Source organism: Peromyscus maniculatus, chromosome 19 (assembly GCF_049852395.1).
Source record: "Peromyscus maniculatus bairdii isolate BWxNUB_F1_BW_parent chromosome 19, HU_Pman_BW_mat_3.1, whole genome shotgun sequence".
Lineage (NCBI taxonomy): Eukaryota > Metazoa > Chordata > Mammalia > Rodentia > Cricetidae > Peromyscus > Peromyscus maniculatus.
The window spans coordinates 46,387,122-46,459,210 of record NC_134870.1 but is presented as its reverse complement, the minus strand read 5'-3'; the positions used below and the strand labels follow the sequence as shown (position 1 = coordinate 46,459,210).

Sequence of the window (72,089 nt, the reverse complement as noted above, 5' to 3'; positions counted from 1 at the left end):
GTAATGAATTTCTAAATGGTCTTATTAAATAAAAATCATGGAGCCAGAAATTTGGGATAAAGCCTTAGAGAGATCAGGGAAATACAGAAAGCCACCAGCTAACCTCACCTCACCAACTCTGCAGCTTCTAAACTGAGTGGCTTCCTGTCTACCCATGCTTGTATGCCTTGCTTTTCTGCCCTCTCATTGGCTCTTAGCCCAGCTACCTCACTTCCTCTTCCTACACAGCTCTGTCACTGTCTGTCTGTCTGTACAGACCTCCAGGTCTCTATGGTTGGTACTGGGGTTAAAGGCATGCGTCTCCATGCTTGGCTCTGTTCCCTAGTGTGGCCTTGAACACACAGAGATCCTGCCTGCTAAGGGATTAAGGGCATGTGCTGCCTGACTTCTTTGTTTACTTAAAATGGCTGTCCTTTCCCCCCTGATCTCCAGTCAAGCTTTATTTATTAATGCACAAATAAAGTATCACCACACCTGAGTTCTCTGGAAAACAGTAAAGTGCTCCTAATGGCTGAGCTATCTATTCAGTCCCAACCATTACAATTTTTACTGTCAGAGACAAAGAACCTTCTGGGGGAAAAGTCTGGCTCTGAGTGTGAGCCTTTCACTCAAACCACCATAGTGCTTGATCCTCAGAGACAACCAGCTAAAGCCGAGCACAGTGGTGTCCAGACACACCTGACTTTCATAACAGCAAAATATATATATAACATAGGCACTGATACTGTAAGAGCTAACGTTAACCTGTAAGCCCCACCTGGCCAAGGACAAGGTAACTTCCTAAAATGCTGGCGACTACAGTTCTTGGGAAATAACAAGCCACATGCGTTCACTCCCCTAAACAAGTTTGTTTGACCCATCTGCCCTGGATGGACTTGATCATATGTTGAGCGAGGCATGAAGGCAGGGAATTTGCTAGGATGTATGCTTGTTACTGATTGGACCTGATGGGAAATGCAATGAATTTTGGGTTTTACCTTTTTAAGCCCTTGCAAAACGTGACTCCTACAATTTCCTGGGAATCCTGGAATAGACCTGACCAGAGTCCATCCTGGTAAGTATTTAATTAATGCTTGCTTCAAATCTGGCCCCCAAATTGGGGAACTGATCTTTCTTTTGCTAATCTCAGGATTTGGACACACCTGGCTTTTATGATAGGGAAAACAGTATACCATAATCACTGATTGATAGCTCCATACTGTCATCAGTGTTCTGCTAATGACTCTGGCACCAAGGAGCAAAACGTACCCTTAGGACTTGGTTTTACTGCTACGAGATCTCCTGAGGATTGGAGTCATCCTCGAGAAATTGTTTTAGCTAGAAGCGAATTATCACATGGCAGTGATTTTTGTTCAAGTTTGTTTGTGGCTGGGCTTAACAGTAATTAAAGGTTTCTTCAGTAGACTGCTAGTCCTCTAAGGTGTGTGTTTCTCCATCATACAAGGTCAATGTCAGCCAAATGAATACAAATATGTATATATATATACATATATATACAAACATGTGTATATGCATACATATATGTATACATATACACATATATATATTTGGTTTTTTGAGACAAGGTTTCTCTGTGTAGTTTTGGTGCCTGTCCTAGATCTCACTCTGTAGCCCAGACTGGCCTTGAATTCACAGAGATCCACCTGCCTCTGCCTCCTGAGTGCCGGGATTAAAGGCATGTGCCACCACCGCCTGGCTCAATACAGATTTTTTTAACCCCAGCTCTGCCACTGTATCGGTTGCTTTTCTCATTGCTGTCACCAAATACAAGAGGCAACTTAAAGGGCGAGGGTTTGTCTTGGCTAACCTTTTAAGAAGTGACGCGACCCATCATGCCAGGGAAAGCATGGAGGCAGCAACAGGAAGCAGCTGGTGACATTACATTTGTAGTCAGGGGCCAGTGATGAGACGTTGCGTCTGAGTCAGGAGCCCGGACTCTGCACCCTCAAGGCCTACCTCTAGGAACCCACTCCTGCAGCATGCATTGCTCTCTTACAGGTTTCACAGACTTCGTGAACACTGTCTCCAACTGAGGACTGGGTGTTCAGACATACATGTCTATGAGGGGCATTTCACTCTTTCAGTCACCACAGCTATTTCCCGCTTCTGGGGGAAGCCATCCAATATCTCAAAGCCCCATGTTCCATAGATACTGGGGTTATAAAGATCTAGCCTCATGGGGATGCTGGAAAGGCAATGCATTTTATTTGCAAAACACTTAGAACATGGGACACATAGTAAGCCTATGTGTAGTGCGGCATGCCTGTTTAATGCTCTTTACCCCCCTCCTTCATAGCTTCTGATGTATTGATTGGATTTACTCAGAGTAAGCTTTCAATAATACAAACGTATTGACAATGTGCAGTACGACATCCCAACACTTCAAGAAAACTAGCTCATTGATGAATACTTACTTAGAAGAGACATTGTAGGCTCAGCTTTTGCTGAGGGGAGCACTAATTCGCTTGCTGCAGAGCATCTCCGTTGACAAACATCCTAAATGGATGGAGCTTTATGTGTTTTGCACGATTTCAAATCCTAAGGACATGTTGTCTGTGTTGGTTTCCGGCAGCTGTCATAAAAATTACCATTCACCTGGTTTTAATAACTAAAATTTATTTTCTCACCGTTCTGGCCATCAGACATCTGAAACCAAAGCCATTCCCTCTACAGAGGCTTGGGGAAGAGTCTGGGCTCTGTCTCTTCCGGCTCCTGCAGGCTTGAGGCATTCTTTGGCTTGTGGTAGGTAGATCAGGCCACTTTCTCCAAGGTCACCTGCGTCCTCTTCAGTTTGGATTTTCTGTATTATCTGTGAAGATTCAATTTTATAAGGATTCATCCTTGGGTCCAAGGCTGGCTTGGATGATCCAGGACAAGCTCTTTTCTTCATCTGTCTGTGGTACTTCCTTTGCCAGACAAAGTAATATTCACTGGCTCTGGGGACTAGCAGGCAGACGTATCTTTACCAGGGATACTTAAACCTTTTCTATCACTAAGAATAGGATAGAAGAATTTGTAAAAGTTGTCTCATTTGTTGTAACCAAATACAAGTAAGTGATTATACTCATAGATTCATAAGATGGGTTTGTAACAAAATGATGTTTTGCTGGAGTGAAGAGCCAAAATGAGAACGGCAGGAAGAAGACGACAGTGTCCATGTCTCATGTACTGGCTTTCAGTGTTCCTCCAGGAAGATGATGGCATGCAATAGAAGACAATAAAGAGTTTTCCTCAGTCCAGACAGAAAGAGGAAAGGGCCTCATGATACCGTGGAGCCCAAGGACCATGACTGGAGCAGAAACAGAAGAGACCCCTGTCTCCTGCCCCCATGTTAATGTTACTCATTGTGTCTCCCCTGAGAGTTAAAGCTTTGGGAGAACCCCAAAGCACCTCATTTACCTTGGAGGTAAATTATATCATGATTTTCTGAAGCATCAGCAAATGAACAGAAGAAGCAGAGGGGCCAAAGTTGATGAAATGGTGGTAACCAGTATGAGGATACAGGAGACCTACTCCACTGAAGAAACCCAGAGAAATCTGCAGGGCATTATGGGAGTTGAGATTTGCCTAAACATTTCCTCATTCAAGCAAGTAAATATTATTGGCCCAAAAAACAGAGATGGGTTGGAAGAAACATTTTGAGAACCTGATTATATTATTTTTCTAATGCTTATGCAAAGTATCATCACAAACTTGGGGGATATTAAGGAATTCCCATTCATTAGTTCGGCTTCCGTATCTCAGCTGAAATTTGAAATCGAGATATTAAAAGTCTGTGGGGTTTTGTTTTTTTCTTTCCTGGTAATGCTGGGGAAATCCTCTTCCAGGCTCATCTAGTGTTAGTAGAACATGTGACAGTGAGCACGGAGTCCACGTTTCCTTGATGGATTGAGTTTCTGGTGGCTGCCCATATCCCTGATTCAGTCTCCCTGCATCTCCAGACCTTCAGCAATCGTTTATCCTTCTTATGCCACTATCGGATTTCTCGTCTTTTTTAAAGAGATTACACTGGGCACAAGTAGGTCACGTAAAAAGAAGTTTCCCGTGTTAATGGCCCCTCTGGATGGGAAGCAGAAGCCAAGATTCTAATCATGTCTCCTGCCTACTCATTTGCTGAGGATCATGAACGATCACTACTCTGGCCCAGACCCGGCTTCTAGTGAGGATACACTAAGCCTCTAAGTAGATGCTATGCAAACTCTCGCCTCCCTTCAAAATTATGTAACATTGCATCTCTGGTAGTAAAAGACTACAACCTATTATCAATCTACTGTGCAAAACATAGCTTGTGAATTTTCCATGAACTGCCAGCTATTTTCAGCACCTTCGCTGGGGTCAAAGCAGTGGGAGGCTGTCATCTTACACTTGAGTGGTGCTTTCAAAATACATGACATTGTGAGTATATGATATGATAAGCATACCAACTAGTTTCCTTTAGGAAGTCGATGAACAAGCATGTAATGGTGTCATTCAAAATAAAGGATCAAGCTATGTGAGTCTAGGCTTTGTCAACTAACACTCCTTTTATATAAATTGTTACATGTGGAGTTTAAAAGTATCCAGAACAAAAGCCATCCAGGTCTTCAGCTTCCAGTGTGACTGAAGTGTACTACAGAAAAAAAAGGGTCCTGAATTCCTTCTGCAATGTTCAACTTCTTGCCTAAGTCTTGCTGTATTAGCAACTTGTATCATTCCTGACAAAAGGAGGTGAAAGGGAGGATAATTGTGCCTTGTAGTTCCATAGGATACAGTCCATCCCAGCAAGGATGATGTGGCCACTAGAACAGGGGAGGGTCAGTCACAGTGCATCCATTAGTCAGGAAGCAAAGAATGATGGATGTTATTAGGTCCAGGACCCTAGTCCAAGGAATGGTGCTACCTTATTCAGAGTGGCTTTTCCCACCTCAATCAATCTCATCTACAAATTACCAAGATGGCCAGAGGTTTGTTTCAATATTCATTCCAAATCCAACCAAGTTAACCACTAAGGTCAACCTTCACACTTGCCCTGGTACCTAGGCTCAGGCAACATTTTTCTGAATGATTACAAATTAGCTATTCTTTTAAGAGCCCCAAATCCATAGGCTTCGATATAAGACACAAACAGATGTAAATGTCTAATGCTTGCACTCATGTGAGTCATATTAACATGATTTCATTGGATCTTGAAAGGCAGGTGAGTACAGTAGTCATATTATTAATTGTTGTCCACAATTACTCTCAGAAATGCTGTCTTCCTGCAGCTAAATCTACCTCACATTCTTCAAAGACCAAGGAAATGAGTATTTCCCTGAATTTCCCCAAAAGGTAATGGTTTCTGAAGGTGAGAATTCAAGACTCATGGCACCAAGAAGGGACACTTTTTAGAACTTACACCGCAGGTCTAGAAGTTAATTGAATTTTATTTATTCAGCAAACATGTATTGATTACCTACTCAAGGACATATCTATCTGCTAGTGAGAAAATAGTGAACAAAGTAGTCCTTGATTTCAGAGAGTTTAGATTCTAGTATAAGACAGACAATAAATGAATAAATGAAGGAACTGCAGTGAGCGATTAGGCATGCAAGTATGGGGAGTGAGTGTGACAGGAGGTGTATTTTTATACAAGGTAAGTCTTCTGACACACGTGACAGATGATGCAGGATGGGAAAAGAGAGTTCTAGGCAGACTTTGGGGGTAAGTGTCAAACCGCTGGAATACCAACGAGTTTGGCACATTCAAGAAACGGCAAAGAATCCAGCCGATCTCCAGTGGTGTGAGCAAGTGATGATGTGGTAACAGAGACTGAGGGTGCAGCCAAGGTCAGCTCTTAAATGGCTGTGGTAGTGATTGCAAAGGTGTTTAGTCTCACTACTAAATGAGCTCAGTGAATTTTTTATGGGTTTTAACTGAAAAATAACACTGCTACACAAATTCCTTTAAATGTTTTCATTTTCAGATTCAAGTAAAGGCCCAGTAGCAACTATTTTATTGAGATCCAATAATAAATCACTATTGAACTCTTAGTTTATACCAGACACTTGTAAAGGCTCTGGTATACATTATGTGACCCCAGCCTACTAATAAGCAAGGAGAAACCAACAAAAATCTACATTCAAACAAGTTCTCAAAATAAAAGTATCAGAAGACAAGTATGGAATACTGAAATAGGAGCTACAATTACTCTTCGGGTGAGGGTCTAAATAAAAGTGATTGAAGATGTGGCATCTGAGTTGGGCTATGATAAGAACTCTGACAATAAAGGAAAAGGAGGAGAGGTATTGATTTGTTTGCTTGCTGCCAGTGGAAGTAGTTCAAGGTCAATATGGGCAGGGAACAGTGTAGCACAGTGGTCAGCAACATGATCCCAGTAGTTGTAGGTTCATCTTATATTTTTGTGGTGCTGGGAATTGAACCTAGGACCTCACAATTGTTGGCAAGCTCTCTACTGGCCAGTGATATTTTTTTCCCTGCAGCTTCATCTTTAATCTTTACCCTACCATTGCCGGTGGCCATGTCAGAGGAGCAGCAAGGGGCAATTGACTTCAGGGGATCAGCCCTCCAGGAAACAAAACCCTGATGGGTAAATCTTAGATCGATAAGGCCCAGAGACTGCAGACTCCAGAATGTCTTTTGCTTCTGCTGGGCCTTTACATGTTTGCCGCTGCCATCTTTCTCTGGTATCTGGCATGGTATGAATGGGTGTGGGAACATCCCCCACTGCTTGTAATGAATTGTGTTTATCTCATGGAAACATCCTGTTCTACTGGGCATTTTTTACCTGTGGATTATTATGAAGATGATTTCTTCCTAAGCTGTATGGTTTAACTGAAGCAGTAATCTTACACAATCATCGTGCCAGTTTAAATAGGATTTTGTTGACTGAGGGTCTTTAATAAACATAGTAAGGGATTATGATAGGGGTTAGTTTAGTGGAAAAATTAGTATAGGTAAAGGTAGGATAAAATGTTGCCGCTGTCGCTGATAAAGCAGAGGCTGCAGAAGATAAAAAATAAAACAAGGAAGTGTCACACAGCTAGAACACATGAGTTTCTATTGAGGAGCCATGTAGACCGTGGCTTGGGTTAATTATTAAGAAGAACTATTAAGTCCCAGTAGCCCAGCTAGCTTAAATTCTTTTAATATTAGTGTTGGGAGATGTGTTCACAGGTTTTGGAGTGCATCATAGTTAAAAAAAAGCTTTGAAAATAACTTAAAGTTAGACTAATATATTTTTTTTAAAATAGCTTTGAGGTGAAAAATGCAAAATAATCTAGAGTTTTAGAAAGGCATAGAGTTGAGCAAGAAACTCTTTAAGGTCAGGAAACAAGGACAAAGCAGCCCAATAATTACTAGTTGAAATACCTTTCTTGCTAGAATTGGTTGATGACTAAAGGTGATGATTAATTCCTTTTACCCATTTCTGCCCTCAATCTCCTGATAGAAAAAAACTATTGATGAGTGGGCATGCACCTAAAGATTTAAATTAGAGCTGACTGGTTGTTTTTCATGTATAAAAGTTTAGGTTTGTGGTTCCTTTAAGATTCCTTATAAGATTACCTTTCAAGAAAAGTAATAAAGTGATTGGTTTTTTCTTTGTAACTGCAAAACACTGCCTGCCAGTAAAAGAACTGGCTGAGAAAAAAATATCTTGCTTACTTATGCTCTTAATCTGTAACAAGTTGCTTGGGTATGTACATGGGTTCTTGGTGATAATTTCTTTTTCTCCTATAATATGTAAAATGTTCAATCATGTAAGGGATATGGATAACGTGCTTTTTTTTTAACGTGTATTCATTTGAAAAATCAAATGTAACCACATTCTATTTCTATATTGTCTGAAAGACGGTAAGCTGTAGAGGAAAAATGAAGGAGGAGGAGGAGGAGGAGGAGGAGGAGGAGAAGAAGAAGAAAAGAAGGAAGGAAGGAAGGAAGGAAGGAAAGAAAGAAAGAAAGAAAGAAAGAAAGAAAGAAAGAAAGAAAGAAAGAAAGAAAGAAGGGAAAAAAGAAAGAAAGAAAGAAAGAAGAAAATCATCAAGAGAGTGTGTGTCTTTTCCCTTACTCCCTCAGATAAAAGGTCACAGTACACCAAATCCATGGATTTCACTTTGAGCCCTGTGCTACTGGAGGCTGGCCCCACAGGCAGCAAAATACCATATACTGTGCATCACTGGAAAAACAATTGAAAACAAACAGAACCTTCTGTGAACCTCAGTTTACCCACTTTACTACTTTACTATCACATAGATATTTGTAAAGATTAACTAGTTTAATATTAGTACCTTCTTTAAGAAGTTGTAGTGTATGGTAAGAGCAGCACAATATTGGCCATGTTTCTACCAAATTAAAGGTAAATTAATATTCTCTCATTGATGGAGATGTCAGGCTGACTTTTCTAGAATAATTTACTCTTTTAAAAACAGAGTGGGTTTTCAAATCCCTTGATATTAAGAGTAAAGCCTAAGCTTTTGAGGATAGGTACTTTACTTTGTAGAAATTATATTTGTGCCTAGTTATTTCTGACGGGGTTCAAGTGACAGACTTAATGAAGACATGGGTCACATAACTTCACCCTGCTCTTAGTCACAGATTAAACCCTCAGCCCTGGCTAAATATGAGGCAAATGGATCATGAAAATACAGACCACACAGTTGGACTGTGTGCACCACTCAGCAATTAACCATCAAAAGATGCAAGTTCAGTCGACAGGCATAAGAATATGCACATAGGTCAACTTATACTCACTACTTCAGTGCACATCCTAAAAGCCCTGAAGTAGTAACTATAAGTTGACCCATGTGCATATTCTTAAGCCTGTCGACTGGACTTTAATCTTTTTTTTAAAAAAACTTCGTGTGTGTGTGTGTGTGTGTGTGTGTGTGTGTGTGTGTGTGTGTGTGCATACCATGGTGCATGTGTAAGAGATCAGAAGACAGCTATGGAAGTTGGTTCTCTTTTGCACCATTTGGATCACAGGAATTGAGCTCAGGTTGGCCATAGACAAATTCACCCATTGAAACATTTTACTCCATCGTGAATTTAAACTTTAGGTATTAATCTCTAGGTTAAGATTTTGGCATGCTTATTACCTGATAACACCTCATATTTATATGGTAACCTTTATGATGATTCACAAAAACTTTTTGACTGACCTAATCATATTATAATTTCCAACATGTTAAAATATAGACCTTGAAACACTTAAGCAAAAATGTAACGTGATCAAGGTGCAAGGAAGAGGGGAGGTAGTGGTTGGAGAAACATTGTAAGTCAGGATAAATATCTTGCTTTGGGTCATGGTCAAGCCCAACTTGACGACGAGGAGAATACAAAGCGAAGTCAACGCGTAGCCATCACTCCTCACCCTCTTCATCTAGCATCCCTCCCGCAAACCCTGCTTCGTTTGGCAACCACTTTCGATGTTCTGGCCATGGCAGAAACGCAGCCAGCTTGCCCTATGCCAGAAATGCTTCTAAGTGACAAGGCAGCTCTTGTAAGAGAAGACCTGCCCGGTGAATGGTACACTCACGCCGCCTTGCCTCCAGCTGCTCTGCTGTGCTTAGAATGTCCTTAGTGCATCATTTGTTCTGTCTGCATCCGAGGGTGACTGGGAACCCACTGATGGGAGTCTAACTGTTGAGGGAGGTGAGGGAATGACATTTTAAAGGCAAGCACTGAGATTTCTCGGTCGGAGAAAGCCACAGCTGCTGCCGACGCCGGCGTAATGGATGACACGGGGAGCTAGGAGCAGAGGGGAATGTCAGTTCAAGATGAGAGGTTGCTGGCAGAGAAAACAATCCACTCAAGATGAAAACTGAGGTGCCCAGGCAGTGTGAAGTGGGCTGAGACCTCTCAGCAAGAAGGCTGGCTGAAGGAACAGCTGAGTACCAAACAAAAACTGTTGGAAGACAGAAAGTGAGAGATGTAGGATGCTTCTGCATCAAGGCCAAAGAGACATCACAGCAGCAGTGATGCCTAGAAAAATGTAACCCACAAGCTTCGTTCTCTGAGCAAGCTGTGTTCATCTCCTTTGGAAGCTAAAAGAGTTGGCTTCATGTTCGATGACCTCAAATGACCTCTGCTTGGGTGCCTTTGATTCAAGAAGTCTTTGCCAACCCCTGTGGTTTTCACATCATTACTAATGACAGGGACAAGTACCAAAACATTTTGACCAGCTGCCCAAAGTATTTGAGAGTTTAAAAATATAGTTTAGTTGTTTGAAAATGTCATCTAGGTGTCAGATATCCTGGAGGTCTTTTTTGACCCATATCTAGAATGGTCCATGAAAACAGAAACAGACTCTAAAAGTGCCTAACCCAGTAACAGCAAATCCTGTGGAATGGTGAATAAAAACATGACTCAAAGTCAGCATGAAGTTTGAAGAACAGTGGGACTTAGATTCAGTGAGATTTCAAAAGAAGCCAGGCAATCACAGCCCTACCTGGCGCTTGTAGCCGAAGAAATGCTGGGCAGTCAGAGGCATGCCTTGCTCAGCGAGCTAAGAGCAAATCCAATGCTTCCTCTTACATAGAGATCGTACAGAAACCCAACCTACCCTGGTCATTCAAACAGCATTTACTGAGGTGCCACTATGCACTGGACACCATCCTGGGATTCAGAACACCACAGCAGAAGGCACAATGCCAGTGGTCGATGAAAGTACCTCCAAGATTTCAAAGGACTGCAGTATGTATCCTAAAATGGGTGATGGCGCTTTTGGGATGCCAACCAGTTATGATCTTCTTCATCCCCAGAGGACTCTGACAGACAGCCACAAGAATATAAACATATAGGAAGCCACCTATATTTTTGGTGATAAAATTTAGCTTGTGGCATTACTTTGAAAGAATGAGTGAGAGGGTTGTGTTTAGAAGAGAGTCCTCTTAGATAAACATGGTTGTCCCTAAATAACAGAATAGCCTGAATTGAGATTGCTTCCCTTCATCTGCCACCATCCTCATCACAGGTGACTTTCTAATACACAAAGCAAACAGAAAAAAACAAAAACAAAAACAAAAAAAAAACGAGAGAGAGAGAAAAAAAAGTGACTTGATGGTATGAAAATAAAGTATGGAGGGCTTTGGGGGTTCAGGAGGAGACATTTAGACTTCTTGCTTCTCCTTTTCCCTCCCTCCTTCCTACTCTCTATAATTTAATTGTGAGGGCGATGAGCGTCAGCCTCTATGTAAATTCAGCCTGAGTCTGCTACCACCGCCTGAGCGGTCCTGATGACTTGCTCCATCTTTCAAGATCCTCTTTTTAACTCTGAGAAACAGCGACAACAACGTGGAACTCACAGTCAATGAGAGGATTTCCAGGGCCCTGAGCACAAGCTTCACAGAGTGCTGGAGGCTCCGCCCGCACTCATTATACACCCCAATCTCCATTCTGGTTCCTCTGCTTAACACTTGTGGTCACCATAAGCCTTTCTCACTTTCCTATAAAAACTTCATAAAATAGATTTATAGAAGGGGGAAAGCAAATAAATACTTATCACCTGTGTGTTCTTGTAAAAGTTCTGGAACCTTCTAAACTCAAGTTTGCCTACTCAAACTACAGATGTCGATAACTTTTTCCTTATTGGGATGTGCTAAGGAGTGAGAGACTGCCTCTGTTTCCCCTCCAAAGACCCTCTAGGCTTTTGCATTCTGCTCTAGATATCTTCCATTTGTCAGTCAGATCAATGGGCAGACTAGCCCTCTGGCTTCTCACATGGCTTGGAAGATGGAAGACAACAAAGTGTGGCCAATGTCTCTCTCTCTCTCTCTCTCTCTCTCTCTCTCTCTCTCTCTCTCTCTCTCTCTCTCTCTCTCTCTCGCCATGTAAGTGAATGGCACCAGTCTATTGAAGGATGTATGAGAGGGTTGTGTTTATTCTATGGGCTCTGCTAGTGTTTTCCCTCATGATGCTCTGTGCTTGGCATTGACAAAGGCAGAGGCTACTGGTCCTACCCCCCCCCCCATGGCTAGCTTCACCAAAACACCCTTGCACACACCTTTGTGAATAGCTTCTTTATTCAATTCCCCTTGCTTACCCCCATTTGAGTATGCCATCTGTTTTCGTTTGGTTGTTGCTGTTTTTCCGAGGATCTTGGGTACTGTAACGTGTGACATCTCTGACATGCTTGGCTTCTTGAAAGTGATGGCTACGTATTTTAGGAATTGTAAATCTCACTGGCCAGCACATAATCAACATGATGTCCCTGCTATGCTTGAAGTCGGTGAACTCCCGGGATCCTTCCCTTCCTTCTATCAAAGTTTCTTATGGCTGAGGGCCTTACTATTCAAGTGCCTTGGGAAAGCAGTGTCATTTGTGTCCCTTCATTAACAAAACCCCACTATGGCAGGGTGGATGCACCACTTGCATATTAAGACACGCCACTGGCCTGAGGAGCCTGCACCCTGCCTCACGGAGGCTGTTGAAATGTCAGCTGCTTCTTATGCTCAACTTGATGCTGATGCTGACAGATGCGGTAAGAGCTATGAGGAATGAATATTTTATTTTCAATGTGAACCTCAGTGGTTTCCTTTTTAAAAATCCCTCTAATGCTCACATGGCAGTATGAGGACCTACAGTCTCTTTCTTCACTTCACCCTCTCCTGCATTTCCAGCACTGATTGATTGGTGCCTCGAATGTTTGCCTGTGGAGCAGCCCTAAGAAGTTTGCAACTGCGTGCAGTCAGGGAATTTCTCAAGGGAGCTGGACCGACTCTTTGCAGAAAAGCTTGACCTGCAAGCTTTGCAGGTGGACTGATTCACTTAGAAGAATGTTATAGACATCATCTAAAATGTCATCTTACAGCCAAAGGGTAAAGATAATTTATGTTCAATATACCCCAGCACAAGGCTGCAAGAAAGCCTGTAATTCAGCAAGTGGCTTATTGGGGTGGGATTTGCTGTGTATACTGCTAAAACATGCATTCTGTCATTTCTAAGAAAAATACTACTGTGCGCTGTTTCAGGCAAGGGCTGATGTTGGCAAAGGCAGAATTTGCATGTCTGTTCTGAACGCTGGTCCGTTGGCATTCTCTACAGAGTCAGAGAGAAATCACTGCTTTAAGGCCATCTGCTTTGTTCTGCTATCACTTCCCACCACAAAGAATCTTTTACACCCTGTTAAATAGAAAGCAAACCCTCTTCGCCGGGTGGTGGTGATGGCGGCGGCGGCGGCGGCGGTGGCGGCGGCGCACGCCTTTAATCCCAGCACTCGGGAGGCAGAGGCAGGCGGATCTCTGTGAGTTTGAGGCCAGCCTGGGCTACCAAGTGAGTTCCAGGAAAGGCACAAAGCTACACAGAGAAACCCTGTCTCGAAAAATCAAAAAAAGAAAAAAAAAAAAAAAAGCAAACCCCTCTTGTATGGCCTGGTGGTGGATCTTATTCTCTGTCAAAACAACAACAAACATAATTTATTTTATTTTTTGAGATTGTAATTTAATTACAGTTGTCCCTCCTTTTTTCTCCCTCCAAACCTTCCCATATAGTCCTCCCTACGTTCCTTCAAAGACATGGCCTCTTTTTTCATTAATTGTTAATGTATGCGTCCATGTATTTGTATATGCATATGTTTCTAATATACACCTGTTGAGTCCGTACAATGTTCCTTATAGGTATGTTTTCAAGGCTAACCATTTGGCACTGGACAATCCATTAGTGTGCATTTCCTTAGGGAGGGCCCCCTGTCCACTCACAGCTTTACTCAGTTACCTGTAGTTCTTTTTGTGTAGGGTTGAGGCCTCATAGCTTTGTCCTGTCAAGTTTGGAATGTTCATTGATGTCATCCTTATTCATAACAAATATATATTTTTAAAAAATAAGGAAAAATGCTAGCAGAAAGAGGATAGATTTCACCACAAGTTCTTGCAAATTCTGACCCTGCTGTCTATTTGCTATGTGGTCTTATGCACAGCCATTGGAGTTGAGTGCCATCTTCCTCAACAGAAGATGGCTAGCAGTGTCATCGGTCAGCAACACACCCCCAAAGTCAGTTCAGAGGCTGGAAAATGCAGTTACCCAATAAACAGTTACTCCAACAAACTTGATTCTGTTGTCTTTATCTCAGTGTGCTACATGAGAAGAATTCAAAAGAGGAAAATGGTAAGCCTAACTAACAAGAATCTACACAATCAGAAATTGAGTTTCAGTGCCCTTCGGTATTGTCTCATACGCTTTCTCAGCCCAGGAAAATAGCATATCTGCTTTTGTTTATGATGGGGAAGAGCCTAAAATCCCCAGACAATTTAACACCTCCACAGTGAGCCAGCGTTCCTACCAGTGGATAGGAGACTGCATCACCTCCCGTATCGAGGACTCAATCTGCCCTTGCACTGTGTGCTTCTGGGGGTTGAGGGTGTCTGTGGTTCCAGGCTCCAGAGAATCTGGAAGAGATGGAGTGGGGCACAGCAGGTAGGTGCGTGTGTGTGTGTGTGTGTGTGTGTGTGTGTGTGTGTGTGTGTGTGTGTGTGTGTGTTGGGGGGCACTTTATATTGGGTTTTTTTTAGATCAGCAAACATTATAGAGTATTCTTGTATTTTGTTCTTTAATTTACATACATTTACAGTCAAAACAATGATATGCACTTGGGTGTACTTTGGCAGGTGTACTTTGTAACTGGTCTAGTTACTGTGCAGCCAGCCTGCTGGTTCCTCTGAGCTCTCAGTTGGTGGGTGAGTGTGGGCAGGTAACTAAATTCTCCTTACTTTCCTCACCTGAGACAGGAGTATAAGGAAATAGCTCTGACCTCTTAAGGTTCCAGGTGAAACTTATATGAGTTAGTACGTACAAAAGACCTTGGAACATAAAATAAACCAATTGTATATGTTTGCTATAATTTCCCAAACTTCTTCATTAAACCATTTTTATGGTTATCTCTCATTGTGATTCTCTGGTGAAATTGAGCTTAATTTCCTTTGTGGTAATTATGGGCTAGAGCTGAATGTGTCTACATCATTCTGACAGGGCATTTTTAAATCAGAGCCTTTACCACTCTTGGCTGTTCCACACAGTCTATCTTGCTGCCCTAGGCAGCTCTCGAAGACTCTGCACTGTTTAGCACGTGTCCTACAAAGAACTATTCCTCCCCCTTCTCCTCCTCTTATTCCCTCCTCCTCTCCTCTCCACTCCTCTTCCTTTCCTTTCCCCTTCTTCATCTGTTATGGTTGCTTTTGGTATCAATAACTAACATCAAGAAGCAAACCTAAGGAAAAGATGCAAACATGTCCATTTTCATCATTAAAAGACTTGAATTGTTTGTTTAGACCCCTAGTGGTAACTGGGCTTTCATTTTCTAAACACTATAATGCTTTAGAATGAACTGCCTGAGCTGAGCATGGTAGCGCAAGCCTACAATGCTAGCACTCAAAGCAGAGGTAAAGCATAGGAGAGGCAGTAAAGGTCCAACAAGAAAACTCCAGCTCAAGAGTAGAGGGTCTGGCTTGGGTAGAGACCTAGCATTCAGTTGGGCTGGGCCAATCACTCTACCAAGGGGTTATACCTAGGAATGCAAATTCACCTTAAGTCATGCTAGAGCTAGATAGGATGATTTATTCCTTGTCCAGAAGCTATGGAGACCACTTGCATCAAACAATCACCAATCACCTATCCTGTTACTTCAAAAGATAGTGCATACTGGCTGAATTTCAAGGGGAAAAAGAAGCCCAAAACTGTATTTAAAAAAGAGGAGGGAATTGTTGTTGTTTGTTTTCACTCTTCCCACCCCAACTCCCAAATAAATCACTCAGAGAAGATTTTCTTGCTTATAAATGCCTGGCCTTAGCTTGGCTTATTTTTTGCCAGCTTTTCTTAAATTATCCCTGTGATCTTTTGCCTCTGGACTTTTTCCTTTTCTTACTTCTGTATATCTTACTTTCACTCTTACTCCGTGGCTGCCTGTGTAGCTGGGTGGCTGGCCCCTGGAGTCCTCCTCCTTCTCTGGCTACTTCCTTTCTTACCTTCCCCTTTCCTCCCAGATTTCTCCTTCTATTTATTCTCTCTGCCTGCCAGCCCCACCTATCCTTTCTCTTGCCTTGCTATTGGCCATTCAGTTCTTTATTAAATGATCAAGTGTTTTAGACAGGCAAATTAACACAGCTTCACAGAGTTAATATTCACCAACAGGGGATGGTGAGAAATGTTTTTCTATGAAAGATAACTACCCAGCCGAAGACTACTATTCCTATAACTCCTCCAGCCTGTGAAACTCTCACCTGTTTAACCAATTCCTGATGCCAGACATTCCTAAGATTTGACTCAATCACATCCTTCTCCTCCTTGCCAATTACTTCAGATCATGAGGTCAGTCTACCACCAAAGTGCTAAGACGCATTCACCTCCCTGCAACAAGATTAAAAACTCAGTGAACTTCCCATCTCAGTGTGTGTGCTTGCTTGCCCAGCTTGTGTCTTTGAGTACCCATTTGCAAATGTAGAACTTACCTTACAGAGTTACTTCCGCTTTCTTTCTATGTCTCTTTGTGTAACACCAGCATTATTCTTTTCCAATAAAAAGAAGAAGATTTTAAGGCCAGCCTTAGCTGCATAGGAGTTCAAGGCCAGCCTCAGCTACACAGGTGTTCAAGGCCAACCTCAGCTGCAAAGGTGTTCAAGGCCAGCCTCAGCTACACAGGTGTTCAAGGCCAGCCTCAGCTACACAGATATTTATGAAATTGGAATTCAACATAGATGAGACTCAGGAAAAAAAAAAACCAAAAAACAGAAACAAAAAACACTGCTTTAATTACTAATTAATCCCCAATCCCTTAGGTAAGAAGTGCTAAGTTAGAAAAAATTCAAACTTAATTTACAATTGATTTGCAAGCAGTTTTGACGACAAAAATTGGCAACAAACTTAAAAACTTCACTAAATAGAGTTTATACAGCTTTTAGCCACTTTTTCCAAAATTGTGTTTCATTTTCCTTAGTGACTTTTGTGTCATCATGGTTAATTGCAAAAATAATAATCACTATGTATGACCTCTTCAAAGGAACCCAGTTCTATAAAGGAAATGTAACAAACGACTCATTTTTTATTAAAGGAAATCAACAATTAATTCTTCAAACTCTAACAGGCTCCTCAAAATGACCTCTGGTTAATCTTAAGGAGAACAAAAGTGCCTAAAAACATAGCCTTTCAAGGAAGCACAAAATCCTATGCAATTTGCTTTGCATTTATTTAAATACAGTAAAAGATGGCCCATCCTATCCACAGACTACTGTTAACCTTGCCTGGAAGAGTGATGATTTTTAGAGTTATGATTGTTAATGGCGTTTGAATGCAGCCTGTGCAAGCCTTTAACTCCCCAGTGGACAGTAAGGTTCAGCCCTTTCCAGATGGGAAAATGATAAGAACTCTGGGAAGACAGCAGGTCATTCTTGGAGAGCTGCCAGGAACTCGGAGCCGAATGAATCATGTGGGGCGATGGCGCTTTGGCCAGCCTTTTTCTGTTTTAATTTATCAAGCCAAAGCTTGTCGACATGAAAGTGAATGAATTTGTTATACAGTCGGCTCTAAAAAGCCAGCTCAAGGGTTTAGTGTGGAAGAGCACTGACTATAAATAACAAAGGAAATACTGGCGCTGATCCGTCTGCCAGCACCTGCCCTCTGTGTTTGAGATGCAGAGACAATGAACTCAAATCCCAGGATCTCCATCAACTGGAAGGGGGCCAATTCTCTGAAATATGACAGCACCTCCAAGATCTGCTGTAGAGGATTATCAAAGGGTTAATCTTCAAACCAGTCGTTTTAATGTTTTGCTCTACGAGGCTGTGTTTATCTGTTTAGCCAATATATTAAAGTAACTGACAGAAACGGCAGGTGTGACTGCTCACTCCTAGGACATGGCACTGTAGTTGGAAAGGCTAATGCCATCTCCTTTGGGAGGAAAAAAAAATTTTCCGGAGAGTTGGTCAGTGAAACCAAAATGAAATAAATCCCAGACTAGGGCCCATAAATGGAAATTATCTGCATTTAACTGAAGCAAATAAATTGGGGTATATAGGAAAAACAAGATATCTGAAAATTCCACTGTGAGTGAAAGAGAAAAAAAAAAACCAAAGGACCACAATAAAACTAGCTCTTCTGAGGAAGATTTAACTGGTGTGTTCATCTGCATGCGAGGCGAAAGACCCTTCCCTGGTAAGACTGCACGTAGCAAACCTCTACTCAGCACTGTGGCTGTAGCTGCTGATGGACTATCTTTCTTCTGTTGAAAGACGTCACAGGCACTAGAAACAGCTGCCATAGGGTGCTGGCCCTCCCCTTGTGAGGGTGGAATAACATGGACTGTGCATACCGATGCTCTCTGGATTAGCTCCTTTATTGAAATTTGGTGAATGTTCTCAGAACTTAGTTCTGATTCTTGGGTGATTATTTCTTCAGAATTTGGTTATTCCTTTGTGCTTATCTTCAAAGAATATTTACCAAAAAGCTTACTATGGGCAATGCATGATAGAAGGTTCTGTCGGCTTTACAATTTGATAATACAAATGAGACCATCAGGACATTCACTAATCTTTTCTATCAGAAAAGAAAAGGTAGGTAAATGTGTAATGAAGTACTTAGGATACAAATATATGATAGATATTGCTATCACAGGTAAGAATCAAACATAATTCAAGGCTTTCTACTAATATCATTCTTTTTCTAATGTATAAAATCACTAAGATCTTCTAATACAAAAACTTAATTGTCACCTAGTTTATTGATAATCTATTGCCTTTATTTATTTAAAATAATGAAATAGCAAAATATTGTAGCCTTGCCCAATTTAGAGTGCATGTTTGCTATCCCATAATAGGTGTACTACACACAAACCATAGCTATTAAATATACACACTCCCTCATAAATATGAAAGATACATCCCAGTAGTACTCCTAAATAGAAAGTCTGCACTAACATGCTTTTAAGGGATGTACTCACTATAAGTTGAAATTTTTTCAGTCAGTTGAAAGCTGTAAATAAATGTCCTCAATAAATTACAAAAGCCTACTTTTACCAATACAGATTTGAGGCTGTCTACACTTCTTATAAAGAGAAAACAAAACCTTTGAAGTCTATAAAATAAAAGTGCATTACTAAATGAGTCTGGGAAATAAACACTAGCCGGAAATGTTCTCAGGGAGGAGACTGGTTAAGTTCTGTGAGGTAATAAAGCACGCCAGCACTCTCATCAATTCCACCAGCCTAGGAACACAGGGCAAGTATCATCCGGAGGAAAGTTCAGAGATGGACTTAGATACAGATGGCCATTACCAGAAAGCGAGCACTTCGAGCCAAGGGGGATAAAGACAAGGTTTTCAATAAATCTGTGATAACTATGCAGTCCTTTGAAAAAAAAAAATACCACATCTCCAAACACTTCCCAGATAAAAATAAACTCCAGATGGATCAAAGATTTAAAGTAAACAATGAAGCCATAAAAGTATTCAGTGAGAATGTGCTTGAATTTGTTTATAACCTGGAGCTGGAGTTGGTCTTTCCACACAGATACAATATTGGGAAGGTACAACTTCAACAGTTTACTATGAAAAAAATAAAATGTCAGAACAGCTGAAAGCCTTATGAACTGAAAGATACGTAACAACAAACAAATAAAAAAAAGTGACCACTCCCTCTTCATTTCTTACCTTTAAAAAAGACTTATAAATCAATTTCAAAAAAATAGCAAACAAGCTCATACACATATCATAAGCTAGACATGATATGACACATGCCTGTAATCTTAGTGTTGGGGAGGCTGAGGCAGGAAGGTTAGGAGTTCAAAGTCAGTCTTAGATTATTTAGCAAGATTCTGCTTCAATAATAATGATAATGAATAAAAGGATGTTTCATAAGGGAAAACAAATTCTTGGTTTGTGGGGGACCAGCCCCCACATTTATTTACCCCAGGGACTCTTGAGGAATGAGGAATAAGAGACTTAGTTAGAAATAGAGGGAAGAGAAACAGAGAGAAACACAGGATAGACCTGAGTGGGCCTGGATCTTTATCCTCTGGCCCAGAACTTTAGTCCAAAGGTCTATTTATAACAATGCCAAGGGGTGGAGCAAAAGACCTCCCCCCAGCACAGCCAAGTGTAGACCATCCCAAACACTTGGTGACCAGGCACGTGGTCAAACCATCCCCTAATGCAGCCCTGCTGGATAAAGCAAGCTCAGATCTCACTAGGAAACCTTTGTGGGCCTCCACATTGGTTGTCATATGAAAAAGCCTCAACTTCCCTAATCTAGAAACAAATTCAAATATAAACAAGAAAGAAAAGATAACATGTATATAAGGCCACATAATAACAGTGACAGCTATAATACCAATTTGGAAATGTCATTAAAATGTAACAACATAAAAATATGATTTACAAGCAATCATTTAAATACCAATCGGTGACAAATTTGTTCACTAAGTTATGGTATATCTAAATAATGCGATAATGTTAAGCTAACCAAGTAAAGAATCAGAACTGAGTCGGGTATGCTAGCATATGCCTGAAGTCCCAGGACTTGGGAAGCTGAAGGAGGAGGCTGTCCTAAGTCAATTAGTGAACACTGGTCTCAGAAAGAAACCACTGGGATAGAGACAAATAGAATGAAAACCTTATCACTTAATCAAATGTGTGAAAAATTTGTCATATGAATATTTTAAATAATCATGAGGAAGGACATAGAGCACCATGCACAGTGAAAGATGATTATGGTGACATTACTTCTGTCACAAACATTTACAAAAGGAATAAAGAGATTTTTTTTAAAGCCATGATCATAGGAGAGGTTGGGATTGCATTTCAGTCTAAAAAAAATGGCACATCCAACATTAAGATTTTGACACTTTTAGATCAACAGAGAAGAATTTTAAGTCAACAAACAATGGATATCCGAACAAGTGTAAATAGGGAGGGGAATGATGAATTCTTATCCCGAGAGCTTTATTGATGGTAGAGGACACAGGCAATGAAGAAGTCACTGTTTGCTGTGAACTTCTCAGGATTTCAATCTGAAGTGTTCCCCCACAGGATCATGCATTAATATTAAGCTTACTTGGTGCCTAGATAGTAGAGGTTCTGAAAACTTAGAAGCCACCCAGCTGGAGGAGGTGAGTTAATAGAGACTGGTGCTCAGGAGTCTGTTCCTCCTGCTGCTTCTCCTTTTACTCCAGGATTCCTGGCCCCATGGTAGTGTGAACCGAGCTTGTCTGTCATGCCTTCCCTACAAAGACAGACTGAAGCCCCTGAAACCGTGGGCCCAAATAAGTCTTTCTTCCTTTAAGTTGCCTGTGACGGGTAATTTGGCCAAAGGAATGAAGGAGTAACAATTGGGGAGTTAGAACAGGCTCTTCTCTGAACAATTAGACTTAAGCTTCTTAACATGTGCAGCATTAGATAGCATTTCTATTTTTAAAGCTAAGAACGAGTTTGAAAAAAATCTAAGCAACTCATCGAAGTTTTCCTGTTAACAGGCTTGACATCTACTGTGTGAATTTTGTCATTCTTGAGAAAAGAAGGCACAATCTTAAACCATAGTAAACAGGACAGAAGAGTCAACCAACATTTAAACTGTCTGTCTCCTAAACTGACGCTCTAACACTATTTAAGTTCCTGGGTTGACACACCTCCTCTCCGCTTTTTCTCTGCCTTGCCTTCTCTTTCTTTTCTTCCTCTTCTTCTCCTCCTCCTCCCCCTCTCCTTCCCTCCTGTCCCTGCTCTTTTCTTTCTTCCATCCATTTCTTTTTGAAATTTTTAAAATGTTTTATTTTATTTCTAGAAGTGTTTGCTGCATGTATGTGTGTGCACTGCATGCATGACTGATACTCGTGAAGGTCAAAAGAGTCATCACATGCCCTGGAAATAGAGGTTCGGATTGTGATGAGCCACCATGTAGGTGCTGGGAACTGAAGACTATCCAGTACTCTTAAATACTGAGCCATCTCTCCAGCCTGCTCCACAATGATTTTCCTCCCAGGTCATGAGCTCATTGTCTTGTTATTACGTACAAAAGCAGAATGTGGGAATTCTGAAAAAGTGCCAGGCATCTTTACGTCTTGTTAAGTAGGACTTAGGTATGGATTCACAGTATTTACATATATATGGTAAGTATTATCCCATTTACATTTACAAGGTTTAAATGAGCATACAGTCATGTGGACTGTGAAATGTGGGTCACATTCTGCTTGCGTTCACACACATATGCTGATGCTCATACACATGTGCTGATAAACACCGTTCTACCCTATTTTTATGAATTCACGTTTTTTAGACTTCTCAGGTAATGGGGGAATTATGCAGGATTTGTTTTCAGTGTCTTGCTTATTTCATTCTGCACAGTGTTTTCCAGAATCACCCAAGTTGTCTCAAGTGCTAGTTGTATCCAGCAGATTTACTGTGTCCACTTGGATGACACGCAGGGTGAGTTAACACCTTGACTATTATATATAATGCTGAAGTGACTGGGAATGCAGACATATTCTGGACAGGATGGTGGTAGTTACTTTAGATACACAAAAGGCACAGTGTTTGATCATAGGGTTCTTCTGTTCATACCATTTTGAGAGACCTCTACAGTGTTTCTCATAACAGTGATTCTAATTTACATTCCCAGCGAAAGCATACAAGAGTTCCCTCTTCTATACATCATTGCTAACATCTAAAAGTCATTTTCACAGGTATGTGGTGATATCTTACTGAAGCTTTAATTTACATTTCATGGGTGATTCGTATTATTATTTTTTCATTACCTACTAACCATTTCTATGTATCTAATTTTTAAAGAAACGTCTGTGTAGGGACTGGAGATATGGTTCAGCTGGAAGAGTGCTTGCCTGGTATGCAGAAGACCCAAGATTCCATCCCTAGTAGTGCTAAAATAAGGCATGGTGGCTCATGCTTGTAATTCCCAGTCCTCTAAAGGTAGAGACAAGACACCAGGACCAAGAGTTAGGGTCATCATCGGCTACATAGAAAATCTGAGGACAACCTTCCCCACATGAGACCCCTTCCCAAAAAAGATAAGGAAAGAAATGTCTTTTACATGTGCATATTTTTTTGAGATGGGGGTTTCTCTGTGTAATGGCCTTGGCTGTCCTGGAACTCGCTCTGTAGATCAGGCTAGCCTCAAACTCACAGAGATCCACCTGCTTCCTGAGTACTGAGGTTAAAGACATGCACCACCACCACCTGGCTTCTTTTCTGTATTTTCAAGCCAAGTGTTTTATCATTGCTACTACTTTCTTTTATTCATTCACCTTTTGATTTTTTTATGTTTACTTTGGTTTTGCATTTTGCATTTGGTTATGAATTTGCATAAAGAAAACTATTATTTTCTTATTTTATGCTTTGGTTACTGACTCCTTACAGATGTATGGTCTCTAAATACTCCCATTCCATTCTTCTTTATGATGTGTTTTGTTTTTTATTTTTTGTTTTGTTTTTATTGTGTCACAGGAGGAAGAAGATGGAACAGGAAGAATCCAATCTTATTTTTGTATAGTGGGAAGAAAAATTGGAAAAATACCTTAAATTGCCTCAGATTATCCACTACATTGCATATTTTCATGACTTTAATGGCTTAAATACATCAAACATTCATTAATCGTTAGAGTTTCAGTGGATCAGGAATTTGGGGACAATTAGCTTGGTGATTCATGCTCAGAACCTCTGAAAGATGGCGCCGTAGGTGTCAACCACAGTGTGGCAGAGGCAAGACTCGGCTACAATATCTCCTTTTTAAGAAGGTTCACTTGCACAGCTGGCAAGATGCTCTTGAATATTGACAACAAGCTTTAGTCTTCTCTTCCCCCAATTTGCCTCTTAGGTGTCTGGTGACCCAGAAGTATCTTCATCTAAGAGAATGGTCCATGGGACATCAAGACAGAAGACACATCTGTGTTGTGAACAAGCCTTGGAAATCCCCCTGGCCATTCGTGCATGTTACACACTACAGAAGGTAGCCACTTCAGTGGGGAATGCCTGTCCTGGGACAAACGAGAAGAGAAGTTTATAGAAAGTTTCTCTGAAAGTGGTTACAACAGGTACCATGTGTTACAGCAGCAAAAATTTAATGTAGATATCAAGCCAAGTACCATAGAAGGCCCTGTCCTTGTTGAGGTTCTTATTGCTGTGATAGAAAACCATGGCCAAAAGGGTTTATTTGACTTATACTTCCACATCACAGTCCACCATTGAAGGAAACTCAAGGCAGACCCTTCAGCAGAGGCCATGCTTACTGCAGTCGTCTGCATGCCTTGCTAATTTTGCTTTCTTATATACCCCAGGACCATCTGCCCAGGGGTAGCACCACCTGTAGAGGGCTGCACCTTCCCCAATCAATCTTTAATCAAGACAGTATCCCCACAGACTTGCCTACAGGCCAATGTATATGAAGCATTTTCTCAACTAAGATTCTGTCTTTTCAAATGACTCTAGCTTTCATCAGGTTGACCAAAAAACAAACAGAAAAAAAAAAACAAAAAACAAAAAACAAAAAACCAGGATAGGCTCTATACTAGAACTTCAAACTTGAAAAACTCTTAAATTAATGGAAAAATATACTACTGGGAACTGTATATGTCATCCCAAAACTCATACACTGAGGCCGTAGCCATCAGTAGAATGACATCAGGAGATGGGATTTTGGGAGAAAATAATGTTAAGAGGGCAGAGCCTCAGTACGGACTTAGTGTGTGTATAGAAAGAAGACGAGAATGTTCTCTGTCTGCCCTATAAAGAATCTGCTATACACTTGTAGAAAAGGCCAACTTTGTCACAGTAACACCAACTCTGCCTTCAGGAATATTTTGAGGTGTGCTGAGAGTTAAGGAATGTTTTAAGCAGCCATCTGATATCTGATTTCCCCTTAACAAATGTAGTCTTAGCTTTAGTGCTTGGCTTAGCATCAACACTCCATAAATGTGCCTTACTCTTACCACTTGTAAAGTTTCTTGAATTCCTCAACAAGCTGTCTGCTGAAATGTTGATATCAACCACAGGCTTAGTGGGGAAGACCTGCATGACTATGTTAAGAACATAACCCCGCCAGCCTCACCTAAGGGGAAAAACATTCCCTGATGGACTGTGCCTGTTTAAAAGTATGTCTAAAGATGAGGGTGATGAAAACGACCTGGCAAAGGGTGGTGAAGTTAGCCTCCCAATGCTATGAATGTCCATAATGTTTCCCAATTGAACTTTTAAAAATACTGAAAATGGTAAATGATATATTTCTAGTTTTACCCCAATAAAAAAAAGGTTGAAGAGAGTGTATGGACACCAAAAGCCATATTTGGGAATACCTGGTAAAATGCCTTTTAAAGATTATAATTTAAAGCCGGGCGGTGGTGGCGCACGCCTTTAATCCCAGCACTCGGGAGGCAGAGGCAGGTGGATCTCTGCGAGTTCGAGGCCAGCCTGGGCTACCAAGTGAGTCCCAGGAAAGGCGCAAAGCTATGCAGAGAAACCCTGTCTCGAAAAAAACCAAAAAAAAAAAAAAAAAAAAAAAAAAAAAAAAAAAGATTATAATTTAAAAACATGAGCACAGAAACGTGTATTGGTCTGGCATTCTTCATTTCTGAGCACAACAAAGAAAATGTAAAAGAAAACGAGGCTGAGTTTATTTTCTCTTCCACTTCCACCATCTGTTCACATTAGCCACAAAGAAGCACCCTTAGAAAACCCATTCAATTGCCATGTTATAATTCAATGCAGTAATAAGTCTTCAACACAATGTACACAATCGCCCAATGACTGTGGCAATGACATCATTGTAATGGTCATAATTACACGACAATTTGGATATTTGATCATTCAAAACATCAGGAAGATAACTATTCTTCATTTTTTTTGTCAGCCTCTAAATACATCTATTCATTCTGTCATCAAGAATCTGTGGCTTTCATGGAGGAGGCAGGAGCTGGATCCAGTAACAAGGAGCCAAAGCTAGGGGTGGGGGAGGCGCCCAGGGTTCTGAGGGGCAGCCCAGGGAAAGCTGCACCTCGCACTTTGCCGGTGAAGAGGAGGAGATGAATGCACACCGAGCCAGCCTAATTATGAGAGGGTGGAAGGTCATCAAAATCAATTTGCAGCATGATGTACAAAGGTCATTATCAGCCTCAGATTCTCTCTGCCCGTTTAAAACACAATACAAAAATAAAGCGAGGCCTTTAATAGCTATGATTAGTAAAGAAAAAAAGCATATCATTGAGCCATCTGTTTAAATATTTGTGCTACCTTAGTTTTACTCAAAACAGCATGTAAGATGAACGGTGAGGTTTGATTTCTTTTTTTTCCTTCCTATTTGTTTGCTTTTAAAATCCTGACATTTTCTCCGCTGGTTGCCAAGATTTATAACAGAGGTGAAAACAGCTTCTAAATGACCGGCCTTTGAAATCAATAGCACACTATTTGTAACGACTTTCTTTTTTATTATAGAGCACTTTATTATTATTATTATTATTATTATTATTATTATTATTATTATTATTATTTTATGGGACAGTCTGGAACAGAATTCATCATTCACTTATTTGAAGCAACTCACTCACTCAATGGCACAGATGGCCTGATCCAGGAGACTTAATTACCCTGTGCTAGGCAGCTTTGAAGCTGAGTAAATGCAAGCCATAGGGGAGAGAGGAAGCAAGAGAGGCACCCTAGTCAGCAGGAAAGGTCTATGGAAAGCAGTACTTTGGGAAACTCAGTTTTCTAACACCTTGAATTACAAAGCTGGGTCTTTTTTCTAAAAATGAATATACTACTACTTTGCAGGGAAAGGCTTTTGATGTTTTTAACTATGTCTATTTTTTAAAAAAGTACATTTGACATTGACTTGGTATGTACACACAAGCATATATGCACCCACACTCATACCCACATATATATATACACATATATATGTATGTGTATATATGTATACCTATCACACTATATATATGCATGTGTATATATGTATACATATATATATATATGTAGGTATGGAATATATACATACAAAAATGATAACAAACATCTTCTAATACAGTCCATCATTGCTGAATGTATGTCACTATTTTCCAGCCTCATTTCTGTTTTCAAATGCCAGTTGGAATCCACTAAACTGATGTAATAAATAGGTCTGAACCCTCAGTTTGAAAAAACAAGTTCAGGAGGTTCTTCTGTGTTTTAAATGAAATAAGTGTGTGTGTACTTAGCGTAGCATCTGCCACGGGGTAAACATTCCACATTTATAGCAGTTATTATGAGAAATGTCTTAACTAGATACTTGCAACCTACTAGTTTAACAAATAAATCAGGAAATGAACTGCCTGCTGAATGACTTCACTTTTTTTTTCTGTCTATTGTTCTAGTCTTGATAGAACTGCCTGATACGGAAGCCTGAGGAAGTTAATGCTTTTGCAGGGAGAACGCTACCGACAGACAGGAAGGGCGCAAATACAACAGGAAAGTCAAAGCTCTCCCCATCATCCTTAGCTTCCCAATTCTCTTCCTAGCCAATCCTCGTCCATGTCACACAATGTAGGCAAGGAGTAGATGTGCGAATTCTGAAAGACTTCATCTATTTAAAAAAATTACAAAGTTCGTCAATGTGAATTCAAGGAAAGAAAAAGAAGAAACTAGTGTGAAGAATCAAGGCAAGTAGAACAGTATGGGGCCTTCCTTCTGTAACCCTTGAGGGGTGGCCCTTCTCATTCGTCTACCTCACACAAGCTTCAAGGAGACTTTGAGAAATCTTGGGGTAACTGAAGACCTGCATCTTTAATTTGTTCGTGTGTGTGTGTGTGTGTGTGTGTGTGTGTGTGTGTGTGTGTTCCTCCCATAAGATTAAACATTTCATGGATGCTTGATTTATATCAATTAGATGGAATCACCCTTCTGTAAGATATTGGACTGTATGCCTTCCTTCTCATAAGCACAGCACATCAATGGTTCATCAGCATGCTGATTCTGACATTTCCCAAGCAGCCTCTTGTAGTTAGGAGTCGGAGGCTGTCCTACTGAGCTGCTGTGGGGATCTGTTGGGTCTGCCCACTCCAGAGTGATGTGGTTTTCCTTTATCTTTTTCCTGTCTCCTTCCCTCTGGTCAGAACCTGAGAATGGTTCCTCTGGTGCTTTGCATTTCCTTACTCTTTTTCTCAATGGCCTGTCTGGCACCATGTGGCTGACTTCCACACAGGCCTAACTCAAATGGCATGATTTTGCTCCCACAATCTCTGCTTCCTTCCCCTGCACCCCCAGGCAGCTACTGAGAGTTACAGATTGCTGGCTCTGTTTGGTTTGTTCAAACCCTAATAAAGCTGTCTTTGAACAAACTTTGGCTTTACTTGACTTTCAAAAAAATAAAACAAAACAAATAAGGTAAAAATCTGAAAATCGCAGGAACATGCCTTTTGATCATGGCCTAACACAGCATGGATATGCATCAGCCTAATGGAGACCCATACAAAGTGTACTGCTAGGGATATCAATAGCCAAACATCAAGAATGTGATAATAATAATAATAATAATAATAATAGTAATAATGGCAAGAGGAGATAGCATTTCTCTCTATGCCAGTGGTTCTCAACCTGTGGGTCGAGACCTCTTTTGTGTCAAATGACCCTTTCTCAAGGGTCCCATATCAGATATCCTGCATATCAGATATTTACATCACAATTCATAACAGTCACAAAATTACAGTTACGAAGTAGCAACAAAATGATTTTATGTTGGGGGTCACCACAACATGAGGAACTGTATTGAAGGGCTGCAGCATTAGGAAAGTTGAGAACCACTGCTCTATGCACACTGGCATCCTTGCAGAGAATAAAAAGATGATAAACTATTACCATACCCCGCTATAGCCAATATTTAATAAATGCTTGTTGAGTTTTTGCCCTAGCCATAGTCCTGTGTGATGTTTATTTTACGCCAACCTTTATAATGACAAGAAAGTAATAATACAAATTATACATGGACCTAAAATGATGTTCGGACCTGGCAAAAGCCTGCTGCAGCAGTGAAGGTGTGTGAGTTCATTACATGGCAATGCAGCAGCCTCTGGAGCAAACAAGATCAAGTCTGCCTTCATTCTGGAGTCCGATTTCTGCCACCAGTGGTCACCCTGAAGCCCTAAGGTGCCATCAAAGAAAATCACCATAATAGGAATTTTAGCAGAAACTGGGCTTACCAATGCTCAGTAAGTGTGAGGGTGGTTAAACTTGCTGTTTGTTCGTGCATCTGTGTGCATGTAGAACCCGGGCATTCTCTTCTGCCTCTCCCTGCCTTATTCTCAAGACAGGGTCTCTCACTGAAGCTGGGGTTTGCTACTCTGGCTAGGTTGGTTGGTTGGCTGACCAGCAAGTCCCAGAGATCCTCTAGCTTCCACCACCCCAGTGTTACAGCTACAGGCATGTAGGAGCATGCATGGCTTTCGTGGGGGTACTCAGGATCCAAATTTTAAGTCGTCATGCATGTTTAACAAGCGTTCTTTCCCAGCCATTTCCCTAACAGACTCAGTTCTAATGATACAGGGTTACAATCACTAAACGAATGGTCAGTAGAGGAACCATCTGGAAAAACACCTTATTCCCTTCATCATCTGACTGGCCCAAGATCAGATTTCCCCTGATAACCTTCCTGTTGGTAAGGACTTGGAGTTATGAACAGTGTAGGAGTGAAAGTGAGCGCTTGACTGTGCTAGCCACCTGCCATGTCTGACGGCTTGGTCACAGGATGCAGAACAAACTCATACAGCAGGAAAACATGGATTAAGCATGGACCATCTTTGAGAGCTGATATTAGGCCCTGGATGCTAAAGCCAAGCACTGTGGGTTTGAGTCTTGGTACTCGTTTGCTACAGTTGTATAGGATGCAATGTTTTCCTGTAAAAAGTAGGAAGACAGTATTTCTCAAAGTTTGGGTTGAGATTAAATGAGACAGTTGAGGTAAAGCTGTAGAAACACAACTGTGGTGTAGCAAGCTTGAGGTATTGCGTGCTTTTTACAGTCCTACCAATTTCTGCTTCTTGATGGAAGAGTTTCAGATTCTTTAATTGACTTCTCCATCTTCTGCAGATGGAGAGACCCAGACACACCACATTGCAAATCTCCTCTAAACTTTCCATTTTTAAAGTTTTATAATCTCGGCTTCTTAAACAAATGCCACAGTTAACACATTCAATTGAAAGAATACCCCCAAAAATTGATGTGCTTTTTCAGAATGGGGATAATAGTAGCTTTATTATAACTTAGGCAATAATGCCTCAGACTAGGACATGTGTGGACAGAAACCCATGAGAGCAGCCCACTAGCACCAACCCAGGGGACCACTAGGTTCCTTTTGGGTTCTTAATCTTATAAAGAATTTTAAAAAATGACTCAATGGGATAGTCAGAGACAATTTGACTGGCATTTAAGAATAAAGAACAGGGGTGGCGAGGTAGAAATCTGCGTAGCTGTTAGAAAGAGGGAAATAGAGAGAAAGAGGGAGATAGAGAAACACCATGAATTTTGAGAGAGAGGTCAGATAGGCAGGCCAGCTCAGCAATGGGAGTTTACCAGCAGCTGCAGGAGGGGATGCAGGGGGAAGAAGAGGAAGAAAAGAAAAGAGAGATGGGAGAAAGGGGAGGAGATATTGAGAGAGAAACAGAGAGGGAGGCTGAGAGGGAGACCAGCCAGAGTGGAGTGTCACATGGGCTAGCAAGCTTAGGATTTGGCTGAATCTGAAAGGGTGGCATGGAAAAAGAGAGACAGAGAAGGTTGTACTTTATCTGTGAAAGCAGGCAGGACTAGCAGGGAGAGTCTGTAAGCAATAGTGTCAAGGGAAGGATGTCTGGGTTCCACATGTTCTTAATTCACCAAGAGAAAGTTATTTCTCTAATGTTCTCAACATGTCTTTAGGTGTATCACACTTCTTGATGTTAGAGCTGTTGGAAGGGCTTTTCTTATCCTGGTGCTGGCTAGTCCATTTGGATTACCCCTCAAAGGAGGGTCCAATAGTATGTCATTGTGACATTTACAGTCCTCTGGGCCATTCCAGCTCCAAATACCATGCCTTCAACTCAAGTCAGAGACATGACTTAGAGATACAACTCATATTCCATTCTTTTGACCAAGAATCATGGAACAGAGTAGCCTAGAGGACTTAAAGGAAAATTAAAGCTAAAGGTGTAAATCAGCTGTGGCTAACCAGGAGGAAACAGCTTTCCTTTAAGGAGCCTCAACAAAACCTGCTACCTTCACCCGCTTCCTTTTCACACAGAATTTTAATCTTCAGGACCTTATGATGCTTCCTCCTGCTGTCGCTTAAAACAGCCCCTCCAGGATGACTTACCAATGCAAGTGCCTGGGCTCAGTGACTCTGGTCTGCTCTGTATGGCACAGCCTCAGATGGTTAACCTCTGAAAGTTCAAACATTACATCCACCATGTCCAAAATGGCAGCCAGCCAGCTGGGAGCCTCACTGAGGGCTCTGTCTAGTGCACTTCAGCTCTCCTGTAGGCAGCCTCAACCTATGGTCTGGGTTTCTAACAACACAATGCAAGGTCCCAGAGAGTGGAAGGCAGAAGTTGAAAATGGGCTTGGAAGCCTCAGAACATCGTGTCTTGTTCCGAAGTTCCCATTGTCATGGTCAAAATCTTGTTTTTTGTTTGGTTGGTTGGTTGGTTGATTTTTCTAGACAGGGTTTCTCTGTGTAGCTCTGGCTGTCCTGAAACTCCTGCTCTCTAGACCAGGCTGGCCTTAAACTCACAGAGTTCTGCCTGCCTCTGCCTCCCAGTGCTGGGGTTAAAGGCACGCACCACCACTGCCCAGCCAAAATCCTGTTTCAAGATCAGATTCCAAGAGAGTCTTCTACTTGATATATACAAATAAGTGGGGAAATTCACAGAGAAGACTAGATATTAGGTGAATTTTATGTCCATCTCAAGACATTGATTCTGAAAAGGTGGGGTGTCCTTAAAAACAATGGGGCTTTTCTCAGAAAACTCAGCAGCCATTAGAGCTGCCCTGAGTCAGTGCTGTCCTCTTGTCTCATAAAGAATGAAATCTAGCCAGAAAAGAGTTGCCAATGCCAAGCTGGATTATTAGTCTCAACAATGAGGAAATATCTATGCTTAAAAATATATATATTTACATATGTATTTTGTTGTAGTAGTTTGTTTTTTGAGACAGGGTTTCTCTGTAGTTTTGGTGCCTGTCCTAAATCTCGCTCCGTAGATCAGGCTGGCCTCGGACTCACAGAGGATCTGCCTCCCGAGTGCTGAGATTAAAGGCATACACCACCACCGCCCAACTACATACGCATTTATATATGTAATATATGTATATATTTATATACACATATATACATATATTACATATTTTTAAAAAATCAACAGTGTCTGCTAATTAGAATTATTCATTAAATTTATTTTAGTGTGGACTTTTTTATGTAGTTTATTAATTTTTGAAACAATATCTTGTAGTCTTGTAGTATTTATTGACATATAAAACAAGTCTCAGATTTTGCTGTAGATATCGCTCTGTATAAATAAACACTGATTGACCAGTGGCTAGGCAGGAAGTATAGGCGGAACTAAGAGACAGGAGAAAAGAGGAAACAGGAAGGCAGAGGAGAGACTGCCTGGAGCCGCCACCAGGACAAGGAAGATGTAAAGTACTGGTAAGCCACGAGCCACGTTGCAAAGTAAAGATTAATAGAAATGGGCCAAATATAAGAGTAAGACCTAGACAATGATAGGCCTGAGCTAATGGCCAAGCAGTTTAAATAATGTAAGAGTCTGTGTATTTATTTTATAAGTGGGCTCTGGGACTGGCAGGACTTGGTGGTGGGAGCTGGAGAGTAATTCTCCAACAACAAGATTTCTTAAATTAAATTACTCTTTTGAAGACTTTTTGTGACATGAATTTCAGTTCAACACACAGAATGAAAATTCACATTCCAAAGTGAATAAGCTTCACCAAAATATTAGTAACATGAATAATGGGCGAGTGTGAATCACGAAGTGTCAGTTTGGGACTTAGTAACTTTCAGAGGAAAGCCTTTATTTATGCATTTATTATTATTTTTTGAGACATGTTCTCATTCTACCTAGTCTATAGCCCAGGCTGGACTTCTGCCAATCCACCTGCCACAGCTTCCAGAGAACCAGGATTGCAGGTAAAAACCATTATGCTTGGCTTTATAGTCAATTTAAAAAAAAAAAAAACTGGAAAACTTATTTTTATTACAAATACTCTTTATTTTAAACAATACCAAACCAGATTCTAATCATGAAGTGCTTAAAATCTGTGAAATTTTCCCTAGAAGACAATACAGTCCAAACTTGTGGAGCTATGTATTTATATTTGCCATAAACCCCACAATTGCTAATTGAGCTGCTTTCAAAATTCTCAAACATACCCAAAATATATACAAGACACATTTAGGTAATGGTAGAAAACATATGGAAAGGAATAAAGAATTTGAGCAGCTATAAATACAGGCCACTGTGCAGTCATTGTGTGAATTAGTTAAAAACCATGCTTAGCTGGGCTGCAAGAATACCAGAAAAATAATTAAAGAATTTTCTAAGAAATTGAAGCAAAACTGGCAAAATATTATTTATTTTGACTTTGTGGTCAAACTCCACCGTCTAAATTTAATTACAACAGAAGGATTACGCTTTTTAAATGTAATTCAGATAGTAATTGTGGTGGTTTGGATAAGAAGGCTCCCATAGGCTCCTTTATTTGAATGGCTGGTTCTCAGTTGATAGACTTTGAGGAAGGGTTAGGATATAAAACCTTATTGGAGAAGGTATGGGACTAAGAGTGGGCTTGGAGGTTTCCAAAGCCTTACCCAGCCCCCAACCCTTGACTTCAGCCTTAGTTCAAATGTAAGCCCTGCCTGCCCGTCTGCCTGCTTGCCGCTACATTCCTTGCCTTGGTGGTCATGGACTCACTCTCTGAAATGGTAAGCAAGCGCCCAATTAAATGCTTTCTTTTTATAAATTGCCTTAGTCATGGTGTCTCTTCACAGCAATAGAACAGTAACACCGACAATAATAGCTTTATCACGACTTCATTAGCTGGGCATTTACCTTTGGAGTCTCCGAACCACCTCCTTGTAGCACACAGCTTTTCTGAGCTGTCTGACCATTGTCATGTGTTGTTATTCATCCTCTGTCTACTTGAGAGCAGATTTTCCCCACTAGGGTCTAGGTATCAATTTGCTCTCTTTGTTTGCTATCTGAGTGTTAAAACTTGAGAGATTCCCACTTTTTTCCAATGTTGTACTTTTGAAATCCAGCTACCATGTGAAGAAGCTGAACAAGCATATAAACAAATATGGAAGACATGTACCAACCCACTTACTTATCTAGAGATATGAGTGAGACTACCCATGACCACAACCTCTAATCTACACAATGACTAATTAAAATGCAAACATAAGGCCAGTCCAATGATCTGGAGATGAGAGAAGTTATCTTATTAAGCCTGTCCAATAGTTAGGAAATGGTGACCAAATAAATGGGCAGTATATCTGTCACAAAGTTTTGTGGTATCTTGCTATATACACCAGATTCTTTACATAGAATAGTTACTAGGAGTCACTTGTAATCAAATGCCCGAAGCTTGAGGTGTTACCACACACAGCTGAGTGAGCAGAGTCCAGACAAGAGACAAGGACACTGTGAGTCAAATCCAGCCAAGATGCAGAAGAGCTTTCACCAGCTAAATGTGGGCTGCCTTAGTGACCTGATTGGATCAATAGACTATGGCCGAAGAGGTACCCTGCAATTTTGAGCTCAAGCCTTGGAAAGTTTTACAATGTCTCTTTTGGTTTTCTTGGGGAGTCGGCTTGCCACAGAGGAAGTCTGAGCTTATCTGCTAAAGGGGAACACAGTCTGCATAAGAGAGCTCCAGCCAACTGCTAGACATGTAAATATGGCTATCTGGGACCAAACAATCGCTAACCACCTTGCCAAAGTCTCAAACATGTGTCTGGTCAACACGTGTTTTAGAAAAGAGAAGCAATAAAAACTGTGCTCTATGAAAATTATTACTGGAATGCAGCGCTTCATTTTTCTGTAGCATTAGACGAATCATGCAAGGTTCAAGACTCATATTGTGTTCATAGGTCCACCACAGTCAGAAATGTGCACTACACAGGCCTGACACCAAGCATGCATCAACATGTGGGGATACAATTCATGATTCCTTGCTCATTACTCATAAGTACATTCAAGAATTCCTTAGACAGTGGATCCCAGATGAAGCACCGACCTTATCAGCCTTGAGCTGTGGAGTCTCTGGGCAGCTGAGGACATCATACCGTATAACGACACTGCTGGTGTGATTTGTTTCATACTTCTGTGTGTGCTTCCTTCAGACTCTCTACATCTAAGCCAGCTGATCACATTTTACCAATCCTCTCTAAACAGCATGTATTTACCAAAAGAAACTAAGAAAATACTTTTTGGAGAAAATGAGTAAGTAAATGCACTTCTGAAATTATGCCAGATTGGTATATCTTTCTATATAAAGAATGGTAACGATTGTCAATGAATATTTGTATATGTGCTGTGTGTGTGTGTGTGTGTGTGTGTGTGTGTGTGTGTGTGTGTGTGTGTATGCTCAGGCACATATGGTGCATGCTTATGGGAACATGTATTTGGAGGCCAACAGTCAATGCCTGGTGGCTTCCTCTATGACTCTCTATCCTATTTTTTGAGACAGGCTCTCTCACTGAACCTAGAGTTCATTGATTTGACAAGACTAGTGGGCCATCAATCTCCAAGTCTCCTTCTGTCTCTACCTTTTCATTACTGGGAATACAGGCCTGCAAGCATCATGCCTGGATTTTAATGTGGGCACTAGGAATCCCAACTCAGCTTCTCAGCTTTGCATGGTAACCACTTTACAAAATTAACCATCTCCCCATCCCCTATACTAATCACACTATTAACAAAATATTAAAGACAAATTTAGTTGAAAAACTGCACTTTGTGCAAAACTGGCTTCTTCATGAAACTGCTTTAAGAACTTTGTCTAAATGATAAATCAGTAATTTCTTTCTTTCCCAGAACTAGAGAAGAGGGAGAAGCCAATCACCCAATGTAGTTGCAAGTTTTTCTGTGTTCTGCCCAGCTGAGCAGTCCCTCACCTGCTTATAAAATAATCATTCAGATGCTTATATTAATTGTAACTGCTCATCCATTAGCTCAGGCTTATTATTGACTAGCTCTTACACTTAAATTAACCCATAATTATTTTCTGTTTAGCCACGTGGCTTGGTACCTTTTCTCAGTTTTACCTTGCCATCTTGCTTCCTCTGTGTCTGGCTGGAGACTCCTGACTCAGCCCCCACCTCCCCCCCACCCCCCGCCCCCAGACTTCTCCCCCTCTGCTTACCCTGCCTATACTTCCTGCCTGAATACTGGCCAATCAGTATTTTATTTTTCAACCAATCAGAGCAATACATATTCACAGCAACAGAAGACAGTTTTCTGTTGGTAATACAAGATAGGATAGAAAGTGAATTAGGTTCATTTTGGACTCATCAAGATAGGATATGTAATGGAATATTTTCTCTGAATTTGTCAAATGCAAATGGACTAGACATTGATGATGTATTTATTGCTTGTATATATTGTATATAGTTATTGTACTTATATATAGTTTTTCTTATATTAGTTTTTACTTTTATTTTTATTAGACAAAAAAGGGGAAATATGATGATATTTTATTTGTACTCTAATAAATAAAGCTTGCCTGGCGATCAGAGGAAAAACCAATACATTATAAGTAAACACAGAACTCATGCAATGTTAGCACATGCCTTTAATCCTATCACTTTGCAGGCAAGAATCTATCTGGATCTCTGTGAGTTCAAGGTCATACTGGAAACAGCCAGGTGTGGTAGCAAACGCCTTAAATTCGAACACTAGTTAACCATGGAGGAAGTCTAGAGGTCTGTACAGACAGACAGGAAGTGACTGAGCTGGGCAGGAAGAGGAAGTGATGTAGCTGGACAGAGAGAGCAAATCAGATGGCAGAACAGCAAGGCAGATAGGCGTGGGCAGACAGGAAGTAAGTCACATTTGGAAGCTGCAGAGTTAGTGAGGTAAGGTTAGCTTGTGGCTGTTCCTATTCCTCTGATCTCTCTCAGGCTTTAACCCCTATATCTGGCTCTGTGTTTATTTAATAAGACCATTTAGAAATTCTTCTACAAGCCCAAACAAAAATAATTAAAATCCCAACGTAGCATAAATAAAGCATAAAATAAGTATAAAATTAGCATAAAATAAGAAGTCAAAATTTAAGATATTTTGAGTTTCAGGCCAAACCCCAGCCATTGCTTTCTATGAACACGTGTGTGTGTGTGTGTGTGTGTGTGTGTGTGTGTGTGTGTGTGTGTGTGAGAATCAGGCTGGTCCACACCATAGACAACCCACTTATTTTGCCACTCCTGCCAGCATCATAACTCCTATTACTGCTCTTCTGTTCTTTTGGTCTGTGGCATAAAGGCTTGCTTTCTTCCTTCCGTTCTTTCCTGTGTTTGTTCTTTCTTTCTTCCTCCCTCCCTCCCTCCCTCCCTCCCTCCCTCCCTCCCTCCCTTCCTTTCTTTCCTTTTTTCCCCCCAGCTTGTAAACACTGAGTTCATTGGAGGGCTATCCTGTTTGAAGTTAGCAGTTCACTGACCACAATTTGCGGTTTCATTCATGTTGAAAACCACACTTTCCTATTTGGGTAGACTGACAGGGCTAGTGTGCTAACAACAGGGGGCTGTAAACAAACACACTTCCCTTCCCATCTGACCTGCTGCATGCTGCTTCCTAGACTTTCTACTCCTCAGCTTTGAAAAGCTGACCCTGTGACACAGTGACCTACTTCATGGAAGAAAACAGGGTTAAGTGCAGTCACAGCCCTTGATTTCCTTTGTTGACTCATGGGTATTTATTTATTTTTGATAGGGTCTCACCTACTCCAGGCTAAATACAAACTCACTATGTCTCTGTAGAAATGCTCCACCATGGCCAGTTCTAGCTCATGGGTTTTAATGGCCTCAAGTGGCACCAGAAAAGTTTCCCCCTTGCCTTTCCCCCAACCCCAGGTCCTTTTCTTCTTGCTTTAGTAAAACAGCTTCAGAAGGAACAAAAAACACGGCTCACTACAAAATCATGTTTTCAGAACAATGATTTGTACTTCCTGTCATAATAGAGTGGTGAGGAGAAATGTATCTTTGAACCATGTTTTATTAACTTTCCCCCCACAGAGTTACATCAAAAGACTCTATAAATAAATGATGTGCTCAGCCTAATTCCAACATGCATACCAATTACGTCTGCTGGTTTCCAAACACGTAGTCAGTACTTTAAACAACCAGGATAATATCACAGACTGAACTACTCCCCATTTCCATCTCAGTGTGCTGTCAGCACACAGATGATGATTAGAATTGGAAATCAGTTCCTCGGCTGGCACATTGAGTGGCATGATGCATGGTTATGTCAAACTCAATTAACATTCTAACAATATATTACAAAGACATTGACCTAATCTTTGAGAACAATGCATTTATTTATTTCATGTTAAAAATCTTTTACATTTCATGCAGGATTCTGGAGCAAAGATATTTATTGCTACAATAACATTTCAAGTTGGAACCTCTGAAGAAATGCAAAGAAATACAATCAGTTTAAAATTCCAACTGTAAGCAATGTGTGTTGTTACTGTGGACAAAGGGGGAAAAAAGCACCCCCTGAAGCTGTAAATTTGCAGAATTTAAAAATTATGTGAAGATCCTGTCTCCTCAGAAATAACACATGTCAAATAAGTCTGAAGTATGGTATTCTTTCGCATATCTCAAAAAACATGCCTTATATTAACTTATGTCAGAGAAGAATTTTAGATTAGGTATGTTTGCTTTTACTTGTTTATTTGTCTGCCCAAGTGTTATCTCCAAATATTAATATATAAGTCATTAATCATCTCTGAGATTTAAAATCTACAGTGTTCAATATATGGATGCATATTATAACAGGTGATAAGCTATCAAGTAGCTACCTATCCAGAATTACAACAGGAAATACTCAAGAATATTTCAATTCTGCATTTTTTGGTGTGTATGTATGTGTAGGCATGTTCATGTACATGTAGAGGCCAGAGGCCAGCCTCAGGTGCCATATTTAAGGCACTGTCCATCTTTTGTTTGTTTGTTTGTTTGTTTGTTTGTTTATTCATTTTGAGACAGCCTTTCACTGTGGCCTGGAACTCACCAAGTAGGATAGGATGCCTGACCAGCAAGCCCACAGGGATCTTTCTGCATCCACCTCTTCAACACTGGGATGACGAACTACCACTCCTGGCCAAATCAAATCACATCGTTGTGCTTGCAAAGCAAGTACTTTACTGACTAAACCATCTTTCTGATTCCCAATTCAGGACTTTTAGGGAAAAAAAATACCAAATTTAACTAGACTGATGTGAAGTCGGTATCAAGTGTCAACTGTTAAAGGCTTTGTCAACAGGATGGTAGAACATCTGGATAAGAAGAAGTGAACGATGCTGTCAAATTATCCATCTGTTTTGTCTACCCAGTACGAACGACCACATTCTCAGAAACACTGGGCTGGTTGGCACGGTATAGATACAGCAGCTGACGTTTAACAGTCCTTCACAGTTAGCGTCTAGACTGCTGAACATTTTCCCTTCACATCTGTATGTCTGCAAATTGCACAGATAGGGCTCTGACACGCAAGATTACCTTTGCTTTTTCTTTCTTTTTTTATTAACTCTGTCATGTGTAGTTTGCTTTATATTACTGTTTAAAAACTATCCTCTGAAACTACACAATGTAGAGAAACAGATGAGGGAATTTGCCAGAGGGATGACAGTTCCAATCGCCCGCATAGCAGAACAAATTTGGATACCCTTCAAGAAGGAAATGGTGAAGCTGAGCAGAATGGAGAGAACGTTTTGTTTCAACCATGCTTCCCTAGCTGAGTCAGTATTTTAAATCTGACAATGACTGCAGAATTCCGTTTCAAGGAAATAATGTTTTTATGTCTCTTCAGTATGTGTAGAAAGATTGTTTTAGAGAAGACTTAAGTCAGAGTTCCTTGGGTCTTTCTCAATTCTTCTCAAGTTCTTGATGACCTTGACTATTGACTTACCTTAGAATCTTTGGATGCTGAACTAAAAGAGCTGAGCTGGCAGGATAGGAGAATGGAATGTAATTACTGCCAACAGCTCACAACAGCAGTGCCCAGCTTGGTATGATTGCCATCAAATACAAGCTACAGCTACCCTAAAAGAAGTTATTTTTCTAAGGAAGTGTTGGGAGAGGATAAAAATCTATAAGGAACGTGGAGGTTGGGGCCGAGGTCAACATCAGGTGTCATTTTCTATCACTCCCCTCTTGGTTTTATTTTGAGACAGGATCTCCCACTGAACCCGGAGCTCAATGGCTATTTCAGCAGACAGGCCAGTGAGCCCCTCCCAACCTTTCCATCCCACGTGCCCCACTGGCATTACAGACATATACCCTCACAACCAGCTTTTTCTGTGGGGTCTGGGGAATCTCAACTCAGATAAGTTCGCCCAGCAAGTGCTATCTCCCCAGTCCCCAGAAGAGAAAAGGCTTGATCTACATTTTTTATGTGCCTTAAGCAAATGTGAATTCTCTATAGAAAGACTACCTTTAAAACTTAATGCCAAGATTTTTGAAAAGTCTTTATTTATAATCCAGTTCTCTTGGCTGGGAGGGGAAAAAATCTTTTATTTTTTTGTTCAGTTGTGGCACTCCTGATGAAAGCATTGGTTGCAGTCAGTTTAATTTCATTGCCAGCCTGATTGTGTGTAGCGTCACGTGCCTAAGTCCAATTGAGTTAGTTCTGTTTGGGTATGAACAGGCCTATCTCCAGAATAGAACTAAGGTCCAAATTGGATTTGAATGCAGGTGTCTTCAACTGTGCATTAAAAACACAGAAGATCCAAGATACACAGCTCAAAATATTAGCTTGCATCTAACATAAACAGAAAGCTGTTTGCCTGGCAGAGAAAAAAAAAAAAAACAGTGCAGGCCTGTGCAGAACCCACTCTAGCAAGAGACTTTACGGATGCAATTGCCTGGGGTACATTGGGCCACTATGTCCATAAAAATAATAATTAAGCTGCAGGATGTATTACATTCCTCAGTTTAGTGCCTGAACAAAGCTCAGAGCATTGATTAATATTTCTCTTTATGTCTTGTTTTTATCATTGAATATGGTACCTACAGGCCATTTATCACCTTTCATTTCTATTTTATTTTTATCACTGCCTCCATTAAAAGGGAATCAAGAAAGCAATGGCGTTTCCCTTCAATAAAACAATAGGAAGGCCTGTCTCCTGGATGTGTTTTTCAGATGGCGATCATCTCGGTTTAGTTGTGTTTTTATTTGAAGCTGATGACTTATGGTCATGCTGACTGATTCGCCTTACAGGGTGGTGGAAGGCAGTGTGAGCAATACTGTCTCTGGCTGTTGGCCTCAGGTTGGTTTTGTTTTAAGCAAGGCTCACAACTGAACCTCTACAGGCCTTGGGGGTTTTATCTCCCCACCCGAATCAGGATTGATGACAACTTCTCCCCAGTTCCTAGGTCTGAAAGCAATGTTTCCCGGATGATGCCTGTAGACAGCCGTGATAGAAACTGTGATGGCCTGGAATTCTCAGACCCTTTTTGTGTTCACAGTGATAACAACACTTTCGCGTCTCTCTTTAGCAATGGGCAACAACTGGACCCACAATCCACTGTGCAGCAAGCAGATAGCCTGGGATGTCAAGAATTCTACAGAAAGTGCGGAAAGGGGCTGGGGGGAGGGGGACTGAAGGCCTTTTCTTCATGATCATTACTTATTTCCTGCATATCCACATTGTACAACATGATATTATTTTGTATGTTCTGGTAGCAATCAGTAAGAAATACAGTGTGCCTAATAAGCTGTAACCTGCATTATTTCTTAATTGTTTGTTTGCTATTGTTGGTATTTGTTATTTATTTGACTTTTTTTTTTTTTTTTTTTTTTTTTTTTTGAGAAAAGGCACACAGTGCAGCCCAGGTTGTCTTGGAACTCATTATGTAGTCTATGACTTCAAACTTATGGAAATCTCTTGCCTCAGGCTCCTAGGTACAGTGATTACAGGCCTGAGCTAGCACCACTGGCTTACATTCCTTATGGATCTCCAAGAACATGGACAAGTCCAAACCAAGTACAGATTAAGACAGCAAGAAGGTACCATGCTGTTCTAAGAGGGAGAATGATCATCCGGAGCTGGTTTCTCTGCAATGATGACACCTGGGGCTTGTGGAGAGCAGGTTAGAAGCCGCTGCAGGAGCTCTGAGGAGGAATTAGAGAGAGTGGCAGGAGCCAAGTAATTACCTCAAACAAGACCCTGAAACAGGAAGTCTGCCATAAGTCAGCCGATTAGTGAATGAGAGCCAGGTAGGCCTGCCGCTGCAATCAGGAGATCCTGATTCATGCAGAAAGCCGGGTCCATTTAACAAGTGATCCTTCAGTGCAGAAAAACAACTCAGCCAGCCAAAGGAGGAGTGGACACCCAGAGAACTTGTTGAAGAGGTCCTGGGAGAGAGGCAGGCCTCGTCAGCAATTCATTAGCAGTTTCACAGACAGATAAGAATGAAATTGGTTGGGTCCCTAACACCTATTACCTAAGGAAGGAAAAAAAAAAAGCAAACCAGAGGTCCAAGACCAAGAGATGACTTTAGAAGTTTCTAATATCAACAGCACTTAGGCTTCTCAAGGGTTTTGTCAAATACTATGTGAACCAGCTACAATCATCCCCCATCAGATGTCAGTCAAGATTTTCCAGAAGAAGTGTGGAGAAGTGATGGTTTTCACTGATTCATTTGCCCTATGTCTAAAGAACTCATTTACAAGATAGTTAATACAGTTTGGAGGTAATAGGGAGTGGCCACACCCCAAAATTCGGAAGCCTAGATGTCGACAGGAAGCACGTTGGTCCACAAATGATTAACTTTCTTATTTCTTTAGTACAATTGTCTATCTGCTTGTGTTGTAAAGACAGCACATGTTTTGTTCTTACTAGACCTGCCTTCAAAATGCATCAGCCTACACTATACACACACCCAAGCACCACACAGATGGCTGAATGCAGATTTCAAAACCTCGAGTTCACAACATTCACCTGCGACATCTGGGAGATCCTGCAGCGCCATTTTCTTCCAACAGGTGTAGATTAGAGTCCTTGAAGGATGCCCCCTTTGTTACCATAAGACTAGTTTGTCAGACTTCCTTTTTTTTTTTTCAAGACAGGGTTTCTCTGTGTAGCTTTGAGCCTTTCCTGGAACTCGCTTTGTAGACCAGGCTGTCCTCGAACTCACAGAGATCCGCCTGCCTCTGCCTCCCAAGTGCTGGGATTAAAGGCATGGGCCACCACTGCCCAGCTGTCAGACTTCTTATGATGTTGGTTGGTGATGTTACAAAGGAAACAGGAAAATACTTACGCGCTTAATACGTGGCCCCTGTTTTTATATACCCAGCAATTAAAAAGAGAGAGAAAGGAAAAAATCAAACCCATTTTGTCTTTCTAGAAATTGAAGCATTTGCTTTAAGTGAGAATTCTCAAGCTGCAAAGTAAGCAGTAAAAAGCAGAATGGAACCAGGAAGGAGCATGGGAAGGTGCAATACTCAGTGTGCACATCAGATCTCATCTTGCATAAGAAATGAATTCCTTTGGCTTGTTTTTTTTTTTTTAATTAGCTTAAGCAAGTGCATTCAGAGGCTAACAACTCAGACTTACAGGAACTGAGCCTCGCCTATAAATCACAGGCCTCGAGTTGATGCCATGATTAACACCGAGCCAAGCACTCTGTCTTGTGGTTATGGAGACGCCTTCACCAGAGAGTCGATAGGGAGCCATTTAAACATTACACCCAGGTAGTCACATCTTAGGGACCACACGGCCTTGCAGAACTCAGGGAAGTGAGTTACATCAACCTGCTGTGCACTTAACATCCTGTCAGGCACATCTGTGTTTATTACCATCAGATACTCCCAGCTGTTCATGTTGCCTCTGTTTGATGGTCATTCTGGGACCTGCCTGATGTTGAGAAGCATGTTATTAGAGAAGTAAATTCCATCCCGAAGATTGATCAAGGAAGGATGTAAACTCTGGGATGCTGGCATTGGTTCATAAAATTGAAGATTTGGCCGTGTACTGGCAATTACACAGATGGATTTATGTAGGACTTTTGACCAGGGCTTTAGAGGTCTGTCAATGCTCTTCATTAAATTATGCTTTAAAATCATTCCTGTGGTCAAGTTCTTTTGGGGTGCCTCAAATCAATATCAACCATTCTTCTGAGAGGACAGGGAACAGATAGAGGCCTGGTTGCTATCCTGGGAAGGAAAATGCCACGGAGATGTCAGAGTGTTCTCTTCATCAAAGAGCTGCTTACCGAGGCCTAATAAGCCAGGTACTGTGGATCTAAAAGAAAGGGCAATGTGTTTGTGCTGGAGATCCCAAGAATGCATCTCCAGGCCTAATCTCAACCCTTCCATGCTCTGCCCTTGGGTCCTTGAGGCTTTCCAGGATCCTCAACCCTCTGGAAATAGTCGTGGAGTACTCTGGTAGGACAGCAAAGAGATGTAGCGCCAGGACTTCCCTTCCTATAGCCTGTCCATTTCCTCTGTGAAAGGGTACTAGCTTGTCTCCAGGCTTCCCTTTCTCTGGACCAGGGGGGTAACAACCCCCCATTTGTATTCTACAGCACTGTTTCTCCCCTGTGGCTTCCTAGCCTCTGTCCACAGCTTTCTAAACTCCCTTTATTAAAACATCCTCCAACTATCCTAGTTAAAGTGTGGCACCCGTTAGGACCCTGACTGGCAGAGTGTCCCTGACCCAAATGAGCTCCCCAGCTTTTTGGTAGAGAAAATTGACGTCACACAATTGATGCCAGGTTGGCAAAGAGTTAGAGAGGTGGTGACCAAGGAAAATTGCAGGTAATCCTTGAGAGCTGTCTCCGACCAGTTAGAGATACCTCTGTGCAGTCAAACATCTTCAAAGCTGCAGTTAGATCATTCCCACTATATCAGAAGCCGAGGCATCCGCGCATGTCTGCACACATGTGCACTAATGGTACCCTTCAGTTGACCGTGGTTTGAGAAGGAAAAAGGAACACCCTACCTTATGAATATGCCATTACATTTATTAATAATCAATTTTTTTCTTTAAAGTCCATGATGTAGAAACCCAATGGGCTGGTTCCCCTCTTTAGGATGATCTAGTCTGACCCCTCTTTGAGTGTGTGAATTGCTTTCCTAACAAACATCTGGTTAAACCATGGCTCTCTCCTGAAAGAACGTAAGAACTGAGAGCCCCCAGCCCTACCCCTATAGCACAATGAAAAAATAGGTGACCTAGACCCGGGTTCTTTGCATGTGGACACACACACGACCCACATAATTCTTCATACTTCTCGGCGAGATGAGGTTGTGAAGTCAATGCTGGACCTTCTAACTTCCTCTCTGGGGGGATTTCAAAGATAAAGGAAAACAAAACACCCTGAGCATCAGCATTTCTCAGGAGAGCTGAGCCCGTTGTCACACACATACAAAATTGTCATCGGCATTACCTGATGGCACTTCTCCCAGTCAGCTGACAAGAATGAATACTTGATGTAGCACGTACCCAGGACACAGATGCCGTTTGATATGACCAGAAATGCTCTGGTCCATGGGGACATTCTGTTCTCTTTCTCCAGCTCAGGTCTGAGATATTCTTAGTTATCTCCCTGAAGCCTAATCCTGTACTTGGCCATTCTGGTACAGTCACACACTGGTCATTAGAACTGACCAAATAATCTAGTACAGAGGCAAGAATATCATTACAACGTCGAAGTCAGCTACTCTGAGCTACCTATCTTTTCCCATTTTCCACAAAGATGCATTCCGATGGAGCTGGTTCCAATCCCCAACCCAAATGAAACTCAAAGATTGATGTAAACAGGGAAGTTGCTGTTGGTGCTGGCACAATTGAAGTGCACAGTTCTAGTTTGTGAGACTTGTATCTTTCCTGGAGCGACCCAGCTAAGCCCAAATGGCTCCAAAGCCCTCCGGAAGCTCCTGCGGTGCTCAAAGGAGAAGTTCTAGTTGTCCGCTGAAGGCTGCTGGTATTGTTGGTTATGGACCACCTTGGTGAACTACTCAAAGTCTCCACAGGCACCGCAAGTTCTTTTCTGGTACCTCTATCGTCAGACAACCTGCCTTCTGGGTATGTTGTTATCACTGCAGCGAAGTGATGTTTCTGACATTGTTCTTGGCAGGCTTGGTTTTCCCAGACACTGCTTAGGGTTAAAAGCATGAAAAGACTGACACTGGTTTACGCACTTTTCTCTACTGTGTGTCATATTTCAAAATAGTGCGGATGGGAAAATTGTGGATAAAAAAAAAAAATGGGCAGCCTGAGTGTGGGGTTCATATCTTTAACCCAAGCATTTGAAAGATGGAAGCAGGATAGAAGTCCTATGCCAGCCTCAGCTACTCGGGGAGTTCATGGCCAGCCTGGTCTATATGGACTGTGTGCCAAGATGCCAAATTAATTAATTAATCAATAAATAAAACACGGTGCCACTAAAGAAAGACCAGTGGTCATATCAGTCTGCACAGGTCTATCATGGCCAAACTACTTGAAGAGGAGCTGTCTAAAAACTGGGTGGAATTTTAAAAGATAACAAAGTTGTTCCACCTGTTTTCTCTCTCCATCATGTGCTTTAGATTTGCCAAATTTAACTCACTAATCCTCAAACCTGTGAGGAAAGCATAAGTATGGAATTTTACCTTCAACCATTTGAGATATCAATGCTTTATCTCACCCCACTCACCCCTAGCATTCCACAGGAACAAATGAAGATGGGTCCAATCCCTTCTTAAGTGTAATCTATCCCATCATTTGAACGACACAGGCAACATGAAGCCTTTTAATCAGTCTTTCTCTTTCTCGAAGGTGGAGTCCATTCTCTGTTTCTTTCTTGTTGATTACATCACACACACTGGTTGAATGGTGTGTATGGGATTTTTCTAGGAGGCCAGAGGGATTAGGGACACTGTGTCCAAATCTTCTGTCTATTGCTCATCCTTGTGCTGCTAGTTCCAGAACTTTCCAAACAGATCCTGAAGCTGGGATAACTAAGGATTCCAAGTGCAGTCCAGCCCGATCAATGCTCTCTAGTGGTTTGTACCAATGCTTGTTTATGCTTTTCTGTTGACCTCTATGAGGTATGTTTATAATACTCCCATCTTGGTTATGCTCTCAGTTGTCTACACAGTCATCCATCTAGACCCTGATACTGTCTACACAACTCAGGAACCAAGGGGAAAGAAGCCTGTCAAAATCCGCCTTTGCCTGGACTCAGTACCATTAGGTAGATTGTCCATGTAAATACAATACGAACATTTTCCTGTCTACCCTCTATTATATCTCCTCACACAATCCCTCAACTTCAAGAGGACCATTATTTAAAATATTTGTTTAGATTTCTATTCTTAGCTCCTACTAAGGCCCCCACATGTCAGCAATATATTATCTTTCAAATGCCTCTATTAGTGAGTCAGAGTAGTGCAGATTCCCTTACTGACAACTCCAATCCTCATCATAATCCAGGGCACACTCATTCCAGTTCACATTGGCTGAGTGTGGTGCAGTGGGCCAGTGTGTTCAGGCTGATGGACCCTGATGGAGCTGTGTGGTGTCTCAGGATCCTTCCATCTCTGGGATCCAATGTATCTGGGTTTCCCATTACATCTTCTGCATTTGTCTGAAGTTGAGGAGAGAAAACATGTTTGGAGATCTGTACAGGCTTGGCAGCCAATCCCATATCTGATAGGCTTTGCTCAAATTTGCTCTATTAACCTTTATCCTCCAGAAAGTAATATAAAAGGTGTCATTATCCCACATGTCTAAAAGCAGAAAAAAAACAGCAATATGACCTGTGAATTTAAAACATTGCTTCAGCCAGCATTTTGTGACAGTCAATGAGCTCACCATGACTACTGATACTATAATAGTAGGAATTCTAAATATCCACAGTCAAGCAATGAGCTTCCGTTGCAGAAGTTAAACATCCTCCATTTCAAGTTACTCTTTCATTGGTGTTGTTTTTACTTTTGTGGTACAAGGGATCCAACCTAGGGCACAAGCAATCCAGGGCAAGCACTTCTACAGCTGGGTCACACTCCAAGCTCTAGTTTTCTTTTATCCAAAATGCTATTCATTCTCCAGGAATATGAGTGTCCACTGCGGTATGATTAGATCCAGGAATTATGATGTATATCTGTAATCCATACTCAAGAGGTTGATTCAGGACATCCATGACTTTAAAACCAGGCTGGACAGTACAGCAAGACCCTATCAAGAGGTGGGGGCATTGGAAGGTCGTAGGTTGAAGTCAGGGGGAACATTTTTTTGAAATTATAATATAATTACATCATTTCTCTTCCCTTTCCTCCCTTCACCCCCCAATACCTCCCCTTGCTCTCTTTCAAATCCATGGTCTCTTTTTTACTAGTTATTGTTAACATGCTTATATGTATCTGCATATATATATATATATATATATATATATATATATATATATATATTCCTAAATATAACCTGCTAACCCTACATAATGGGCTGACCATTTAGTATTAGAGAGCCAATCAATGTATTGTTTCCTGGGGAAGACTATTTCTCCCCCTTTCTGCATTCCTTAGCTGTCTGAAGTTCTTTGTAGAGGGTTGAAGCCTTCTGATATTTCCCTCTTCCACTTGGCCATGTCTATTGTGGTCTTTGTTCAGCTCATGTTTAGACAGGCATCTTGGTCATATTTTATGGGTGTAGCTTCTGCCATTCCAGGAGACTTAGTCTCACAGCAAACTCTCTGACCTTCTGCCTCTTACAATCTTTCTGCCCTCTCTTCTGAAAATGTCCCTGAGCCTTAGGTGCTAGAGTGGTTTTGTAGATGTATCCACTGGGCTCTGCAAGTCTGCATTTTGATTGGATGTGGTTTTATGTTTTGGTTGTCCATCTGTTGCAAAGAGAAGTTTCCTTGATGAGGAGTGAGGATTAAACTTATCTGTGGGTATAAGGAGAGATATTTAGAATGTAGTTAGGGATTAGGCTGGTTTAGTACATTGATAGTGTAGGTTCTCCTCCAAGATTTATGATGTCACTAGCCCTAGGTAGTTGGCTAGGTTTCCAGTACCTCTTTTTGAGCAGGTCTTAAGTCCAATCAGAGAGCTATTGATTATAACCAAGGTATTTTTTCTAGTTCTGTACACATAGGGTTTTTGTGCCATGCTGGTCATTGATGTGGTTCATAGGTATCATTGTTGGGTAAGACTTTCAGTTGCTTCCTTCCTTTGGAAGATTGCATGGTACATTCTGGTACCATGAAAACTAGTCTTCAGGGAGGAGTCATTCAAGTCAGTTCTAGTTCAGGGTCCTTAAGGCCCTGTGTGGTGATATTGTATTCCCCAATATGTTGTGCACCCTAATAAATGTATCTGGGGTCAGAGAACAGAACAGCCACTAGATAGACATAGAGGCCAGAAAATGGTGGCACTCACACCTTTAATCCTAGCCTTCTGGAGGCAGAGATTCATCTGGATCTCTGTGAGTTCAAAGCCACACTTGAAACAGCCAGGCATGGTGACTCACGCCTTTAATCCCAGGAAGTAATGGCAGAAAGCAGAAAGGCATATAAAGCGTGAAAACCAGGAACTAGAGCCTGGTTAAGCTATTAGACTTTTGAGCAGAAGTTCAGCTGAGATTCATTCTGGATGAGGATTCAGAGGTTTCCAATCTAGGGAAACAGGATCAGCTGGGAAATTGGCGAGGTGAGGTGGCTGTGGCTTGTTCTTCTCTGATCTTCCAGCATTCACCCCAATACCTGGCTCTGGGTTTGTTTTTACTAATAAGACCTTTTAAGTTTCATGCTACAGCTCTGTGTCTGAAGTGCATAGGTGTCATCAGCAATAGGGACTTACCTTCCACCTATGGGTAGCAACCAAGGGCAACATCAATAATCTTTATGGGTTTTTGGTGGGGGGAGGGGTCTCTTAGAAAACTGTGACCAACAACTCAAAAAAGGACTTGTTCCTGGTGTTGAGAATTTTGTTAAGTGGTCTTTGGCTCTCAGAGAAAGTATTGTCAGCCCAGATGAGAAAAATTCATATATAAACTCTGTGTGTGTATGTATAAAATATGTTTCATATTTATCTGTCATATTAAGATTATTGAGATAATCATAAACTTATTTTAATTGTACTAAATAATACCTGAAAATCTTCTATATAAATAGAGGGAAATGTATCAGTTCATAAATCCATTTTAAATAACTTTCTTTGTTTTACATATATGTTTAAAATGTAAATGAACATGAAATTGAGATCAACTATATGAGTGCGAACAAAGAAATAATAGTGCATATTTTATTCCACCCTTCTGGGCTATTTGCTGATTGTAGGCCTTACATGACAGGTGTTATTAATAACATTGTGTTGTCAATTCAGTAGAAATATTAAAATTAAATGAGCAAGATACCAGTCAAATGTGATTTTCCAGAATATTAATTAAATGGCATTCAGTACATTAAATGGTGAGAAACATCAGAGCTTTCCAATACTCCAAATGTAAGAAAAGAAATGGAATTCTGGAGGCGTGCAGTACAGGGCACTCAGAGACTTCTAAAGGGCATCTGTGGCCTCTCAGCAACTGAACTCTCCACTAACTCCAGGATACCTGGGTCCTTTCTTATCTCTTCAAAGAAGACTAGATCCCGCTGGTCTCTTATGCTTGGTATTGATTCTAAAGCCACAGCAGCCGAGAAAAGTAGAAGTCCCATACACAGAAAACGAGCCCTCCCTAGTGCAGAGAATTCCCTGGTTCATTCCTGGTGGGTCCTGTCTGTGTTAGTCCAGTCCTTCCCATGTCAGCAAGCTCTTTCCACCCACGCAGTAGTTTCAGATCCCTTCCTTGTGCCATGGAAGAGAAGAGAGACGGGAAAAGGAATATGAAGGAATTTGGAGAGAGAAGGGAAGGTCTCCGGGAGAGCTGAATCCTAGGAAAGCCAACCTAAAGAGTCCCATGCTTGCAGATAAGCTGAGGACCTGTGTTCTCACTGCCCTACAATGTGATGGCCCTGTTGTCTTTCTCTTGATGGATGTACCAACTGCCCATGGCTGAGGACAGCATTGTCACAAGTAGGTGATGCAAAACCCTTGGTTGTTTTATAGAAATTGGAGCATAGTCAGCTTATTTAAATTTCAGGTTTAATTTGAAAATGTCCTTCTTTTCCTGTCTTCCTCCTGGCCAATGACTTCCTTCATACAATTGGTAGATCCGAGTTATCACTTGACTTATATGAAATTATTGTTACTTGGTATTAAAAGACTGGAAGAGGGGCTATTGCTAGGAAAACTAAAATGATGACAATGGTTAAAAAGTCTAACATTTTTGAACTTGTATTGATTAAAATTATTGGACTAACAGCTATCACATTAATTATCTTGGGTATCTTATCAATCTGTTGATTTGGGTGTTATTTACTGCTATCATTACTTCTCAAATTTTCCATGAGAAATAGGAGGTTAGAAAGGCTAAGTGCCAGAGTTTATGCCAGAATCGGGCAGGCGCTGGGGGCAGGAGTCTTCTACATATATGCGTCAGTGCAGGAAGACATAAAACGATTTTTAAAAATCATGAGATTTGGCAATGTCATCTCTAAGTTGTATCCAGGACTGTCAAACTGCAGATAGAAATACACACTTCGACAGCTTTCTGGTTAATTCCATCCATGGTCAGAGGTAGAATAAATTAGCCAATCCTTTACCCATGGGCTTGGTGTTTGTTGGTTGCTGGCTTCCTTTAAAGTCAGGGAAAGCATTGCTCATGGTATGGAGGGCCCTAATGCTGCTAATTCTCCCTTCTTCAGAAGGAAATTTGACTGTGGGTGTAAGTCCTACAAGTCTGCTGAACGCTGCTTTTCTCCCAGCTACTGTTTTCACTATGGAATCCATTCATGCCATCACAAGACAATGTGTAGCCCAAGCATTAAACATAAATTATACTTATTCACACTTTGTTCCGATTCTCAGCTTATAATGGTTCCCCTTTCCTCAAATTACAATCTACTACTCTCGTCCTTGTGTCTTGACTGCCATATGAAAGGACAGCTTTAAACTGTTAAACACCCTTAGAGTATAATAAACATGTTACAAATCAGTACTACTTAGGAAGTAGTACTGTGAACAAGGCTTTTTCCATGTTTCTAATGAAAATCCCCCTCCCTCGTGACACTGTAATGCTGAAGGCAGGGACAGTCTTGCTCTTACCATCTCTGCCACACCCAGGCCTCACTCACATGGGCCACTAGAAGCAGCAGACAATAACCACAAGATGAGGGAAGATAAACACAGGGCCACACACAGCTCCTAACTGTCCCATCCATAGACACGGTCTTTCTGAGATTTGCATCGTAGGTGCTGGTGGGAGGAATTATCCGTTGTGATTGGCTTTTGTTTACAAAGTCTTCTCCCATGGTCATTTTGAGAAACTGGAAACGTATTCCATCAGCTCTCACCACCAGCCAACACCGCTGATCCGTGATGGAGCCAGGGGGTGTGCCGGGTTACAGGTGGTTCTGACTCTAGGAAACATTGCTGACTCTGTGGAGTTTTCTTCTTTCTGCCCTGCCATGCTTCCAGTCACCAGCAGGCTGCCTTCACAGTCTGTCTAGATGCCCTGACTTGGTGCAAGGGAAATGTGGGATTGAGGATGCTAAAGAAAATCATTCGATTTTAATAACCCTGCTACTTACACCCAGGATTTTTCTTCTCCTGCCTTTCCTGCTGATTTCTTACAAACTTCAAGGTCAATTTAATTTTTGTACTTCATTACTTTGGTGCAGAACTCTTGAGATTCTCTGGGACTCCCTTTTTTTTTTTTTTTTTTTCATCAGACACTGACAGGTGGTCCATGCATCGGGGAGGAGGAAGAGGTCAAGGACCTTGCCTTCTTTTCTCCTCAGAGTCTCCTCCAGCCCTGTCTTGATTTCCTTACATCTTTCACCTACTTCCAAGGCTTCTGTAATTCCCGTGGCTCATCTGCTTGAACTCCACATTACACATTATTAATGGCAAATGAATGTTTTCGCCATTCTTGTTACCATGGCTTTCTTACTGGGTCTGCGTGCATTAGGAAGTCCAATGGTAGAGTCACATTTCTTTGAATAGCTCCACAATTTCATGCACCTACCATAAAAACAAGCAAATTGACACCCTGCCAGGAGTAGCCAGAGGAGATCTTAGAAGAGAGTTCATAATGACATTGTTGCCATATTGCATGCCTGTAAATAATTCATTAAGCCAACCACCCTTTTGTTTTAAGCAAACACAAGCAGATGCCTTCCTAAATTGGATGCAGACAACAGTCTTCAGGAAAACATTATTGTAATATGACACTTAAAAAGAATAACAGATTTGCTTTATTGATTTTTGCAGCAGTAATACACCACGATTACTTCTGTTACCATTTTATCTCTCTCATGGGCTTTGTCCTCTGCTCTTACTGTTTTATACTTACATGAATATGTGTGAAATTTCACTGTTAATATTAATAGTGTGGAAAAGTTAATGACATCAATTCATCATCAATCAAGCAAATCCAGGTGATTTTCCTCCAGGTCTGTGATGTTCGAAACACAGTCAGAACCATAATGACTTCTAAAATTTTTATTATTACTAACTGTTATTATTGTGTGTGCTCATGAAAGTGTGTACATGTCTGTTTGAATAGGTCATTCATTTGTCTGGAGGTCAGAGGCCAGTTTTCAGGAGTGAGTTCTCTCCTTTCACTGTGTAAGTTTTAAGGCTGGAACTCAAATTGGTCCAGATTTGGCTGAGCCATTTTGCCAACCTCCTCGTGACTCTTTGCTTTACAAGAATTTGTTTCATCAGCTTATTTAAGGAAATGTAATAACATTCCGAATATAAGAATATCTGTTTTTGTCTTCAAAAGATCAATGTTATTGCCTTTCAGATTAAACACTGTATATGATTAAAAAATCAATTAACATTTGAAGCCAAAATTCATTGTTTACGTTTTCTAAAGGCAGGGTTTGTCAGTGATAATAGAAAATTTTACCTTGTAAATTATTGTATTTATTTATTAGTGTCCCAAATAGTTCCAAGAAATATTGTATCCAATTGACTCTATAAAATGCACTAAAACATGAAGTCAATATACTGACTCATATCTACTATTATAGTAGTTCATAGTCTTAGCTATGTATTAGAATCACATGTTGGGGATTTAAAAAGTTATGTATGCCATGTTTTCAGGGTTTCAATGTAATTGCCCAAATGGGACCCGGATAATTTATTTTGTAAAAACTGCCTATAAACTCTCTATGTGCAGCCATGTTGAGACCATTGAATTTCCCATTGACTGGATACTTCTGCTTTTTTGAAAATATTTATAACTGGAAAACTCTGAGTACATAAAGATATCTATATAAATTATGACATGCTACAACAGGAAACAATTTTTTTTTTCGTTTTTCGAGACAGGGTTTCTCTGTGTAGCTTTGCGCCTTTCCTGGAACTCATTTGGTAGCCCAGGTTGGCCTCGAACTCACAGAGATCCGCCTGCCTCTGCCTCCCAAGTGCTGGGACTAAAGGCGTGCGCCACCACCGCCCGGCAATATTTATTTATTTATTTATTTTTTGGTTTTTCGAGACAGGGTTTCTCTGTGCAGTTTTGCACCTTTCCTGGAACTCACTTGGTAGACCAGGCTGGTCTCAAACTCACAGAGATCCGCCTGCCTCTGCCTCCCAAGTGCTGGGACTAAAGGCGTGTGCCACCACCTCCTGGCTTAACAAATTTTGATATATGACTTGATACATGCTTAGAGAAATCCCCAGAGAATTCAGATATTTAGTGATAAGCTTACATTTGGAATCTATTATTCCACATAATCTTGCCTGGTTTTGATTCTATTAGGATTGACCAAAGTTGGAGCACACACACACACACACACACACACACACACACACACACACACACGCGAGTGCATGCTATTGGATCTAAATCTAACCCAAGGAGGTCAACAGGTAGAAATCAGTCAAGGACTCTGAGCAACATGAGCCCAAGATTAGATGAGGAAGAACAGAGAGACACAGCCTTGAGGAGGTTGACCGATGTAAGGTCAACTATACAAGTAGATTCTGAACAAGATAACAATTAGAAGCTATTATGATGAATCTAATGTCAACTTGCCACAAATTAGAATTGCCTGAGTCGGGAGCCTCACCTGAAGAACTGTCTTGATTGCTCTTGGAAGCCCCACCTTGATTGTGGGCCGTGTGTTCTGGTGGCAGCCCACATAAAAAGGCGAGGCGGAAGGAAAACCACCTCCCCTTTTGTGATTGGCCTTCAGTCCTGCCTCTGAGTTAATTTGCCCAGTGGCGGCTGCTGCTGCTGACTCCTCCCAAGAAAGAGGAAGCAGAGTTTGCAAGCATTCATTGTAGATTGGTGGTTTTCCAGGAAACTTCTGGGCAGGGAGTACTGAGGCACACAGCCTTGTGGACTAATCAACTATGGGCTGTGCCCCCTGAACCTCAAATGAAAGACAGACATTGTGGGTCTACCCCGACTGCTGAGTCATGTGGCCTCAATGACAGAGTAACTGCCGGGTTCTCGTGTTTTTTTTTTTTTTCAGGTGTGACGTAACTATTTTCAAACTGACTTAATACATTCTTTTGTCTCGTCTTATTGGTTTTGTTGCTCTGGAGAACTGTGACGCACATAGAACCCAATGGAGAACTGTTGGGGTAGGGAGGGGGCTGAGAAGTTAGAAAAGGAAGAAGATGGTCTAACAGCTCTTGGCAGGAGGACATCAGGAGGCATCCAGGTAGGCTAGGTTCCAGCTCCAGGTCCAGCTCTCTTCCTCACACTGACTCTCCTTTAACAGAAGATTGCCAGAGAGATGACAGTTGCATGCCTCTATTTATCCTCTGTCCTGCACTGTTGAGACATGTCTTTGTAGGAATGACCAAATCACCAGAACTACTTGGGAGGAAAAAGGCAGCTTAAACCCTCTAGTACTAACATTTTGGCAAGCAGTCCTCAAACTACTTGCCACTGCTTGGTTCAAAGTGAACCCAGAACACACCTTGGGGCCCTAAACTGACTGTAAGATCAGAAAATACAGTGATGACAGAACATGCAGTTTGCTGTCCCTTCTAGGCCCAAAGTTAACAACTGCTGATCGGTAAATGCTTTGTAGTAAATTTAGTTAGATATCATTCTACCTCAAACACTCATCAAAGTTTTGGGCCACACTGAGCAGGCTTTAAGTGAATTCAAAGTTAAAACCACCTGTAACAGAAAGCAGTTAACTGTTAGTACTGCTCCCTTGGCTGGCTAGAGGCACCTGTCTTCGGGTTTCTATTGCATCTAAAAGACATCATGACCATGGCAACTCTTATAAAGGAAAACATTTAATCGGGCTTGCTTACAGTTAAGAGGTTTAGTCCGTTATCATCATGGCTGGAAACACAGCAACACACAGGCAGACATGGTGCTGGAGAAAGATTTGAGAGTTCTGTATCTGGATCCTCGGGCAACAGGGCTTCCTGTGACTATGAGCCACTGAGCCTGGGCTTAAGCTTCTGAGACCTCAAAGCCCACCCCTAGTGATAACACTTCCTCCAACAAAGCCACACCTACTCCAACGAGGCCATGCCTCCTAACATCACCACTGTCAGTCAACTGTGAGTGTATGTGGTCTAGACCAGTAGGTTCTCAACCTTCTTAATGCTGCAAAGCTTTAATACTGTTTCTCAGGTTGTAGTGAGCCCCCCCCCTACCCCGCCATAAAATTATTTTTGTTACTACTTCATAACTGTAGTTTTTCTACTGTCATGAATCATAATGTAAATATCTGTGCTTTCTGATGGTCTTAGGTGACCCCTGTTAATGGGTCATTCAACATCCCCCAAAGGGATCTCTACCCACAAGTTGAGTATCTTTGGTCTGGAGAGATTCAGGTTGCCCAGCTGACGTCTTCCACTATGAAAATGGTTATACGAGGTTTTATTAGCTACAGAACAAAGAAAGTCACAGATCATGGCATTTACCAAATACATTGCTGGGAATCACAGGTAGATGGAATACAGGGAAGCAGGGAAAACTTCCCTGTGGGTCTTAGAGCCTATGTAATAACACTCTTGGCTTTTGGATTAATTGCAGTTAGCAGTCTACTGATACATTCTAAGGATTTTATTTGGTAGTCAAGAGAATGTTAGAACAAACACAAGGTGGACAGTGATGGACTATTAAGGGGAGCAAAAACAGCCCAAGATAACCTAGACCTGTATTTAGAGTTCCACAATCACCAAGATCTAATCAGTCATTCAACTTTTTATACCAGGCGACACCAGTGGAAAGTTCCCCTGAGAACTTACATTTACAGTGGATAACAATGACTTGTCATTTACAAATCATGGTTCACTGATCTTTTCCTAGCTGCTCTCTTTGTTCCTCCTTGCAGGGATTATTCCACTGAAAATGCCTTTCATCTCCGGTTTCCATTTTGTTCTTTAGCTGAGAAGGTGCTCCAGGGAAGGTGGCCCTAACCTTAGGTCACCTCACCGGAAGTGAATTTTTCCAGTTCTCTGGTAACAGTCTGGACAAAAAGAGGTCAGAGGTTAGGTCAAATGGTTGAGAATAGGCATGAAGATTACTGTAATAACAGTAGGAGCTGACGTCTCTTCTTAGATTAATGGTATGTTTCCTATGCATGCTGAAAGAGTTTTGAAATACGAATTTCTTAGGCTACAAGCAGATACAAAATGTTATGCCTGGTTCAAGCTAGACAGACAGAAGGGAAAAGCGAACTAATGTTGATAGTCAAGATAGATCTAAAGGGAAATTGATGCCTAATAAAATCTTTGGGGACACCCCAGCAAAGGGAAATCCTAACCAGATGTTCTGATTATTGCGATTAGTGACTAGATTGGAACATTAGTGCAGGGTTTATTGGTTCCCACATGGTGGTTACAATGAGTGCCAGATGGCTCTCCTGACCCAGACAGCTAAGGAAACATTGCCCCTTCCTCTTTGCCATTCCAGCCATGAAAATGAAACAGGTTCAAAGGAAGAATTGGAAAAATTTTCCACAACTGTCATGTCAATGTGCTTTGATACTTCAGTTGAATTAGTGAGTTTTATTACTCTATAGGTCCCATGTATTAGTGTTTTTCCTATCAGTCTAATAAAACATTTTATAGCCTTCTGTTTGAAACAGCTTATAATGTTTATCTGAGAAACAATAGGTCCTAGAATCAGAGCACAGATTTTAATTAATAAAGATGGAAGAGAGGGATGATGAGATAGATCCAATACATGTTCCCTGGGTATATATTTTATTGCCAAAAGTCTTTTGGTATATAAGGATAATCATTCTATAACATGTATACAAGACTTTGAATTGTGGGTAACTTTCCAGGAAAGAAATTTTTACATGCTGTATTAGTTACGTGTCTGTTGCTGTGATAAAATGCCATGACCAAAGCTACTTACAGAAGAGTTTATTTATTTATTTTTTTGGCTAGTGCTTCCAGAGGGCTAAAATCAATAATGGCAGAGATGGCAAGGGAGCAGGACGCTGGCTGATATATTTTATCCCCACACAGGAAGTAGAGAGCATGAGCAGGAAGTAGGTTGAGGCTGTACGCCCCAAAACCCACCCCCAGGGACATACTACTTCCAGCAAGCCTCCTAAAGGTTCCTTCCACAGCCTCCCCCAACAGCACCACCAACTGGGATCAAGTGCTTCGATACATGAGCCACTGAGGACATTCCTCATTCAAATCATGGCAGTGTCTTCCTTTCTTTTCTGTTTCTATAATAAAATACCCTGACAAGCAACATCCAGCAGAAAAGATTATTTGGCTCACAGTTCCAGGGGGCTAAGTCTCTCAGGCAAGGGAAGACGTGGCAGGAAGCAGGATACCACGAGAGCACAGGCGGCGCTGGGTGATTACATTCCATCCCTAAACAGGAAGCAGAAAACAGGAAGTAGGGCCAGAACACAGAACTTCAAAGCCCTAAGGCCTGCCGGGTGTTGTGGTGCAAGCCTTTCATCCCAGAGCTTAGCAGGCAGAGACAAGTCTCTGTGGGTTCTAGGCCAGCCTTGCCTACAAAGTGAGTTCCAAGGCAGTCAGAGAGACTCTGTCTTTAAAAAACAAACAAACAAATAATGACAATAATAATAACAACTCAAAAACAAATCCCCAGTGTATACATCCTCCAGCAAAGCTTCACTTCTTAAAGGTTCCGTGACCTTCATAAACAGCGCCACCAAATAGAGACCAAGAGTTAAAACACATGAACCTCGGGGGCACAATTCTCACCTTAACCACCACAAGTCCCACCCAGACATCTTTATTTGGTACCTTGCTAGCCATGGTGATCAGTTTCCTATTACTCTAACATGAAGCTATCTGAAAAGGAAGTTTTCTGTTGCCTCCTCCCCAACTAAACAGCCTATTCAGCAACATACGACCATACGTAATTACTTCTTTCCAATTATTTTGAAGAAATATTCATTGTCTTTGCACAGTGTTTTTTTTTTCCCCTGCAGAGTTTTATAGAAGTCAACACTTCAACTATTCAAAGGGATATTTGGAATTCCTTATCTATACCATCAAGTTTTATTTCAACACATTTGGCGGCTATTTAGAGAAACGTTTAAAAAATCCACAATTCATTTTATCCCTGGGCATTAGTAATAGTCTACTATTGATAGAGTTTGAAATGGCGTTGCTTTCAAACGAGATCTATGATACGCATTTCTTTTGCAGAGCAGGAAGAACAGCTCTGGCATCTCCTTCAGAAAGATTTACAGCACTAACAATTCCAGGCTATTTTAAGCCACAGTCAGCCTTTATAGGAGAAGTGGAAAAAACACTCAGTAATGCTTTGATTTTTTTTTTCCTTCTAGAATTGCAAACTGATATTTTACATATAAGTTAGTTGAAGAAAATTGTGTATTCACACTTCAAGAATATGCCCAAGGTCACTACTTCCTTTTTAAAATTCTCCCCATGTGTGCTCAATGGGAAAAGAATAGTTTTCCCTAGAATTTATTCAATTCCAAAAGATCTGGAAATTGAGACTTCCTTAGTAAGTCTCCGAGGTATACAGCCCTTCTTCCAAATGCAACAGACTCAGAGTTTTGTAAAGAGTGACTTAAGTACATATAAAATACTTGGTGTCACAGTTGCTTGGTGCATGCTGTGGCAGCTCAGAACTGGGAAGCAGAGGCAGGAGGATCTGAACTTCAAAATTCATCCTTAGCTACATTGGAAGTTCAAGGCCAGCATGAGCTACATGAGACTGTAACTCAAATAAATAAATAAATGAAACAAAATCATATCAAAATGCAGAGCCTTAAGTCTTCTATAGATATGTTCAAAACAACACTATCTACAGCAGTCAAAAAGTAGAAATAACACTGGTATCCAAAAATAGGAAAACTAATGAGCAAACTGTGGTATAAACATTAGAGAATGCCAGAGTGTTGCTGTGAACTAAAAAGAGCAAACCACCAATGCACCCAGAAATATGATGATTAAAAGATATAAGAATATACACTATACCATTCTAGTATAGAATGTTCCAGAGAAATTTAGTATCTGGAAAAATTCTAGAATGACGCCTTCTCTGATACACTGTGAGGTTTGCTAGCTTTCTGGTACTGTACAAATACCTGAGATAATCAACTAGTACAGAGAAAATATTTATTTTGACTCAGAATTTCAAAGGTTCCTGATTGGTTGGTCCATGGTTTGTTGGTCCATGATTGGTTGGTCCTGTTGCTATTCGGCCTTTGGCAAAGGAGAACATCATGGTGGATGGTGTGGTAGAATAAAGCCACTCATTTCATGCCAGAAGGAGAAGGAAGAGGGAGAAGCTGATACCCCTTTCAAAGACTTCTCTCCAATCATCTGAAGAACTCTCTCACTTAACTCTAACATTCCCACAGTTGCTCAATATCGCTGGCCTCCAAGCCTTTATCAGAAAGGCCTCTGGGAAAGACTGAAGACCTAAAGCTAGCACTAAGAGTTCTCACAACACAGAGGCATGCTTTCACAAACACAGACAATGCATTGAAGATACTTGCCTTTCAGGTTGTGTCTATTTTGCATCATAAGAATGATATTGTAAATGAACACTGATCTCCAGCTCATAACAGGCATGATGAAGTGCTTAGGGGAAAATACCCTGACATCTGCAATGTAGTTTCAAATGCATCAGAAAACTAAGATTGCTTGATGGTTGTCTAGAGGGATGGCTAGACAGATGGAGGGAGGATAAAACAAGTAGAATGAAGGGTTACCATAGAAGGGTGATGGGCACACAGATGTTCACTGTGGTAGTCTCTCAGCTTTGATGCATGTTTGAAGTTTTTCATAATAAAATGCTGAGAAAAAAATGGGAAAGAAGGGTTGCTCTCCTGAGAAATATCTGTATAATGTATAAGTGGTTTTCTTAGAAACCATAGTCTCCCGGTGTCTTCTTTTATACAATTGAACTATAAGAGTAAATTCACAAATTAACATTTAAGTATTAATAGTTGCCTGAGAATAATTAAGCTAAATTCCCTATCCTCAGAATGTTTATTGAACTAAAAATGGCCAGAGAGTCTCTCTCAAGGTAATGCAAATATAGTCTTATAATTTATGGTTTTTATTATTACTATTTTAAGTTACAATTATTTATCTGTGTATATATGTTGTGGGCATGCTTACCATCGCACTTGTGTGGAGGTCAGAGGAGAACTTGGAAGAACTGGTAGCTTTCTCCTTCCACCATAGGAGACCTGGGGATCAAACTTAGGTCCACAGGCTTGGCAGCAAGCACCATTTCCAACCATGTTATTTAGTTCTTTATTTTTGATTAGTAACCAAAAGGAAATGAAAAAAATTCTTTTCCAGAAACCATCTGGGTGTTCATAATAGACTAGTTGTTTGGATGTTAATCAAAAATTGTGTTTGGCCTGGAGGGGAGAGGGTATTTCATTCACTCTTTCTTCAGTAAATCCATTCAGAACTCTTACAGATTCTCTGTGTCAAGAGAATATGATGACTAGGCTTTTCAGCAATAGTGATAATACTTCGGTTGACTTAACTGAAGCCTGGTTTATTTACACATGACTCCTCATTACTAACCTCATTACTAACCTGCTGTTTAGACTCCTGGAGACTAGCAATAGACAGTCATAGATTTCAGGAAGTAAAGGGCTGGGTGCCTGGGGATGATGGAGAGTAGAGAAATGCTTTTGCAAATCTTGCAACAAAGATAACAGTTCTCAAGATGATGAGACCTGTCAATCAAATTCAGCACATCTTGCCCCTTCTAAATGTTTCTTTTTGCTTGGGTTTCTCTGCTGCTGAATGAGTGGTCTTTCCACATTTTAATATTAGTTCAATGTTGCCACTCAGTTTTAACTTGATCTTTCAGGGTTAAGGGCAGAGCTGATATGCAGTACAGAAGGCCCTCGGTTTGTTACAGTTTCTTCTTGGTAGGGTATTAACTGTCTGGTTGCTTTGCTGCGACTTCTCAGAGACTGATCCTAACATTGAGCTACACATCCATGAAGAGCTAAGAAAGTGGTCAGAAATTTACTGAAATGGTAACAGGCTCTGCCATTGCGTCGTGTTGTATCCATGATGATGCAGGCAGTCCGAGCTTTGCTAACCTCATACATCTTCCTTTCCTCCACTTACTATGGTTTATGTTTTCTCTTCTCTCATTCCCTTCCCCTTGAACTTTTCTTTGCCTCAGCGATGGGGAGAACGGCTTGGACCAAGAGAGTCTTGGCAAGCATGGATAGCAGCCCATTTGCTGTTTGTGTGAAATGGTGTTTTTGGCTTAATACTTGTGGTGTGGTTCTGAAAGCAGTCAGGCTGTCAAAGATGAATAGTTTTAGCACATGCTCCATTTAGTCGCTTGTATTGTTAAAAGTCAAATTTTCTTTAAATGTCTTTTTTAGTATGAAGAGTGAGAGGCCCTGTACAAATGAAATGAATCAGAATTTCATCTCTACAAACAGCTTGTAATGTATCCCAAAAGTGGGGAGGGTGGTTTTTAACTTTCATTGAAGCCATGAACCTGGAGAATATAAATGAATCACAGGCGCTGCTTTGCTTTATTCTGTCCTATGCACTCCTTTTCCAGTGTTTGTAAATTAAATAGGACCATCTCCCGCCCCAATCCCACCCCTGGCCACTCTTCCTTGAGAAGTCCCCATATACCCCAAGGTATGTACTAAGAATAGACTTGAACGTCTGACCCTCCTGCTTCTAGTATAGGTATGGGTCACAATACCTGGAATATGTGGTACTGGGGATCCAACCCAAGGCTTCAGGCATGTGGTACAAGCAGTCTACCCATTGAGCTACACCTATGCCTGAGGAATTCCTACTTTCAAAAAATCTGCATGATTGCTGTGGTTTAGTTGCCATCAACTTTAAGCCCCGGCATGTAATTTTCATGTATATTCATACAAATCTTCAATCCAATTAGCCATCTGGAGTAAACAGCCTTTCTCGCCTATAATATTTGATATACTGGGGACTTAATTTTGTCTAATTGTCTTATGATGGTCTTATTTTTCCTTTGTTCATATTATGTGTTACTTGTTTTGCTTCCTTTCACACTCCTATAAGATCTGTTTTCATAACATAAAAATGGAGAACACAAGGACCCTCCTTTACAAAGCTCTCCTTTCCTGACTACACAGAGTGACACCGGGAGACGTGTGACCACACCTTGGCTCTCCTGGCTCTTTGCCTGACTGCATCCAATCTCAAACTATTCTTGTTCTTCAGCTGTTGGCTTTAGTATGCAAGCAGGACAGTTCTTAATTTTCTATAGATGAGGGAGTTGAGAGATGCACATTCTAATGTTCAAGAATCTTTCCGGGAGTCTAAAAACGTAACCTGGAAGTTGTGCTTTCAAGACACCCTCTCCCTTCCCCTCCTCCCTCCCTTCTCTGCCACCTTCCCTATCTCTGTCTCCCTGTCTTCCCACTCCTCTTTACCAAAGCATCCGGCATTTGACCACAGAACTCAGTGTCACGGGATTTGTTCATTTTAAGTGATTACTGATTGAGATCATCTACTGGACTTCCCACTCTGGAATCAGCAGGATTCCTCATTTGCATGGAAGTCACTTAAGTGACTCATTCTCTGGTGACAGCAAGTGAGTCATCTGCTATCATCATGAAAGTGGCGACGACGAATCATAAGTGCTGGGCCTGTGTTCCTACCCTGCCATACAAATACACATCTGCTCTTCAAGGAGGCCTTGTTAAACAACCAGGAGGAGCTAAGGCAGAGGACTGTGATTCAGCATCAAGTGGTATGCTACACTCCATTTTCCAGAGTTTTACAGACAGGACACCATCCAGTTGTTCAGCAGGCCTTTAAGGAATCCATTTGTGTCACAGACCACAGCAGACACTTGATAAACAAAACTGGATGAGGCAAGCTGGGTGTGGTGGTACATAACTTTAATTCCAGAAGGAAGAGGCAGGCAGGTCTCTGTGAGTTCAAGGCCAACCTGGTCTACAAAGTGAGTTCTAGGACACCCAGCGCTGTTACACAGAGAAACCCTGTCTCAAAAAAAAAAAAAAAACAACAACAACAACAACAAAACTCAAACAAACAAAATGGATGGGTCGTTGACCTGTTTTGAGGAGCTCACGGCTCCTTAGGAAGAAGACAGCAGTCTTCCTAATTCATGTGTGAGTTCAGCAGGGGAGCTTCACTCGGCAAAGGACAGTGGGGATTTTGTAAAGATGACCCCTGACTTCTTCAACAGGAGGCCTTGAGCTTAAGAGGATGCTAAAGCTTCATCTCCAAGGATGAACTGGAGTTAACAGATAAGGGCTAGAAGACAGATTGAGATAAATAACATCATTAGCAACAGCCCTGAATCAAGCTATTAAGTTTTCTTTATGTCCCTGGTACTGTGCTGAGCAGAATTTCATAATTTGTAAGCCTGGTTACTTAACCCTCCCAACAAGATTACTAGGGGGAGAATCCAGCTAAAGTTCTCTCCGTGCTGTCTTTTTGTGCCCAATTGGATAATACCAACAGGTGTTACTAGTCATACCTGCTATCATAAATATGTTCATGGTATCTCACAAAACAGGGAAAGGAGCCAAGGTTGAAAGCAATGGAGAGAGAGAGAACCTGCTGTCTGTTCCACACTTCCCTGGGTCTCAGAGCTTAAAAATAACATTAACACGGTGGAATTTACTATGCTCAACCTTTAGGTGCGATTAATACATTGTTTTGCAACATAGTTGTGAATAAGAAAAGAGAAATAGGGAAGTACTATAAAGAAAAAGTAGCATTTTACATAAGGTATTTGTAAATGTAAGTCTATCTAATGGGATTATATGGATATAAGCTATTTGTTATCTGCATGCACGGGACATAGAACACCACTCTGTGTAACAACCATGTATACCTGTACCTCTAGTCAATGAAGGAAGTATGTGCTTTATCCCAAACTTATAAACCCATGGATCTTCAGTACACAGGACCTGTACTTTCCCCTTGGAGTTCTTCACACTTGTAATATTAAATACTTACTCTCTCGGTTAGATCGGAGATTGTCTCACTCACCACCACATTCCTTGCACTTTGCAGATCACCCAGGGATCCTCAGTAAACATTTTCTGAATGAACAGAGAATGAATGCAGATCACCCAGGGAACATTTCTGAATGAACAGAGTGCGAATGTTAAGCCTGCATGAAACAGCTAGTGGGCACTCACTTTATAGATATTTTTATTGTATAGAAATAGTGTTTGGTTGAAGAGGTCCAATATCCCATCATATGTGAACATACGGGTAAACACATGTGAAAACATGCCATTAAGGGAAAGAAAAGCATAGGAAAGCCCAAGAATGACTTTCTGGAGCATGAAATCATACCTAACACTTATTGACTACTTACCAAGTACCAGGCACTGCCCTTGGCTTATTTTTTTTTAACATATATTAATTCACTTAAAGCTTACAACAACACTTAAATTCCAATTTTGAACTCAGTTACAGGGTAATTTTAGTTTAGCATGGCTAAGTGACGTATAAACAAACACAGGGAACGAGCCCAGGGAGGCACACCATAGTCACACGTCAGCACCTAATTTCCTTAATATGACCCTTTGTGACTGACCTTCAAGTAAACGTTTGGGGCTCGAGCAGATATTATTGGTCAGAGGAAAGATTCGTTATGAAGGATGGGGAGGAACCTGTAAGAGCTGAGGCCGGGAGATGGAATAAGATGAGTTCAGTCAGAATGTAGGGTTATAGTAGATGAATAATGGAAGGCTCATGGAGACAGTTCTGTGAGAGGGAATAGTTAGCCTGTTACTGGGGTAGTGAAGACTATGGTTTTCAGCTGAGTTTGGACATCAATCCCAAGGTATGCAAATGTTTCTACCAGACCCTATATATTCTGACCTCAAGAAAAATCTTGATTTTTTTTTCTTTCCAGAAAGAAGAGCTATCCATCTCTGGAAACTCCACTGTTCACTGTCTGCCTATCATTCATTGTCCGTCTAATAGCCCTAACGTCCTTTGGGACATCTATCAGGATCCGTGACTAAAGCACATGACCAAGAAGGATAGTCAGATCTGTGCTAACTTCAGGATTTTCCCTGGAGGTCTCTAGACAAAGAATGGTAGGGAAATGGATGTGAGGCCAAAGGTACTGCTAACCCAGGAATGAACCCAGCAACCAGAGTGGAGCACAGTGCTGAGGATGATGAGCGGTCCGCAGTCCCCCATGATACCACTGGCCTCTGATTCCCACATTCTCAAGCCTGCCGGCTTCTGGACTTGCCAGGGAGGTAAACCATTATATTCTCATTATTATTTAATCAATGGCGAGTAGATTTTCTAGTCTGTACTCTGATAATCGATCCCATCAACTTAATCGGCACCACAGAGGAGACAGTAGTCAGGCATATCTCTGGGTGTGTCTGGGAGGCAGTTTCCAGGGAAGACTGACTGAGGAGACACACAGCACTGTGAATATGGAAGGCACTACCTGTAGGCTGGGAGCCGACAGAAGGGAAGTGGGGAGAGGAGAGTGCTCTCAAGCTCAGACACAGTCTCTCTCTCCCTCCTGCTTCCCTCCTTTCTGCCCCAGATCTTCAGGATGGACTGCTCTGTGCCATCCTTCCTGCCACAGTAGGCTGAAACCTTGGCTAAAACTAATTCTTCTCCCCTTAAACCCTTCCCTAGGGTATTTTGTTACATTGTCACAAAAGCAACCAATACACTTGTAATTAAAGTCATCTGAAATAATACACTGCCCAACACTAAGGAGTTCTTAATTATAGGACCACAAGCTTCATCTGAGCTAGGAGTCACAGTTCAAAACACGGTCTCATTTTCTTCCCGATTCTCTCTTCAGGACCTCATCACCAGGACAAAGCCCAGTGATTTTTTTTTCCACAGTCCAGCTCTGATGCCTCAAATCCCAAACCAGAGCCTTCTTTCCTAGGACTGCAGATGTCTTTGCAATCTGGTGCATCTAAAGGCTCAGGGATGGCAGAGGAATGGCTATGTATCATCCCCAAGGCTTTCACATCAAAAGGCCCAGCGGAGGCCTCATCCTGTTCAAAATGACAAATTAAAATGAATCCCGGAGCTTTATTCCCTAAGAACATACGACATGTTTGCTTTTAGAACATTTCATTGCGCTGTCTTCAGAACCGAGCTCCCTAAGAATGTTATTATACCTTAAGCTTCTTGACACATTTCCTAATAATTTGAAGCTTCTGACATTTATACAATAAAAGATTGCACTTCTGCAAAAAAAAAAAGGGGGGGGGGAATCAATGAATCTTTTTGGCAATCGTCCTGAATCTGCAGAGATTAGATTCACTTCCCAGACATTGCTATTCCCTATCAAACACAAAGTCACACAGTATAATTAAGATGGTTGTAGAACCATATATTTCAGGCCTTAGCTGTCTGCTCTCAACTGTCTTGGGAAGTTCAGAAATAATAGGGGAAGCTACATCTTAACCAGAGTAATTACATTTGCTAAGCAGTATGGGATGAGCAAGAGCGGTGGAAAAGAATAAAATCTGTCCCGAAATCAAGAACCACTGTGTTCGTTCTGATGGATAAACCTTCCGGAGAGAGGGGGATGGGGCTGAAGACCAGTTACAATACCCAGGGGAATGGCAGCTATTATCCCCTATTGAGTTGGTACTTACCATACAGAGCCCGAACAATTCATACAGAAAAATAAACCATAACATCCCTGTTTATTATTACTTCAGCTGAGAGGTGGTGACATTAAACAGTTCTGCACTGCTGCTATAAATCAGCGGACTGGGGATGCTCTCAGCGTGAGACAAGGACTCCTTGGAAACCACTCTCCTCAGTGCAACCAGCTGTCAGAATTCTTCAAATTAAACTGTTATTACAGTAGTATTCATTAGTCGGTTACTGGCTATTAAGATATTTTTATATCGGCACCATTGACATTGGCTGTTGCTTTTTTAATATGCGAGTTACATATAAACATGATTCAATGGGGCATGGAGGGATGGCAGACTCTATTAGAGCTTGGTGGTCCCTGTCTAAAGGCTACTATTGAAGGCTCCTGTCTTAATATTGCACACATGAATTTTTCTGGGAAGCTGGACATGTATTCTGGTGGATGGAGTCGGGGAGAAGGGTAGTAATAATAGATTTCAACACTAGCATTTGCCCAGAAAAGTGATAGCCTAACATCAGAAATTATAACTCTTAAAACTGTGACGGAACCCCTGATGACAGGGCTTGATCCTCCTCTAGTTTGATGGCTCAGATTTCCATTTGTTCTAAGTTGCTGGGTGTGTGTTTAACTTTTCCTTAAATCTGGAGTCAAACAAAGAATGGAAAACGGAGCTTGTGGAACAGTACAGAAAAAAAATCAATATACCTACTCTGAGAGAGAAAATATGACAAGAATTGGGTTCTCGTTAACTTGAACAGTGTTCTTGGCATTTGAAGAAGAACTTAAGACTCAATTTAGTTTCAGGACAGATTTAACCGAAATTATTTTATTTCAACTAGGAAAGAAAAAGATGCGGTAAACAGTGATTAGCCTAGAAAGATTGATACCTTAGCAATAATCACACACAAACTCACTCAGACATAGGAACAAGAGAATTCTCCGTTCTGTTACTTCCATCCCACATGCTGTCAAGAATATCGTTTTCTTTAGTTGAGATGGAGGATAATCTGAATTGTTTCTCTCACAGATGATGAAAGTGAGTCTCAGTGACCTAGTTAACTGCCACTAGCCTGACTTGTTCTTCCTCCAGTATATTTTTAACATATCCCAAGATAGTCTCCTTTCGGATTGGACAAGTCACCATTTCCTGGTCCTCACACTCATGAAGATGCCAATACAGAGCATATGTACTAACTACTGCTTCCGCTGTTAGGAAATACAGCACTGGTCATTCTCTCTGAAGCCTCCAGACTTGAGCAGTGGCCTAGAGCTGGACATATTGGAAGTGTCTAGTGCAGCTCCAAAGGGCCAACCCATGATATCTCAGGGATTTTGCAAACTATTGACAATATATGAATTAGTTTGTCATAGGTTAATGGCACCACAGACACTATAAAATGGCAAAGATTACAAATCAGAGGAGCTGCTGTTTTTTGTTTGTTTGATTGGTTGGTTGATTGATTGGTTTTGTTTTCTGGGAAGCTGCCTATTACCCATGAAACATTGGGCCTATAGTTTGCTGTGGAGGCACCAGGGCTGTGCCCCAGGCCCAGGAAAATGTATTCCATTAGTGCACATTACTACAACCAAGCCTATTAAGTTCATTTTCACCATCATGAAGATCACATAAGGCCTAAGACCCAATCTACTCTCTGCAGACAGACCTCCATGGAGACTTATTCTGCCTGGAAGACAAATGCAGTTTTCTAAATCTCTCAAAGTGATTCACAGAACCATGGGGCTCTGGAATGAGATCTTTACCTCCTTCTGCCACGAGGAACACTTTGCTTCATTTTCTTAAAAGGATGCCAGAGGTGAATGGTGAACCCTAAGTGCAAAAAGGGAACAAAATGAACATGACCATTTGAGAAAGGGACACCTCTACAATGCAAAGTCCCAAGACATGACAGAGCAAGGAAGGCTGGTAAGAGAGAGCAACTTTGAGCTACAGGTTAAGGATGGGTCCCTCTGGTCTGGGTAAAGAACACTCATACAGAAACAAAGAAGCCAAAGTCAGAGCTAAGAACAGAGTCGCTGAGTGTGGTGTGTGTAGAGAAGGAAATGTGGAGACTGGCATGGGGGTGGACGCAAGGAGGTAAGCAGGCCATTGATGTCCGCAGACTGAATCTAGATTTCAAGCGGTGTGAAACGAGAGGCTACTCTGGAGTATTTCCAGGGAAGGAATTATTTGCATTTTTAAAAGATCATCTGGGCCCTCCTTTCATGCTTTTGGATGGAAATGAATCAGTAAGCAAACAGGAGGGCATGGGAGAAGCCAGTTATGGTGACGTGCTGCCCTCCCCATGCGTAGGTGCCTGCTTTTCAGCATCAGCCCTCTTCTTCACGTTCCAGGTTCTATTTAATTGAGAATCGTGCCCCTCAGCTCCAGCCCGGACCTCCTGACTGGGTCATTACACACCAGACCAAGACTCAACTCACTTCTGAGAGCCTCGGAACCTGATTGTCCTTGAACTGATTTGTCTCTCTTTGGTAGCAATAGAGAATTCTGTTGTTTCTATGTATGAGTAAGTTTGTGTATGATTATTATCAATGTATCAATATTTCTAGGCTAATGACTATTTATTGAATTACTGTCATTGGTTTTTTTTTTTGTTTTTTTTTTTTTTTTTGTTCATTTAGGGAGGTCTCCACTCAGCTCCCAGATAAATCACACATGGAGGCTTATTCTTAATTATGAATGCCTGGCCTTAGCTTGGCTTATTTTTTGCCAGCTTTCCTTAACTTAAATTATCCCATCTACCTTTTGCCTCTGGGCTCTTCCCATTCTCTTACTTCTGTAAATCTGACTCTTACTCCATGGCTTGCTATGGGTGGCTGACCCCTGGAGTCCTCCTCCTTCTCTGGCTGCTCGATCTCCTCTCTCTAGGTTTCTCCTTCTATATATTCTCTCTGCCTGCCAGCCCTGCCTATCCTTTCTCCTGCCTTGCTATTGGCCAGTTCTTTATTAGACCATCAGGTGTTTTACACAGGCACAGTAACACAGCTTCACAGAGTTAAACAAATACAACATAAACAAAAGTAACACACCTTAAAATAATATTCTACTACAAATTATAATTCAAAGGACAGTATAAGGAGGGCAGGGAAACAAAAAGAGAACCCCAGGACTCACACACACACACACACACACACACACACACACACACACACACACACACATATACACATACATACACACACAATACACTATCAGAACTGCTTTGACTGTAAGATCAGATCTCACACTGGCGAGCCTTTGAAGATGACCACCTGAGAAACCACTTTTCCAAATTGGTAGTTCTCCCAGGGAGGCGTGCTGATGTCATCGGAAAGACTTTTTAAAACTAAAATAAAATAAAAAGCTTAGCCCTGGGTTCAATCCCAAGATTTTCTGATTCTCTATTCTGTGGAAGAACTACAATATTGGAGTGTTTTACAGTCTATCCAGATAATTCTAGCAGAGGATTGGGGTTAAAAAGCATACTTCTAAAGGTAAAGAAAATTGATGAAGGACTCTACATGGAGCCATGGAAAGAAAGTCTCCTCTCTTTTGAGGCTGCAATGATAAAATGCAGCTCTGTATTTTCCCCATGAAGCGTGCAAGGGGCTAGCTAATTCGGCTGAATAGAATACTCAAAGCTAAAGCAAGTTTTTCAGGAAGTTAGAATCTCAGGTAAGACCACATCTCAAAAAAACACTCCAAGGCCATCTCAAGTACCACCAGGTATCTTGTGTTATTTAATAAAGCCTACTTCATTCCGATCTACTTTAAAACACAAATGTAAGAT

The 72,089-nt window shown here is 41.2% G+C and overlaps 1 long non-coding RNA gene across 1 annotated transcript; it reads left to right on the top strand.

Annotated features, from left to right (window-relative positions):
* The first annotated feature begins 55,794 nt into the window (after positions 1-55,794).
* LOC121824148 (uncharacterized) lies at positions 55,795-67,713 on the top strand. Its single transcript, XR_013045919.1, has 3 exons — positions 55,795-55,888; positions 66,559-66,913; positions 67,483-67,713. It is a non-coding gene; the product is annotated as an uncharacterized LOC121824148 (long non-coding RNA).
* Positions 67,714-72,089: the final 4,376 nt, after the last annotated feature.